This window comes from Cucumis melo, chromosome 2, assembly GCF_025177605.1.
Source record: "Cucumis melo cultivar AY chromosome 2, USDA_Cmelo_AY_1.0, whole genome shotgun sequence".
Taxonomy (NCBI): domain Eukaryota; kingdom Viridiplantae; phylum Streptophyta; class Magnoliopsida; order Cucurbitales; family Cucurbitaceae; genus Cucumis; species Cucumis melo.
The window spans coordinates 5778624-5850712 of record NC_066858.1 but is presented as its reverse complement, the minus strand read 5'-3'; the positions used below and the strand labels follow the sequence as shown (position 1 = coordinate 5850712).

General features: G+C 34.1%; 1 protein-coding gene and 1 long non-coding RNA gene across 6 annotated transcripts; one reads left to right on the top strand and one right to left on the bottom strand.

The window, feature by feature from the left end:
• The first annotated feature begins 48759 nt into the window (after positions 1 to 48759).
• On the top strand, positions 48760 to 50920 carry LOC127148146 (uncharacterized). 4 transcript variants are annotated; one of them, XR_007818898.1, is made up of 5 exons: positions 48760 to 48872; positions 49122 to 49256; positions 49573 to 49846; positions 50221 to 50451; positions 50567 to 50920. It is a non-coding gene; the product is annotated as an uncharacterized LOC127148146 (long non-coding RNA). The 4 variants fall into 4 exon arrangements; XR_007818899.1 differs by having other exon boundaries at positions 48859 to 49014; XR_007818897.1 differs by having other exon boundaries at positions 48859 to 49029; positions 50587 to 50920.
• A 1590-nt stretch (positions 50921 to 52510) lies between these two features.
• On the bottom strand, positions 52511 to 58504 carry LOC103492029 (1-acyl-sn-glycerol-3-phosphate acyltransferase 2). Of its 2 annotated transcripts, none has more exons than XM_008452196.3 (11): positions 58181 to 58504; positions 57135 to 57257; positions 56389 to 56428; positions 56237 to 56310; positions 56023 to 56082; positions 55312 to 55389; positions 55076 to 55234; positions 54864 to 54989; positions 54217 to 54309; positions 53120 to 53206; positions 52511 to 53013 (listed from the first exon to the last, which is right to left on the bottom strand). In XM_008452196.3, the coding sequence occupies exons 1-11, from the start codon at positions 58259 to 58261 to the stop codon at positions 52792 to 52794; spliced, it is 1143 nt and encodes a 380-aa protein (XP_008450418.1). In that variant the 5' UTR covers positions 58262 to 58504; the 3' UTR covers positions 52511 to 52791. The 2 variants fall into 2 exon arrangements, with proteins under 2 accessions (XP_008450418.1, XP_016900869.1); XM_017045380.2 differs by having other exon boundaries at positions 55076 to 55222; positions 58181 to 58492.
• Positions 58505 to 72089: the final 13585 nt, after the last annotated feature.

Sequence of the window (72089 nt, the reverse complement as noted above, 5' to 3'; positions counted from 1 at the left end):
TCAATTGAATTTTGCACTTTAATTTTCTATACAAAATGTATCTTGCATACTAATTCAACAATCAAGAGTAAATTAAAAGATTGTTTCATAGAGATCACATAAAATTGACTTCGTTCTTGAACAAAAATTAAAGAATCAACATACTAAATTAGAAGAAAAATGGAAGAAACTCTCAAATAAATTGAATGCCCATGATCCTCTTACCCCTTAGAAGATTACCCCTCTATTGGAATAAAAGATTGATGGAATATTTTTTAGAGAAAAAAATGAAGATGGGAGAGTTCTGAAAAAATGATATTCAAAGAGAATTTGGGTGAAAATTGAAGTTGGATTTACCAATGGATCAAATATAACTGAAAATTGATTAAGATTTACAGAAAAATGAGTTATATATAGAAAAGAAATGAAAATAACCGCTTCATGGGTTTCGAACTCATAACTTTAGGGCCAGGCGCGCACTCAATTTGACAGAAAGGAGAGGATTTTCGGAAAGTTGTTATATATTTACAAGATTTCCATTGAAAATATGTGAGAAAAAATGATTTGCAGGCTATGAGATTCGAATACACGACATCAAAGGCACCCACGTGAGGAGAAGACGACATGTGACATGCGTAGATTAGCTGAAGAGTGGAAAAGGTGTAGGCGTGAAGTCTTTCGAAAATGGGGAATAAAGGAATATGCTCGGCTGGGATTCGAACTCACGACCTTGAATGTCAATGATTTGTTGATAATTAACGACGTTTTAAATGTGTCAAGAAAAATTAAATTATGTCAATAAATAATTTTCAACGACACAACTGTACCTCACCCCATCTTTTTTATTTTCAACGACATAATACCTTGATTAGTAGTGTCATTAAAACCCATTTTTCTAGTAGCCGGGGGAGAAGAGAAATCGGAGCAGCCAAGATTCTTCGACAGTAGTCTCTTAGATTGGTGGGTTCGACAACAGTCTCTTAGATAATGTTTGCTTGTTCGACGGTATGAGATTAGTGGGTTTGACGACAGTCTCTTAGATTTGGAGATGAGTTACGTTGTTTCCCCTTTTTTGGTAGGGAGAGAGAGAAAAGATTGAGGAAATTGTAAAACTCTTTTTGAATGTCGAGCGAAGAGGGAATTGAATTTTTTTGAATTTTTGGTTTTCTTTATTTTAAATTTTATTTAATGACACAAAGAATTTGTCGTTAATTAACGACATTTAAATGTGTCAAGAAAAATTAAATTGTGATAATAGAATTGTGTCAAGAAATAGTGTGTCACTTCTATTTTCAACGACACATTTTACTCCTACCCTACCCCTTTTTTATTTTTAACGACACAATGTTTTGATTTGTAGTGTCGTTAAAACCCAAATTTGTACTAGTGGTCCCCTATGAACTGGTGGAGGTACAATAGGTAGATCGTCCATATTGTGAATCTTCTCCATGTACCTCTCATTATTATTACATACATCAAGTCCTTGTTGTGGATTATCTGCAACATCAAGAAGTCTTGCGTTGTTCGATTTTTGTAAATTGTAAAAAAAATAGAAATATTTAATTAAATAAATAATTTAAGTAACTATACAATATTTAATATGTACTAGATGACCCACGGCTATTCCTAGTCGAGTGATGTAGAGTCTTGTAATATTATTATACCAGTGGATGTATTCTTGAGTTACATCTATATCATATTGCTGAATTGAAACTCCTATCGCCATAAATCTTATACGAGATCGTCATTGCTTACCAAATGTGCAACCTTGTTTAACCAATCCATAACTCTCAAGTCAATGTTATGCAGAAGTGGCTCAGTATTGCATTTTAATGGGATATTTTGTTTAAGATCGAATTTTCTGAGTACTCTATCAGGATGATGCTACTCACCAATATGAAAACATATGAGAGGACTGATAGTCCTCCAAATATCGATCGTTCTTACAAAAATTTGACTAATTATCGATTATATTTTTGTAAGGCTCCCAAATAATCTGAAACATCACACATTACATTAAAATTTCAGTAATTTCGTACCTGATTACGTTGAAGAAGGTTAAACATGTACCTATATTGATTAATGACATGAGTAGCTGATCTGGTTACATAAAATTTGTCTCTTCATCTGTATTAATAAAGTAATATTTAGATTTTGAATTAATTATATCACTCATCTAGTATTAAACTATTTTTGATATAAATTAAAATAAAATAGCATACTGTGAATCGTGTGCTCATCCAGGTAGTAGATGATCGTTTGCATGTCTAAGTTGTGGAGCTATTGTAGGTAATCGTTCCTAAGCCCATATTTGAAGAAATATCAATCGGCCAACAATGTCATGAACATCTCGCATTGATGCTTTACATAGTTGTCTATACAACCATGCCAAGCACGCTCCACCTTATGAGTCTCGACTCGCCTCATGTAAATCACCCAATAATGACAAGAACATTAGGTGCACAAAATTATTTGATTTATCAGAAAATAGACTTTCACCCATCAATTGTAAAATGTATGCTCTTGCATATCTGATGACGATTTCCTCTTTTGCATCATCATCAAGTCCTAGAAATTGTGTCGCTAACCACGTGAGACTTAATCTTAATCCCTTTGGGGCTGTTTGGGGTTAAGATAATCAATGTGGGGTTAGCTTATCCCAACCCTAACCCTCGTTTGGCCCAAGGATTATGGAAGCCCTAAAACTAGGGTTTCTATAATCTCCGTTTTATCCCTACCCCATTCGAAAACCACTGTGCCAAAAACCCCTCCCATTTCTTTCCCTTTAACCCATATTTACTCCGCCTTCAATCTGTCTTCAAATTTTTGATTCTCTTCTTCTTCCACTTTTTATTTCTGTGGTTTATTCTTTTTCCTATTCTCTGCCATTTTTTGCGTCAATTCCTTGAAATTTTCGTCAATTATTTTTGCCGAAGACCCCTCCCATTTGTTTCCTGTTTCACTCTTCCCTCAATTCGTGTAGAAATTTTCGATCGTCTTTTTCTTCTATTTTCGATTTTTTGGTTTCTTCTTCTCCCTATTTCTCTTCCATTTTTGTTTTACATCGATTCCAAAGGAAGTTTGATACATTTCTATTGATTGATTTATTTTCTATTTTCGTGTACTGATTTTGATTTATATTGTTGTGATTCATCTTTTCTTTATGCACTTGACAAAGTGATTTTTTATTGTTTCTATTGGGTGATTTGGTCCCTTGTACATATACTTTCTTTGGTCTCAAAATTATGAATTCTCATGACTTCTTCACTATCATCAAAAATAAAATTTTCCAAGTTTACTTTACTCACTGATATGTTTGGAAAAAAAATAATTTATTTGTAGAATTATTTTGTCCCTTCAACATATTGTGTTATCTTTTCTTGCTGTACTTTTTGCGTAGCTTCCAATATGCTTCCTTAAACCCTTTGATTATGCTTGGACTTATCTTTTAGCCTGATTTTGCAGAGATTCCCTCTGCCTTTTTTGGTGTGATCATTTATGTCATCATCTACTCCCTCATCTGCCCCTATATAAAACCCATTTCCTCTTTTCATTTACCACTTGCATTTCTCATTGGTTGTCTTCTTCCTTTGTTTTGGAAATTTCTCATTCATAGGTAAATGCTTCTAACCTTTCCATACTTTTGTCTATGTTTCTACCTCGTTTTCTCACATATGTTTCTGCCTTGTTTTCTCACCTACATTCCATATTTTCTTTTGGTACTCACGTATGTTTCAGCCTTCTTTTCTAAGTACATTCCATATTTACATATTTCCTTATACGATTCTTCTGTCTTATGTAAATTATTTTGTTTCCTTCTCTTCTAATATATGTTTCTTCTATATTAATGTACCTTACTAAGTGTTTTTCTGTCTTATGTACTTTTTTTTCTTTCTTTGTCTTATAGTGTATGTTTCTTTCCATATAAATGTACCTTCTGTAGTTGCTTCTGTGTTATGTACTTTCTTTTCCTTCTCTTCTAATATATGTTTAGTTGCATATTAGTGTACCTTACTTATTTTGAAAAATTTTGAGTGATGTTTCGATCACTATGAATCTACTCTTAATGTTGTTAGATAACTTTACTTATTGTTATTCATTTTCCTTCATGTCTTATGTGCATTCTGTACCTTCTACTTTAGCTCCTTATATGCTCTGTTCTTTGTTTTTCTTTCCTCCTAACTGATGTTTTCACAACAATGAAATCAGGTTCAACTTATTGAACCGATTTCTAAACTCTTAGATTGCTTAACATGTATTTTGAAAAATCATTTTTATGTTTGAATGTTGTTTTTTTAATGTACATGTTTGAATCTTCATTTCGGGTCTTTGCTTCTACGTACATGTTTTTTTTAAAGTACATGTTTTTTTCTTCATTTCTGCTGCATTTAAAATACTTGTCCTATTTTCAGCGTTTGTCGTTTCGTAACTTCTTTACTTGTTTATGCAGATCGTTCGTGGTCATCCCACCCTTGTAAGTGGTACTACAGATTAGCTGTTTATAGATTCAAAGTTCCTATTGTATTGCTTTTGTTTCATTACAATTAAAATAATGTAACTTATTTCTATTTGTAGCGTACAAACTATCAGTTTTGTAATTAATTTTCTGCATGGAAATTTCATCTATTTAATAAATTTCTTATTGTTTTGTTTTATTCTATGCTTACAAAGTTTGAAATTTGTGTTATTTTTTGACATCCACGGTGAATACATTTTCTTTTGAAAATTACCATCCCAATGTCAAGATTTTCACTAGTATGACTCACTTTAGTGTAACCAATTATTTGACTACAACCTTTTTTTTACAAAATACTTTTCTAATACCTTATCATAACAATCATAGCCATAAAACGTAAATTTCGTTTATTGAAACGTAATAGAAATGAGAACATGGACATTTTTTAAAAAGTTAAAAAGTTTGAAATGGTTGTTTTTGAAATATGCCCCTAAGTTGTCTAAATAATTAAATTAAGGGAAATTGTATTGGGTGTCACAATAAAAATCTAATTTAACAATATTAGCACTAACCTTTTCAATTTTGCAAATATAGCAACTTTTTACTTTTGGTTGATATTTCTTAATTTATTTTTTTCATTATTCCAAAATTGTCCTTATTTGCTATTTGTTCTTCCTCTTTCGTTTTTCTTTGTTGTTCTCCTTCATTTTTCGTTTTCTTCTTCTCTTCTTTGTCATTATTCTTCACCTTTTCTCCTATTCACCTACTTCTCTTCTCCTCATCTTCTTCTGCCTCTTCTCTATCGTTCTTCTCCACCATCCTTCTCTTCTCTCTTCAGTTTCATTCTTTTAGATTTCTCCGTTTTCCTTGGCTTTTTTTTTATCATCTTCTCTTCGTCTTCTTCTCCTATTCTCCTCATTTTTTCTTCAGGAAAACAAAAATTATATATGTATTTCTTTCCCTTTTTTGAAGTCCTAATATTATTTTTGTGAATTGCTCATATATTATTTATTAAAATTAGGGCTACAATTTAATCTTCCTCATTTCTTTTATTTGTTCCTAATATTTTTTATCGAAATGAACTTCGTAGTTGATTGATATACTTCTATTTTTTTATAATTTGTATCAGTTTTTTATATAAGTGGTATGATATACTTATATTTATATGTATTAGTTGATTGATATACTTACTACGTGTTTTTTATTTTTTCAAAAGTTTTGCAGTTCATTGTAGTTATGGTTAAATTGACAGTAATTGTTTTTTCAGAGTTGTCAATGGGATGAGCAACATTACTACGTGGATTACAAAACAAACTGTGTTTTGGTTGATGGAGTGATATCATCATTTGATTCTTTTGTGAACTTGATTCATACTGAAATTCAGGTTGAGTCATGTATTGAACTTTTAGTTTTAATTTGTTGACTATAGGTGATAATGATGTTCAACGTGTTATTAAGATTGTAAACATACCATAACAACTGTATCGACAATACATAAAGTGTATCATGCTTAGTGCATCAGGTGTATTTAATTAATTGAGTGTATCAACAGTTTCACAAGTGTATCAACAACATATCAAGTGTTTCAAACTAATAATATGTATCAATGAAGTTTAACAAGTGATTAAGTGTATTACATCTATCAAATGTATTAGCAAACAAACAAGTGTACCAACGATATATAAAGTGTATCATTCTTAGTGCATCAAGTGTATTTAATTGATTGAGTGTATCAATAGTTGAGCAAGTGTATCAACAACATATCAAGTGTTTCAAACTAATAATATATATCAACAAAGTTTAGCAAGTGATTAAGTGTATTAAATCTATCAAGTGTATCAGCAAACAATAACAAATGTGTTGACGATATATAATGTATATCAACGATATATAAAGTGTATCATTCTTAGTGCATCAAAGTGTATTTAATTGATTGAGTATATCAACAGTTGAGCAACTGTATCAACAACATATCAAGTGTATCTAATTAATAATATGTATCAATGAAGTTTAGCAAGTGATTAAGTGTATTAAATCTATCGAGTGTATCAGGAAACAATAACAAGTGTATCAACGATATATAAAGTGTATCATTCTTAATGCTTAAAGTGTATTTAATTGATTGAGTGTATCAACAACATATCAAGTGTTTTAAACTAATAATATGTATCAATGAAGTATTAGAGAGTAAAAAAAAGTGTACGAGTAGTACATCAGCAAAACAAATCAGGTGTATCAACGGTATATATTGGTTTATCAACCGTATATATTGGTATCAGTAATGACTGAAGGGTAGCTTCGTAATTTCGTATTTTTAAAATGCTGGTTGGCTTTAATTTTGCTATTTTTGCAAATGTAAAAATGATGTGTTATGAGCCTAATTTATGATACTATAATTGTCATATTTGCAAGAGCCCCTTAAATTAACTACATTTGAGACGTAATTTATTTCAAATTTCACCACATTTTAAAACTTGTTTAACTAATTGTCCTAAGTTGTGAAGAAAATTAAACTTTGACGATTAAAAACATAGTGAAGTAGTAATTGTAGCATATTCTATTTTAAAAATAGTTAATTCACTATGACACATACTTGTAGAACTATAGTTACATTTTTAAAAAATTTAACCGCTACATCCTTTTAAAACAAGGTTTCAAAACTATGTACTGATTTCAGTCACTTCTTGTCATTCGCTAGCTTTTCTCTATCTTTACCTCTACCTTTGCCTGAAAGAAATTAAACATTTAAAGAGTGAGCATAAAAATATACTTAGTAAGGGACCTACTACTAGTCTTGCTAGGTGTTTGTTAACTTTCCTATTAGAGTTCTATAAAGAAGTACCCTTAAACTGGCGCGTTCCTGAACACGTCCAATTTGTGATCCTGTAGGAACATCTCTGGTCTTCGGTGAACCCAAAGGAACACCTAGGACAAAGTTGATCTTCGGTGAACACGAAGGAACACTTAGGACAAACTGGTGTTTAGTGAACTCGAAAGAAACACTAAGACAATCGGGCTGTGAGTGACCTCGTTGAGTTACTTATATACATATCATTCATACTGGACCGGTGATCTTGTCGAACTACACAGTCATAAAAATGTGGTGATCCCGAGGGACATCCATATGGATATGACTAATAGATAAAATTAATTGAACACCCTATCCATAACATGTAGCATAACATAACATCATAAGCATGACATAAATATTAATCATAACGTTCTAATTCATGAGATTAATATTTCATTTATTAACATCGTCAATCATTATCATCAACATAACTCATTCATCAATACATTATGTATTTTAGCTACATCAACGCATAATGGAAAATTTCATGCAAGCTCTTACTTTAGTTCGAAGGTCTAGTAGGAAAATCTCTTACCTGGAGATTAGCTTAATCCAAAAAAATATAATCCTGACGGCAAGGTCAAGCTTTCCAAAAGAAGTCCTAAACAATAAGGGTAAAAATATACTAAGTTTAATAACTTAATTAACAGTTGCTTCAGGATCCAAAAATTCATTTAATTCAACTTATCCAAAGTTGAGGTCGAATCCAATTCCACCTTAATTTAGAAAAAATTCCACAGCACCAACTCCCAATTTGATCTAACCAGTCCTTTATGAAAAATTATCCAATTTAATCCAAAATTAAATTATTTAGGATCCAAACTAAATTTTTGTTGGACATTAACCAAAACCCAATCAAACTTACAAAACTTACCGAAATAGATGGAGAAAGAACAAAAAATAAGCTTGTGGCTTGGCTAAAGGGATCGGACTCGGCTGGAGGCAGAAGGCAGCTAGGCGGCTCGGGTAGACGACTTAACTAGCTTGTAAGAGAGAAGCGGCTCAAGTGAACGACTTGCGTAGCTCGAGCGGACAGCTGACGAAGAAGCGACTCGGGTTGGGCTCGACTAAGACACCCGTGCAGCTCGGCTTATGCAAAGATACGGCTCGACTGATGCGGATGATTAGCTAGCGATTAATGAAAAGCGGCCGATGCGATGGATGCGAATCGACTGCGACGCTTAGTGGAAACGTGATGGAAGGCGGATGACTAATGAGACAAGCAACAAAGAACAGACGGACGGCACAGTCGTAAGTGACGCGCGACAATCGACTTGCGACGCGCGATGATCAGCTTGTGGCTTGCAACGGTTGACGACAAGAAGAATGGATGGCTGCTGAATGGAGACAGGTGGTGGCGGCAGTGGACTTAATTGAAATTTGAGAGGTTAGGGTTTCTTTTGTGAGGTTTAGGGTTTCACAATGAAAAAGATACAGTGCACAACTCCCTATGAGGCCTATTAAATAAAAATAATAATAATATTATTATTATTATTACTACTTTTATTTTTTCCTTCTTCTCTCAATCTTTTCCAAATAAACCAATCATATCTTCTCTCACTTCATTTAAAACCAATCAAATCTCTTTTTTTAAACTCAAATATTCTCTCTGTTCAATATCTTCCCAACAAATCATCACCTTTTATCTTCTTTTATTCTTTTCTCCCAAAATAATTATATCTTTTCTCAAATAATTATATTATTCCCAATAATATAATTATTCTTATCATTTTCACAATTTAATTATATATAATTAATTAATTAATTAATTAACTTCATCAAATATAAGTCCACCAAAAGTTCCAAATTTCAAAATAGTTAATTAAATATTTTTCCAACAATATCTAATTAATTCTAATTGCTCCAAAATCAAATAATTTTGACAACTCATTAAAATAACATCCAAAATAATTTCAACATGGTCAAAATTAAACTTAAGATAATTAAAATTAAAATTACCTTATTTTAGGGCGTTACAATCTATGTAAGTGAATGTATTTAATTTGATGGTAATTCATGTTCACGCCCATCAAAGTCAAACTCATTGTCCTTATCTGTTCGAAAGTCCCTATATTCATTATTAGCCACTATTTCTTTATCATCATATACCAGCAATGCAGCTGGTTCAAAGTCAGGGTCAATAACCTAAGTTCATTCTTCGAACTGACCAAATGGTTTAGAATTCAGGTTTATAGCCAAACCCACTCTACTCACATTGACATATAGATGCACCATGTTCGAGATTGACATTGCAATTGAAAACATAGTTTTTATTGCTTGTTCATTTGGTAGGAAATGACATAAATCTTATTAGAGTCCCGAGGGAGTTAGATTTGGATGTCTATATATAATTTCTATATGATTTATGCATAATCTATATCAATAGATAATCCTACGATTTCAATAAATTGTTCAAAGACAATTTTACTGTTCACACTTATTGTAAAACCTCCACAAGCTGGTTAGTCATAATCGACTCCATTAACCACCATCAATCATATTACCATTTATAAACAATATAAATCCCAAAAATTTGTCTGCCATTTTCTAAAAAAAAGAAAAAAAATGAACAATATATTATAAATATATAAAACAATCATAGCTACTATTTATTAAGATAACTCTATATATATATATATATATTAAATTTTATTTAATTAAAATCTAACAAAAATTAAAATAATAATTAAAAAATTATCTTTAATTATTTAACAACAAAATCTAACAAAATTATGTTTAATAAAACTAACAACATTTGACAATTTTATTTTAATTAATTAAACACAAATCTAAACTCCTTAAATTTAACAAAGAATAACAACAATTAAAATAATAATAACAAAATTTTGTTTAATTATTTAACAATGAAATCTAACAAAATTAGATTTAATTAATTAAGCATAAATCTAAACCCTTAAATTTAACAAAATGTAATAACAATTAAAATAATAGTAACAAAATTATGTTTAATTCTTTAACAATAAAATCTAACAAAATTATGTTTAACAAAACTAACAAAATTTATCAAAATTATGTTTAATTTAAACATAAATCTAAACTCCTTAAAATTAACAAAAACTAACAACAATGAAAATAATAATAACAAAATTATCTTTAATTATTTAACAACAAAATCTAACAAAATATATTTAATTAAACATAAATCTAAAATCCCTTAAATTTAACAAAATCTAACAACAATTAAAATAATAATAATAAAATTACCTTAATTATATAACAACAAAATATAAGAAAATTGTGTTTAAAAAAATTAACAAAATTTAACAAAAATATATTTAATTAATCAAACATAAACCTAAACCTTTTCAATTTACAAAATCTAACAACAATTAAAATAATAACAATAATAAAAAATATAAAAAAAGACTTCACTGTGGGGGAGATTTAGAAAAGAAGCTTTTGGTAGAAACTTCACTTCACCGGGGGAGACTTTAAAAAAGAAGAAGAAAATATAGGCGTTCTGTAACACCCCAAAATTTGGGGTTTAAAATTTTATCTTAGTGTAGTTACCGAATTTTGAAATTATTTGAGGAAACTTGGTTGGTTATATTTTTTGTTGTGAATTAATTAAGGTTTAGAGTTATTTTGATTTGGAAAATGAATTTGGTAAAGTTATTGGTTGGAAGATAAGGGAGATTTGGTGTTTTAATTAAAAAGAGAGAGTAGGAAGATTTTGGGGAAAGAGAATAAAGTAATAAAATAAAGCAAAATACACTAAAATAAAAGGATTTATTTTATTTAAATTGGGCATTGGGAAGTGCAATTAATGCACCACCATCATCTTTACCAAGAAGGGAAAAAAAAACCTAGCTTTAAAGTGCCGCCGCCACCCTTCTCCTTCGTCGTCGGTCGCCGCGCCGTCGTCTCGAGCGCAGCCGTCCGCCCAAGCATTCCGTCGAGCGTCCGTCGCAGATCAAACCTGAGCCGGTAATCGAGCCGATCGCCAGCTCGATTTCTTCCTCGAAGCCGCGTCTCCAAGCCGACCCGCGTCTCTGTCGCCTATCCAGCCGATCATCCCGAACGAGTCGAACGCCACTCGCGACCGCAGCCGACCCGAACAGCCGCACCGCGCCTCACCTCGACCCGGAATCTGACCCGCACCCTTCTCTGTGAGCCGAACGCCAGCTGCGCCCACGTCTGCAACCAGCATGTGCGCCACACCACTATTCGAGCCGCACGCCAGTGTAAGCCGCGCCTTCTGCCGCAAGCCGAGTCGACTCCTGCCTTCAAGCAGAGTCGATTCCTGCTTTTATAGTCGAGCCGATTCGCCTGTCCTTAAGCCGTCAGCCTGCTCCGGTCATTTGCATCTATTTTAGTAAGTTAATTGGGTTTTGGCACACCCAACAAGGATTTAAGATTTTTTAACCTAAATAAATTATTTGGATTAAATTGATTTATCTCTCTTAAAAATGGTAGCTTGGACCAATTGAATTGTAGAGTGAAAGACTTCTCCAGTTAATGACCACCTCCTTGTAACCCGACCACGAGTAAGTTATTCCAACTAAATTCTTGAGTCCTTCGTCGTTTAATGTTCAAGTTATGAAAACTAGCGCTATTAATCATTTAGGGCCTCGCTGCTTGGAAATCACATTTTCTTGCTGTTAGAATTTGATTGAGCAAATCTCCAGGTAAGAGATTTCTACTACTAGCTGTACGACTAGAATCATGAGACCGCATGCATTCCTGGTTATGCACGTTGAGGACTAGACTGTATAACGATATGTCAATTAATGAGGGCATGATGTGACTGATGATGTGATTTGATATGATGGCATGGTAATGTGATGACGTGGCTTGTTATGACTTTATGTTTGGATATTGTGATGAGATGTGACATGATGATTAGACTGATATGATTATGAGGTGATGCTATGTTATATGTATGTTATGGTTAGGGTACCTGTTAGCTTAACCTATTAGAGTCGTACCTGCATGGGTGTCCTTCGAGATCACCACCTATTTAGGACTGCGTAGTCCGACGGGACCGCCAGTCCGGCATGGATATAGATATGATTCGAGTGATTCGACGGGATCCTCGTAGCCCGATTGTCTTAGTGTTTCCTTCGGGTACGCTACAGACCAGTATGTCCTAGGTGCTCCCTCGGGACACCGAAGACCAGATTCTGTTCCTACGGGAGCGCATGTTGCACATGTTCGGGAATGTGCCAGTTATTGGGTACTATTTTCAGGACTCTAATAGGAAGTTAACAGGCACCTAGTAGGACTAGTAGTGGGTCCCTTATTGAGTATTTTATACTCAATCTTTCCATGTCACATTTTTCAGGTAGATGCAGGGGTAAGGGCAAGGGCAAGCTGGCGGGCGACCAGAAGTGATCGTGGCGAGCCATAGGGATCTCTGCTTCCGCTTTACACCCAGTTTAAAGTTTCAGTATTTGAATTCTTATTATTCTTTATTTATTATTTCGTTTCTTCAAAAGTAGATAGGGCCTGAGTAGGATTTTAATATTTGTTACGTTTTGCACATTGCCTTTAATTTGGTTTTTTTAATAAATAAAATTTTGAGGTTTTGTTCGTTTTAGCCAAACTTTATAACCTTATTTGTGTTTAGTAATGGCTTCGACTCAGTATAAGGAGTTGAGTCGTTACAGTTGGTATCAAAGCCCAGTATTTTAGGTTCTGTAGACTGACTTACGATGTAAGTCTTTGTTTTGTTTTGTTTTATTTTATCCCTATGGCTATACGGTCTTTCGTCACTCGCCAGGTATGTCTTAAGGCCTTGCTTAATGTTATAGTTTCAATCTTACCTGAATGAAATGAGAATAAATAGTATGAATGTTATGTTTTTGTGGTAAAAAGTTTCTACTAGTGAAATTTAGGAAAAATGCCGCCACGTAGAGGTGCACGCCGAGGAGGTGGTAGGGAAGGCAGAGGAGCCGGACGTGGCCAGCCGGAGGAGCAACCTGCTGTGCCGGCGGCAAACCTTAACGCACTGGTCACCCAGGTGGATCTCGCTGCGATGGAGCAGCGTTATCAGGACATGCTGCAAGCTGCTCTAGCCCCTTTTCTTGCTGTCCAACAGACCCAGGCCGCCCTGTTCAGGCCCAGACCGTCACCCCTCCAGCCTATGTGGAAGCTCAGCCTCCGCCAGTTCAACTGTCGGCTGAGGCCAAACACCTGAGAGACTTTAGGAAGTATAATCCTAAAACTTTTGATAGGATCATGGACAACCCTACCAAGGCCCAAATGTGGTTGACATCCATAGAGACTATCTTTCGATACATGAAATGCCCAGACAACCAGAAGGTGCAGTGTGCAGTTTTCTTCTTGGAGGATAGAGGCACCGCCTGGTGGAAAACTGCTGAAAGGATGCTGGAGGGCAACATCAGCAAAATAACCTGGGAGCAGTTCAAGGAGAACTTCTATGCTAAGTTCTTCTCTGTCAACGTGAAGCACGCTAAGCAGCAAGAGTTCCTAAACTTGGAGTAAGGCGACATGACGGTGGAGCTGTACGATGCCGAGTTTGACATGTTATCCAGTTTCGCTCCCGATGTGGTAAGGGATGAGGCTGCCAGGACTGAGAAATTCGTTAGAGGTGTCAGACTAGACCTCCAGGGCATCGTCTGAGCCCTTCGGCCAGCCACTCATGTTGATGCACTACGCATAGCAGTGAACTTGAGTCTGCATGAGAGAGCTGATCCGTCCAAAGCTGCGGGCAGAGGGTCAGCCCTTTGGTCAGAAGAGGAAGGTTGAGTCGCAGCCTGACGTGATACCGCAGCAAAACCTAAGGTCAGGAGGTGTCTTCTATAGGCATCGACGGGAGCTTGCAGCAGCTGGGAGAACTCTAAGAGAGCTACCCGTCTGTCCTACCTGTGGAAGAGTCCATGGAGGTCGTTGCTTGGTCGGAAGTGGAGTTTGCTTCAGGTGCAGACAACCAGGGCACACCGCTGACGCCTGTCCTCGAAAACCCATGGAGACCACCCCGCACCAGCCTCCCACTTCCCAGCAGGAAAGAGTTTTTGCCACTACCCGTCAGGAGGTCGAGCGAGCTGGTACAGTGGTGACAGGTATGCTCCCAATCTTGGGGCACTATGCTTTTGTGTTGTTTGACTCTGGGCCATCCCATTCGTTCATATCCTCTGTGTTCGTTCAGCATGTGGGTTTAGAGGTAGAACCCTTGAGTAGTGTTTTATCTTTTTCTACTCCATCAGGGGAGGTTCTGTTGTCTAAAAAAAAGATAAAGGCATCTCAGGTAGAGATAGCAAACGAGATGTTAGGTGTGACCTTACTAGTATTAGACATGCAGGATTTTGATGTGATTTTAGGCATGGATTGGTTGTCAGCTAACCATGCAAGTATAGACTGTTTTGGTAAGGAAGTCGTTTTTAACCCTCCCTTTGGGCGTAGTTTCAAATTTAAAGGGACAGGAATCGTATGTATACCCAAGGTCATCTCGGTCATGAAGGCTAGTAAACTACTCAGCTAGGGTACCTGGAGCATCTTGGCAAGCGTAGTAGATACCCGAGAACCAAAAGTTTCCTTGTCCTCCGAACCAGTGGTACGGGAGTACCCCGATGTTTTGTCCGATGAGCTTTTAGGACTTTCGCCTCCCAGAGAGATAGACTTCGCCATCGAGTTAGAGCCTGGTACAACTTCTATCTCGAGGGCTTCTTACAGAATGGCTCTAGCCGAGCTGAAGGAGCTGAAGGTACAGCTGCAGGAGTTGCTGGACAAGGGTTTCATCCGACCCAGTGTGTCACCTTGGGGAGCCCCAACGTTGTTTGTGAAGAAGAAGGATGGGTCGATGCGCCTTTGCATTGACTACAGAGAGCTGAACAAGGTGACAATTAAGAATCGCTACCCCTTGCCCAGAATTGATGACTTGTTCGATCAGTTGCAGGGAGCCACTGTCTTTTCTAAGATCGACCTGCGATCAGGCTATCACCAGTTGAGGATCAGGGACAGTGATATTCCTAAGACGGCCTTCCGTTTAAGATACGGACATTACGAGTTCATTGTGATGTCTTTTGGGTTGACTAATGCTCTTACGGTATTCATGGACTCGATGAACAGGGTGTTTAAGGATTTCTTAGACTCGTTCGTCATAGTTTTCATTGATGACATTTTGATCTACTTCAAGACTGTGGCTGAGCATGAGGAGCATTTGCACCAGGTTTTGGAGACTCTTCGAGCTAATAAGCTGTATGCCAAGTTCTCCAAGTGTGAGTTCTGGCTGAAGAAGGTGACTTTCCTCGCCCACGTGGTTTCCAGTGAGGAAGTTTCTGTGGACCCAGCAAAGATCGAAGCGGTTACCAGTTGGCCTCAATCGTCTACGGTTAGCGAGATTCGTAGTTTCCTGGGTTTGGCAGGTTACTACAGGAGGTTCGTGGAAGACTTTTCACGTATAACCAGTCCCTTGACTCAGTTGACGAAGAAAGGGACTCCTTTTATTTGGAGCCCAGCTTGCGAGAGTAGCTTCCAGGAGCTTAAGCAGAAGCTTGTGACTTCACCAATCCTGACAGTGTCAGATGGATCGAGGAGTTTTGTGATCTACAGTGATGCCTCCAAAAATGGATTGGGTTTTGTTCTGATGCAGTAAGGTAAGGTAGTTGTTTATGCCTCCCGTCAGTTGAAGAGTCATGAGCAGAACTACCCTAACCATGACCTAGAGTTGGCAGCAGCGGTTTTTGCACTGAAGATATGGAGGCACTACCTGTACGGTGAGAAGATACAGATTTTCACTGACCATAAGAGCCTGAAGTACTTCTTCACCCAGAAGGAGCTAAACATGAGGCAGAGGAGGTGGCTCGAGTTAGTGAAAGACTATGACTGCGAGATTCTGTACCACCCAGATAAGGCAAATGTAGTAGCTGACGCGCTGAGTAGGAAGGTTGCACATTCAGCAGCGCTAATCACTAAGCAAGCTCCCTTACTCAGAGATTTTGAGAGAGCCGAGATTGCAGTCTCAGTAGGAGAGGTTACCTCATAGTTGGCTCAGTTGTCAATGCAGCCGACCTTGAGACAGAGGATTATTGTTGCTTAGCTAAATGATCCTTATTTGGTCGAGAAGCGTCGTTTGGTAGAGACAGGGCAAGGTGAGGATTTCTCCATATCCTCTAACGATGGCCTTACGTTTGAGGGACGTTTGTCTGTACCGAAAGATAGTGCACTCAAGGCAGAGCTTTTGACTGAGGCTCACATTTCTCTATTTACTCTGCACCCTGGAAGTACGAAGATGTACCAAGACTTGAGGAGTGTCTATTGGTGGAGGAACATGAAGAGAGAAGTGGCAGATTTTGTCAGTAGATGTTTGGTATGCTAGCAGGTGAAGGCACCTAGACAGCGGCCAGCCGGGTTGTTGCAACCCTTGAGTGTGCCAGGATGGAAACGGGAGAGTGTGTCGATGAACTTCATTACAGGACTGTCCAGGACTCTAAAGAGCTATACAGTGATTTAGGTTGTTGTTGACAGACTTACGAAGTCAGCCTACTTTGTTCCAGGGAAATCCACTTACACTACCAGTAAGTGGGGACAGCTATATATGACGAAGATAGTGAGACTGTATGGAGTACCTGTATCCATCGTTTCGGACAGAGATGCTCGTTTCACATCGAAGTTCTGGAAAGGACTTCAGCTTGCATTGGGCACGAGGTTAGACTTCAGCACAGCTTTTCATCCTCAGACCGATGGTCAAACAGAGAGGTTGAACCAGATTTTGGAGGACATGTTGCTAGCCTGTGTGCTAGAGTTTTCAGGGAGTTAGGACTCCCATTTGCATTTGATGAAGTTTGCCTATAATAACAACTACCAGGCTACTATCGGTATGGCACCATTTGAGGCTCTGTATGGTAAGTGTTGTAGATCTCTCGTCTGCTGGGGCGAGGTTGGTGAGCAGAGGATGCTAGACCCTGAGTTAGTTCAGACCACCAACGCAGTCATACAGAAGATCTGAGCTCGTATGTTGACGGCATAGAGCAGACAGAAGAGTTATGCTGATGTACGACGTAAGGATCTGGAGTTCGATGTGGGAGACATGGTTTTTCTGAAGGTAGCACCTATGAAGGGTGTTCTGAGGTTCGAGAAGAATGGGAAGCTAAGTCCGCATTTTGTATGGCCATTTGAGATACTGGAGCAGATTGGCCCTGTAGCTTATAGCTTGGCGTTGCCCCCATCCCTTTCTGCAGTGCATGATGTATTCCATGTCTCCATGCTGAGGAAGTATGTCACAGATCTGACGCATGTAGTGGACTTCGAGCCATTGCAAATTAGTGAGAACTTGAGCTACGAGGAGCAACGTGTTGAGATCTTGGCAAGGGAAGTCAAGAAGCTTCGCAGTCGAGAAATTTCACTGGTCAAAGTTCTTTGGCGAAACCATAGAGTTGAAGAAGCCACGTGGGAGAGAGAAGAGGACATGAGAGCCCAGTACCCCGAGCTGTTCGAGGATTAAGACTTTCAAGGACGAAAGTTTTTCAAAGGAGGGAAGGTTGTAACACCTCAAAATTTGGGATTTAAAATTTTATCTTACTGTAGTTATCGAATTTTGAAATTATTTGAGGAAACTTGGTTGGTTATATTTTTTGTTGTGAATTAATTAAGGTTTAAAGTTATTTTGATTTGGAAAATGAATTTGGTAAAGTTATTGGTTGGAAGATAAGTGAGATTTAGTATTTTAATTAAAAAGAGAGAGTGGGAAGATTTTTGGGAAAGAGAATAAAGTAATAAAATAAAGCAAAATACAATAAAATAAAAGTATTTATTTTATTTAAATTGGGCATTGGGAAGTGCAATTAATGCACCACCATCATCTTCACCAAGAAGGAAAAAAAAACCCTAGCTCTAAAGCGCCGCCGCCACCCTTCTCCCTCGCCGCCGGTCGCCGCGCCGTCGTCTCGAACGCAGCTGTCCACCCAAGCATTCTGTCGAGCGTCCATCGCAGATCAAATCCGAACCGGTAACCGAGTCGATCGCCAACCCAATTTCTTCCTCACAGCCGCATCTCTAAGCCGACCCGCGTCTCCTCGCCTATCCAACTGATCGTCCCGAGCGAGTCGAACGCCACCCACGACCGCAGCCAACCCGAACAGCCGCATCGCGCCTCGCCTCGACCTGAAATCCAACCCGCACCCCTCTTTGTGAGTCGAACGCCAGTCGCGCCCGCGTTTGCAACCTGCACGCGCATCGCGCCCGCACCACTAGTCGAGCCGCACACCCGCGTGAGCCGCGAGTGCCTCTGTCGAGCCGCGCCTTCTGCCGCAAGTTGAGCCGACTCCTGCCTTCAAGCCAAGCCGATTCCTGCTTTTCTAGCCGAGTTGATTTGCCTATCCTTGGGCCGTCAGCCTGCTTCGGTCCTTTGCACCTGTTTTAGTAAGTTAATTGGGTTTTGGCACACCCAACAAGGACTTAAGATTTTTTAACCTAAATAAATTATTTGGATTAAACTGATTTATCTCTCTTAAAAAGGGTAGCTTGGATCAATGGAATTGTAGAGTGAAAGACTTCTCTAGTTAAGGACCACCTCCTTGTAACCCGACCATGAGTAAGTTATTCCAACTAAATTCTTAAGTCCTTGGTCGTTTAATGTTCAAGTTATGAAAATTGGCGCTATTAATCATTTAGGGCCTCGCTGCTTGGAAAGCGCATTTTCTTGCTGTTAGAATTCGACTGAGCAAATCTCCAGGTAAGAGATTTCTACTACTAGCTCTACGACTAGAATCATGAGACCGTATGCATTCCTGGTTATGCACGTTGAGGACTAGACTGTATAACGATATGTCAATTAATGAGGGCATGATGTGACTGATGATGTGATTTGATATGATGCCATGGTAATGTGATGACGTGGCTTGTTATGACTTTATGTTTGGATATTGTAATGAGATGTGACATGATGATTAGACTGATATGATTATGAGGTGATGCTATGTTATATGTATGCTATGGTTAGGGTACCTGTTAGCTTAGCCTATTAGAGTCGTACTTTCATGGGTGTCCTTCGGGATCACCGCCTATTTAGGACTGCGTAGTACGACGGGACCGCCAGTCTGACATGGATATAGATATGATTCGAGTGATTCGACGAGATCCTCGCAGCCCGATTGTCTTAGTGTTTCCTCCAGGTACGCTACAGACCAGTATGTCCTAGGTGTTCCCTCGGGACACCGAAGACTAGATTTTGTTCCTACGGGAGCGCATGTTGCACGTGTTCGGAAACGTGCCAATTATTGGGTACTATTTTCAGGACTCTAATAGGAAGTTAACAGACACCTAGTGGGACTAGTAGTGGGTCCCTTACTGAGTATTTTATACTCACTCTTTCCATGTCACATTTTTTAGATAGAGGAAGGGGTAAGGGCAAGGGCAAGCTGGCGGGCGACCACATATGACCGTGGCGAGCCTTAGGGATCTCTGCTTCCGCTTTACACCCCAGTTTAAACTTTTAGTATTTGAATTCTTATTATTCTTTATTTATTATTTCGCTTCTTCAAAAGTAGATAGCGCCCGAGTAGGATTTTAATATTTGTTACTTTTTGCACATTACCTTTAATTTGGTTTTTTTTAATAAATAAAATTTTGAGGTTTTGTTCATTTTAGCCAAAATTTATAACCTTATTTTTGTTTAGTAATGGCTTCGACTCAGTATAAGGAGTTGGTTTGTTACATGTTCGGTGGGGACTTCACTGGGGGAGATTTAAAAGAGAAGAAGAAGATTTAGGGTAGGGAAGAAGAAGCTTCGAAAGGGGAGATTTAAAAGGGAAAAACAAGTCTTAACCTTCATTGACACAATGCTTCACAGGCAGTAGAAAATCTTTGGTGGTGAAAGACGCTTCAATGGCTCACGCTTCTCTTCATGAGTGTTTATTTGTTTGGTTTTGAAAACCAGACATCCATTCTTTTTTCTTTTTTATAGGTCTAGTTTTGAAAACCAAACCTATGTTTTATTTTAAACTACAATATTAAAATAAATATTTTTAAAACTATCCTAAATCTCTAAAATATTTCTCCATTTACTATATTTAAGCAAAAGATCCCACCAAAATCCTAATTTTTAAAATTAATTAAATATTCATCCAAAAAAATTTAATTAGTTCTAATTTCCACAAATCAAACAATTCTCAATTAACACCCAAATAATTCCAACATAATTAATTTAAATAAAGATAATTAAATTTAAAATTACCTTAATTTTTGGGACGTGACACATTAGTTGTCGGCTTTCTTTCGTATAAACTGACTAGGTTGGTTTTTGGCTCTGATTTTTGTATAAAATCGCCCCGCCCGACCGATGATCACCCCTAATGCATGGCCAAGATGAAGATGCCACTTATATATATTATTATAAGTGACAGAACCAGAGATAGATGGAAACACAGAATGCTGTAGAGATTTGAACTCAAACACTCTTCATACTTTTTGCCTCGTTCTAATCATTTGTCGCATTTGTGGATCTTGAACCTAGAAAGAAAAGACAATGGTTAGACATAGTTGGCCAACATGGGCTAGGTCGAATGATAGATTAGAAACATGATAAGTGTTGGAAAGGGTTATGGTGGGTGTATTAAGAGTGTGAATGTAGGAGATAGGCACGAGATTACCATCAATAGAGTGGATTGGGGGAAGTGATTGAATAGGAATAAGGGAAGACAGACATGAAATGCCATAAATCATATAATTACAACAAGTAAAGTCAAGGAACCAAGAAGTACTTGGGGAGACCGCAAAAGTAGTAGACTTAGAAGAGATCACTTGTTTCAGTAAATCATGAAGCTTAACTGAAAACTTGGGGTTGACGATGTCGGATGAGGTGGCACAACAACAATGATTGGGGAACCAGATTTAGGAGATTTCTTGGTCTTATATGTGTAACCAGGAGGGTTAGATGGTCATGTAGGAAAATTCTCCAAGATATGACCTCGCTTGTGACAATACCTACAATCAATGGTAGGACAATTAGTAAACTTGTGACCATGAAGTTTACAATATTTTGCGGAAGATGGATTCATTGGTCGATCAAGGATGAGAGGTTGCAAGTGCAAAATTAGAGGACATGAACAAGACAACAAAATTTCCTAGATGGCTACATCTAAAGATGGCAAAGGAGATTACAATGCAACAAAGCATCATGAATTAATTCATATTATGGGTAGAGTTCCATAAGAACTTTTATGAGGCAAAGATGATCATAGCTAATTTTTGCTTGGTCTAACTAAGTCCAATTAGGCTTAAGTGTGACAAGATATTTGTTCACAGATTGTCTAGCCTATTGGTTGAGAGTAACAAGTCGAGAGTGTAGTTGATAATAATGAGAAAAGCCAATAGATTGAAAATTTAGGATAGAAAATTCCAAAGTGCTTTTGAAGTATCGACGCATCAAACTGAGTGTGAATAACTAGAATAGAAGTATTACCCAACCAAGTGATGGTTTGATAGTTTTTGTTATCCCAGTCCTTAAGTCGTTCAACATACATTAGATCCTCTGCAATTGTCTCTTGACCAGCAATATTATCAACAAGATATACATTATCATCATTATCACTATTATTAACCACTAGAGGAGTGCTTTTGATAGGTTTCATGACATCTCCTGTAACAATACGCCATAACTTTTTAACTCCTCATTTGATTAGTCCAGGTGATATAATTTGTGTCATCCAGGATAATGCTAATAGGACGAGATACATCATTTTTCTGCATGGTAAATGATGGATAGGGAGAAAAAAATGAACCTACAATTAACTCCTTCAACAAGAAATCAAGGCTGGATAGACGACCGAGATATTAAAAGCTAAAATGTGATTATAAATAATTCTCCTTCCACAAGGAACCACGGCTGGACATAATAATATTATTCACTGAGTCAGACTGAAGTGTCTCTGAACAGATCAAAGTGCAGCGGAGCAGAATAGAAGAGCAACCCTAGATTTGAGCGAAGCGGTGCTGAAGGAACAGAAAAACGAAATGGAGATCTGAACAGAGAAGCTCTACGGCTGGTCTTGAGCACATTTAAGTCGTATATGGTCAAATCTAGGTTGGATTGAAGCAAAATTTATGGATCTGAGATGGTAGATACGATTTAAGCCAGAGGAGATGAGTGGATCTAAGCCAGAAGGGAGCAATGATTTGGCCGAAGGTCTAGAGGACACATCAGCAAAAATTGGTAGAGGAAAGAAAGCGTAATGGGCTTTGATACCATTTTGGGAATAATTTTTTAATGTTAATTTCTATATCTTTATATGATTAATACATTGATAAATATACACAAGAGAAAAGCAAGATAAGAAAAAAAATAACTTAATAACTACAGGATTACAATCATGCCAGATTATCTCAAAATTACATAAATTGCATTAGCAATCGAAAATGGAAGTTTTGAAAATATGAACTCAATAATATCATGTGAAACGAGACAATCCCAATGTATCGTTTTACTCGGTCGATGTTTCTTATTCTTCATCTTCATCGTGTATATATATATAACTTGGTTATAATGGTGCTGGGATTAGTAAAAAGAGAGGGGATAGAGACAACTTTACTAGCAGTAAACAACGTTCTGGTGACGCCCAACCAGATTCGATGATAGAGAGAGAATGAACCCCAACTTAGTATCTTAGCGGCAATGTGAAGGTTAGGTAAAGAAGAGGATGTGGATATATTGTGTGTTGTATATATACACATCAATATATTTTAAATATTCAATTTAATATTTAAAGTGGTAGAATGTAACGACCCAACTCTTTATACTAAGCTGAAGTCGTTACTAAAAGGAACAATGACAAGAGACACTTTTTGAAACGAGGGAAGAATAAATTTTTCATTAAAAACGGAATATTAAAACACTGAAACATAAACGCGGAAGCAAAATTGAGTCCCCATATGGCATGTCACGGATCCTTCTCTGTCGCTCGCCAGCTTTCCTCTACCTTTACCTTCGCCTGAAATGTTAAACATAGAAAGAGTGAGTATAAACATATACTCAGTAAGGGACCTACTACTAGTCCCGCTAGGTGTCTGTTAACTTCCCATTAGAGTCCTGAAAATGGTACCCAATCTCTGGCACGTTCCCGAACACGTGCAACATGCGCTCCCGTAGGAACGAAAATCTGGTCTTCGATGTCCCGAGGGAGCACCTAGGACATGCTGGTCTGTAGTGAACCCGGGGGTAACACTAAGACAATCGGGATGCGAGGACCCCGTCGAATCACTCGAATCATATCTATATCCATGCTAGACTGGCGTCCGGTCGGACCACACAGTCCTAAATAGGTGGTGATCCCGAAGGACACCCATGCAGGTACGACTCTAATAGACAAAGTTAACAGAACACCCTATCCATAGCATGTAGCATAACATAACATCATAACATGGCATGAGTATTAATCTTAACGTCCTTAATCATGTGATTAATATATCATGCATTAACAATCATCAACAGTCATCAACAACATACTACCGGTCATTAACATAACATCAGTCATCATCATCAATCATCAACATAATAATCTCAGTCATCATCATCAACATCAACTATCATCATAATCTCAGTATAATCATTATCATCAAATTATGCATTTTAGCTACCATCAATGCATAATCATAATTACATGCGGTCTCTTGAATTCAGTTCGAAGGTCTAGTAGGAGAATCTCTTACCTGGAGATTTTAGCCAAACAAAGGTACTCCCTAGTTGACAGTAAAATTTTCCAATTAACTTGATCCTAATCATAAAAGGAACACTTAGTATCTTAATTAATGAAATTAGCAATTGGCTAACATCCAAAAATCCTCCCAAATTAATTAACTTTCTAAAAATTGGGGTTGAAACCAATTCAACCTTGATTGGGAAAAATCCAAGATTTAAATCTTAAAAAGTTTAGCCAATTGAACCTTTAAAGAAACCTCAAATAGATCCAAAATTAAATTAATAAAATATTAATTTAATTTCATTAGCTTACCAAGGTTACTCAAATGGAGGTTGGAAAATCCTCTTATCCTTGATGAAAAATTCATCACTTTAAATCCTCAAGCTTCCAAAGAGACCAATCTTAACTTCAACTGAGGCGACGACAGCAGAGGGTTATCTTAGAGAAGAAGATAAAGAACCTTATTCTTTTTCCTTTATTTACATCTTAAGCATTCCAATGCTATTTATAGACCCAAATAATAACAATAATTATTATTATTATTATTTCCTTTTCCTTTTCCTTTTAGGATATATATATATATATATATAATACCAAAAAATATACATATATCTTTATTCCCATTATCTTTCCTAAATAAATGCCTTAATCTTAGGCATTTATAAACATTAATAATAATAATAATACTTCTTTATTATTATTATTATTTTTTCTCTCACCAAAATCTACAATAAATATATATTTATTTAAACCATTATTCTCTCTTATAAATAAATATATATCTTTTTCGTCCAATCAAATCAACCATCTCTCTCCTTATGGATTATCTTCTTTTCCAAACAAATATAATTATATTCCAACATATAATTAACTTCACTTTTCCAAATTATTAATTAAATATATATATATATATATATATATATATATATCCATATATATATACTCAATTAAATCCAATTCCACCAAAACCAACTTTTCCCTCCAAAATCTCAAATTAACTTAAGTCTTCAATTCTTTTAATCAATCAAATCTTTTCCAATAAATCACTTATAACTTCCAACATGAATTATCTTAACCCAACCATAACAACTTTACTCTAGAATCAATATTTATCTTTCTGCAGAATAATTAATTATCATCCACAATAATTAATTATTATTTACCTTTCTTCCAAAATAATTAATTATCTTCCACAATAATTAATTATTATTTATCTTCTCCAAAAATAATTAATTATCTTCCACAATAATTAATTATTATTTATCTTTCTCCAAAAATAATTATTAATTATCTTCCACAATAATTAATTATTATTTATCTTTCTCCAAAATAATTATTAATTATCTTCCACAATAATTAATTATTATTTATCTTTCTCCAAAATAATTAATTATCTTCCACAATAATTAATTATTATTTATCTTCTCCAAAGTAATTAATTATCCTTTTACAAATAATTATATTTTCCTAAAATATAATTATTTTACTTTTTCTCCTTTAATAAATATCCTTTCTCCAAAATACAACTATCTTTTCCTTAAATAATTATATTTCAACAAATATAATTATCTTTTCCTTTAACATAATAATTATATATATATTTCCACGTATACATATAATTATCAAATCTCCAACAAACTTTCCACCCTACGGTTTAATTAAATAACGTCCATAATTATTTAATTAAATTCAACTTCAACAACACTAAAAATCCACAACTTTACTTAATCCTCTTAACCTACCATTTAATAAAAACTCAACAAACACCAAGTGTCAAAACCTCTAATTAATTAAATATTCATCCAAGAAATATTTAATTAATTTTAATTCCCACATAAATCAAATAATTCTCATTAAATGGATTCAAAATAACGCCCAATAAATTAAATCTAGATAAACAAAATTAAGATAACTGACTCCAAAATTATCTAAATTTTTGGGGCGTTACAATCTTCCCTCCTTTAACAACTTTCGTCCTCGAAAGTTCTAATCTTTGAACAACTTGGGATACTTGGCTCTCACGTCTTAATTAATAACAAATTCTACCGAATTCCAAAATCTTTAATTAAATATACACACCCATGTATATATATTTAATTAATCCAACACAACACAACCGAATATATTCCTTAACTTTGAAGTCCACTTAATGTAATACCCATAATAAGTTCCTTAAATTTATTGGGTGTTACAATCTTCCCTCGCTAAGAAACTTTCGTCCTCGAAAGTTTTAGTCCTTGAACAATTTCGAGTATTGAGCTCCCTTGTCATACTCTTGTTCCTAAGTAGCATTCTCAACTTGGTAACTCTGCCATAAAATTTTCTTAAGTGCAACACTCATGTTGCGCAATGCTCTACCTTACTTGACAAAATATTACTTTTCTCAAATACTTTTATTCTCTTTACACTTATCCAAGTAAAAATTAATTCATAACTCTTCAAAAACTACATTCTATTTTCCAACTTCGGACTTCCACCCTTAATAAGGCATTCTCCACCATTTAGCAATCTTTAGAACTCACTAATTTCTCTTTTCTTGTTTGATAAAGTTCAAACTCATGTCCAACTATTGACTTTCTTTAATGACATTAACTTAGCTAGTTATTCTAAAGGAGTTCGTTAATTCATCACTTGTACTTTAAACTAGCTGTAACTTATCCTTCATGGTAAACTCAAAAACAGTTTCTTGAAGTCTCACCAAAATAACTATGCACTAAAGTTTGCTTTGTTCCTTCTCCAGCAACTCAATTCTAAACACAATCAAATGTGCTTGATATACTTGAACTTAACCATGCCTTCAGTTCCCTTTAAAACCACCAACATAACTTATTTCTTAGATATCCAATCACAAAACAGTTCATCACGCTGAACACGTCCAACTCTTTTGCCTACTCAATCACCCCTTTGAGCATCTTTACGTGCCAACATTTTTCTTAAAACTTTACCACCAAAGCCATCACCATTAAATCATAACATTCATGCAGTTCTAGTTTAATACAGGCAAGGTCACGTGCATATTCATAATCATGTGTCCTAAAATACATACCTGGCGAGTGACGAAGGACCGTAATAGCCATATATAGAGACAAAATCAGACTCACATCGTAAGTTAGACTACAGAACCTAAAAGCTGACGCTCTGATACCAATTGTAACGACCCAACTCTTTATACTAAGCTGAAGTCGTTACTAAAAGGAACAATGACAAGAGACACTTTTTGAAACGAGGGAAGAATAAATTTTTCATTAAAAACGGAATATTAAAACACTGAAACATAAACGCGGAAGCAAAATTGAGTCCCCATATGGCATGTCACGGATCCTTCTCTGTCGCTCGCCAGCTTTCCTCTACCTTTACCTTCGCCTGAAATGTTAAACATAGAAAGAGTGAGTATAAACATATACTCAGTAAGGGACCTACTACTAGTCCCGCTAGGTGTCTGTTAACTTCCCATTAGAGTCCTGAAAATGGTACCCAATCTCTGGCACGTTCCCGAACACGTGCAACATGCGCTCCCGTAGGAACGAAAATCTGGTCTTCGATGTCCCGAGGGAGCACCTAGGACATGCTGGTCTGTAGTGAACCCGGGGGTAACACTAAGACAATCGGGATGCGAGGACCCCGTCGAATCACTCGAATCATATCTATATCCATGCTAGACTGGCGTCCGGTCGGACCACACAGTCCTAAATAGGTGGTGATCCCGAAGGACACCCATGCAGGTACGACTCTAATAGACAAAGTTAACAGAACACCCTATCCATAGCATGTAGCATAACATAACATCATAACATGGCATGAGTATTAATCTTAACGTCCTTAATCATGTGATTAATATATCATGCATTAACAATCATCAACAGTCATCAACAACATACTACCGGTCATTAACATAACATCAGTCATCATCATCAATCATCAACATAATAATCTCAGTCATCATCATCAACATCAACTATCATCATAATCTCAGTATAATCATTATCATCAAATTATGCATTTTAGCTACCATCAATGCATAATCATAATTACATGCGGTCTCTTGAATTCAGTTCGAAGGTCTAGTAGGAGAATCTCTTACCTGGAGATTTTAGCCAAACAAAGGTACTCCCTAGTTGACAGTAAAATTTTCCAATTAACTTGATCCTAATCATAAAAGGAACACTTAGTATCTTAATTAATGAAATTAGCAATTGGCTAACATCCAAAAATCCTCCCAAATTAATTAACTTTCTAAAAATTGGGGTTGAAACCAATTCAACCTTGATTGGGAAAAATCCAAGATTTAAATCTTAAAAAGTTTAGCCAATTGAACCTTTAAAGAAACCTCAAATAGATCCAAAATTAAATTAATAAAATATTAATTTAATTTCATTAGCTTACCAAGGTTACTCAAATGGAGGTTGGAAAATCCTCTTATCCTTGATGAAAAATTCATCACTTTAAATCCTCAAGCTTCCAAAGAGACCAATCTTAACTTCAACTGAGGCGACGACAGCAGAGGGTTATCTTAGAGAAGAAGATAAAGAACCTTATTCTTTTTCCTTTATTTACATCTTAAGCATTCCAATGCTATTTATAGACCCAAATAATAACAATAATTATTATTATTATTATTTCCTTTTCCTTTTCCTTTTAGGATATATATATATATATATATAATACCAAAAAATATACATATATCTTTATTCCCATTATCTTTCCTAAATAAATGCCTTAATCTTAGGCATTTATAAACATTAATAATAATAATAATACTTCTTTATTATTATTATTATTTTTTCTCTCACCAAAATCTACAATAAATATATATTTATTTAAACCATTATTCTCTCTTATAAATAAATATATATCTTTTTCGTCCAATCAAATCAACCATCTCTCTCCTTATGGATTATCTTCTTTTCCAAACAAATATAATTATATTCCAACATATAATTAACTTCACTTTTCCAAATTATTAATTAAATATATATATATATATATATATATATCCATATATATATACTCAATTAAATCCAATTCCACCAAAACCAACTTTTCCCTCCAAAATCTCAAATTAACTTAAGTCTTCAATTCTTTTAATCAATCAAATCTTTTCCAATAAATCACTTATAACTTCCAACATGAATTATCTTAACCCAACCATAACAACTTTACTCTAGAATCAATATTTATCTTTCTGCAGAATAATTAATTATCATCCACAATAATTAATTATTATTTACCTTTCTTCCAAAATAATTAATTATCTTCCACAATAATTAATTATTATTTATCTTCTCCAAAAATAATTAATTATCTTCCACAATAATTAATTATTATTTATCTTTCTCCAAAAATAATTATTAATTATCTTCCACAATAATTAATTATTATTTATCTTTCTCCAAAATAATTATTAATTATCTTCCACAATAATTAATTATTATTTATCTTTCTCCAAAATAATTAATTATCTTCCACAATAATTAATTATTATTTATCTTCTCCAAAGTAATTAATTATCCTTTTACAAATAATTATATTTTCCTAAAATATAATTATTTTACTTTTTCTCCTTTAATAAATATCCTTTCTCCAAAATACAACTATCTTTTCCTTAAATAATTATATTTCAACAAATATAATTATCTTTTCCTTTAACATAATAATTATATATATATTTCCACGTATACATATAATTATCAAATCTCCAACAAACTTTCCACCCTACGGTTTAATTAAATAACGTCCATAATTATTTAATTAAATTCAACTTCAACAACACTAAAAATCCACAACTTTACTTAATCCTCTTAACCTACCATTTAATAAAAACTCAACAAACACCACGTGTCAAAACCTCTAATTAATTAAATATTCATCCAAGAAATATTTAATTAATTTTAATTCCCACATAAATCAAATAATTCTCATTAAATGGATTCAAAATAACACCTAATAAATTAAATCTAGATAAACAAAATTAAGATAACTGACTCCAAAATTATCTAAATTTTTGGGGCGTTACATAGAATATTTAAAATAATATTGAATTATCTAATTTTAGGTCATTTTAAATTAAATATATTTTGAAAAATTATAATACACATATAAATTGATTGTTTTAATAGATTTTATTGGTTATCTAATTTTAGGTCACATCTAGATTTGGTTTATTAAAAGAAATTATATAATGAACGTACATATTTGGTTAAATTTTGATATTTTTAATATATTAGGATATATCTACAAAATTTTACAAAAATTGTAGTGAGCAGCCATTTGAGAATATGATAAAGCAAATATAGCACATTGTTTTAGTATTTTTCAAATATGGAAAATTTTTAATTTTTTAAAATGCACACCATCTTAAATTTGTTATTATTCCCAAAATACCCTTCAATAACTTATATCTTCTCCCCTTTTTAATGCCCTAATTGTCCTTTATTTCTTCTACCACTTTTTAAAGCCCTAATCATTCTTCCTCTTACAGGAAAAACAATTTGTTTCTTCAATATAACGTACGTATTTCTTCTCCCCTTTTTAAGGCCTTAATCATTCTTTCTCTTACAGGAAAAACAAATTGTTTCTTCAATAACGTACGTATTTCATCTCCCCCTTTTTAAGTCCCTAATCATCTTTTTTTATACGGGGAAAATGATTTGTTCTTCTTGTCTTAATCTTGATTTTAGGATATCAATGATACATTAATTGCAACATGAAATATAATGGTTGTTTATTGGAGTAATTTAACTTCGTTTGCAGTTTTTCTCTACTTTCTTCAATGTGTATTTTGAATTGAATCTAATTTCAAATAATTGTGTTTTATTTTTACGTTGGTTTTGTTTTGGTTTTACTTTGTATCAATTTTGTATATCGATCTTGAGATGTGCTTATCTTATATGTATTAGTTAGTTGATATACTTACTACGTAATTTTCATTTTCTCAAATTTTATGCAGTTCATTTTAGTATTATTATATATATGAATGATATAACTCAGTATATCATTATCAAGTATATCAACAATATATTATTAAAACATATGAGCATACTAGTAAAGTTAATCATTATCAATTATATCCATCAAGTTTACAATTGTATATCAATGAAGTTTACAAGAGTATAACAATAGTGTATCATGTATAAGTAGAACTTTAAGCATATCAAGTGTATTTAATCAATCAAGTGTATCAGTGTAGAATACTAGGTGTATCTGCAGTTCATCAGTTGTATCAAACATATCACGTGTATCAAGCTTATCGAATTTGTTGAGTGTATATTAGTGAAGCATAACAAGTTTATTAGCAGTGCATTAAGTGTATCAAATTTATCAGTGAAACATTTAAGTGTAACAAGGTGTAAGAGTATCAAGTGTATAAAAAAAATGTAATAAGGAGTATTAGGTGTATCAAGGTATTTCATGTGTATCAAAGGGTATCGAGTATATCAAAGTGTATCATGGTGCATCAAGTGTATCAAGGTCCAAACGTTATTAAGAAGTATCGAATGCATATCAAGTTTATCAAGGAGTATCAGGTCTATCAAGAGATATTAAGTGTATCTTATGTGTATGAAATATATATTAGTAACGAGGGCATTTGTGACATTTTACATCTTGCACATGTGGGTTGGGCTTTGTTTTTTACTATTTTTGCAAACAGTAAATGTATGTGCTATGAAATCAACTATTATAACTTGTTTTGCCTTTTTTGCAATGGTGAATTTGGATAAATTTAATTGGTTTAAAAATTGGTTATATCTAAATTTTTATTATAATATTTTATTCAAAAAATTTATAACTAAAAAAGTACACATAAATTAAATTTGTTTCAATATGTTTTAGGTTTAGTTTTTATTTGATTTTTTAGCTTATTATTCACGTAAAATTTGTAACAAATTTGGTTTTTATTTTATTTTTTAAATTAAAATCGTATACGTTTTTTAAAAAATGTCATGTTATCTAAAAAGTTTCACATTTTAATTTTTTGAATTTTTTTCTATATAAACCATTCTCACTACTCTATTGTCTCGTTTCTTTTTTAGAAGAAAGCTTCGAGGTCTTGAGGCAAGCCTCAACCCTCAATTTAATAATAACCAAATATAGTTACAAGGTCTAGAGGAGAGCCTCACACTAATCCATATAAAAGCATTGATATTTAAAGCAATAGAGAGCTGTGACTATAGTCCTTGAAGAAACAGTGTCTTCTTGACCACATGCCCACCAATTTACAGATGTTCTCTCAACTATTGTGTAAGCTATTGAGGACATTGTTGAAAATGCAATTGTTTCTATCTAACCAAAGAGTCCATAAAGTAGCCGCACAGATGTTGAATTTGATGACGCTGGCTGTGTTCTTCTAGTTTATGAAAAATATTCGGTGATAGAGGTCAACAATTGAGGTTTCTTGCATTGCGAATCCCGTTTCTTCAAGAATTTTCTTCCAAATACTTCTGACTTTTGCACAATGGATGAAAAGGTGGTTCATGTTTTTGGCATTTGCCCTGCAAAGCGCACACTAGTTCGAGCTAAGGTAGGAATTTGGACTTTTCTTTTGGATTTCGTCCATTATGTTTAATCTTACATGGAATACTATCCCTAGGAAGAATTTACATTTCTTTTGTATTTTTTACTTCCAGAGATAGTTGAATGGGATTTGTTGTGGGTTTGGATTGTGAAAGCAACTTTTTTCGCAGATGTCTCTCTTGACAAAAGCTGCCGTGAATAAACCACTATTGTTTATAAACAAGATAAGTTTACTTTTCCATGCATTAGGGTCAATGTTAGGGAGAGTTTCGGAGACGGACTACCATGTGTCAATTTCTCTTTGATTCAATTGTCTTCTGCGTCGAAAAGTCCATTTGTTTATCCTTTGATCCTACATCTCTTTAACTGATGCATGCTGCTACTTAGCTATAACATATAAACTTGCATATTTATTTAATAGATGGATGTTACCACACCAATTACTATGCCAAAAAGAAAGGGTGTCTCCATTGTTGGTTTTCCAAATTACTTTTGAATCAAACCAATCGATTCTTTTTAAAATTGACCTCGTGGGATCTTTAGCTGAACTGTATTTGATGATCCTTAGAGTGTCTCCATCAAAGCTTTTTTTTATACTTTGTATCAATGACCTACATCCAGAGAGTGTTGGGTTCTTGGTGATATCTCCAAATTCATTTTGTTAAAAGTGCAAAATTTCTTTCTTTTATTTTGGAGATTCCCAAACCTCCTTTATCCTTCGGTGAAGTGTAAAGGTTCCAAACCAGATGATTTCTTAAATCAAAATTGTTTCCTTTCTAAAGGTAGTTCCTCCATAATCTTTCAATCTTTTTGCCAATCTGGATAGGAGCTTTGTAAAGAGATAGAAGATAAGTAGGAGTACTAGCAAGAGTGGAGTTTAGTAAAGTCAATCTACCTCCTTTGGAGACTTGTGTATACTTCCATCCTAAAAGTTTCTTGTGAATTTTCTCAACCGTGTTTGACCAGAAAGCCTTGGATTGAGGTTTTCCAACTAGGGGAGGGGGGTTCCCAAGTAGTCAACGGGGAAGTTCTGTAGAGTAAAGCCCCATAAAATTCTGCAGTTTCCTTTGTTCTCACTAAATCAACATTGATTGGGCTAATAAATGATTTTGTTGGGTTGATTTTGAGACCCGGGGCCATTTTAAAGAGCCTTATGGCCATCTTGAGGTTTTCCATGTATGTATTATTATCCTCTACAAATATGAGAATGTCATCTGTAAATAAGAGATGAGTGAGTCTCTACATGAAAGCAAAACCACTCCCTTTATGCACCCCTTTTCCTCTAATAAATTAAGCAGTCTGCTTAGGTAGTCTAATGCTAGTACAAATAGGAAAGGTGAGATTGGATCTCCTTGACGGATTCCACTTGTTGATTTGAATCTACCTTGAGGTTTTTCATTTATCATAATAGAGTAATGTACATTACTGATGCAAGCCTTTATCCATTTCCTCCATCTAATAGGGTAGCCTTTCATTCTCAACATATATTCAATAAAATTTCAGTTGATTATATCAAATGATTTCTCAATGTCAAGCTTCATGATGAAACCTTTTACCTTGGATACTCTTCAGAAGTCTATTGCTTCATTTGCAAAGTGATTTGTCTATTGTTGACAAAAAGCCATTTGGTTTTCTGCTATTGTTTCTTTCAGTTTAGACTTTAATCTAGTAGCCATGGTTTTTGTGATGATTTTGTATAGGCAGGTGGTTAAACTGATCGGTCTATAATTTGATGTCTTTGTGCACTTGCTTTTCTTGCCAATCAGGGCTATGTATGTGTTGTTTACATTGTTGTTGATGATGTTCTTTCTATAAAAATCATCGAGAACTTCCATCACATCATGTTTGATTAGTGGCCAGTTTTGCTTATAGAATGATATTGGAAAACCATCTGGGCCTTGTGCTTTGCCGTTGTTTAGGGAGTCAATGGTCTTAATTTTATTTCATATTGTAAAGAGAAAAAAAAGAAAGTTCATCGAGATGATAGAAAAATCGGTCTTTAAGATGGAAAAAAATAAAGAGAAAATTCGAAGTCGAGAGACGGGTTGAGAAAATTAGGAAATTGGTGAAGAATATACGAAGGGAGAAATTGATAAAAATGGAATGTCATTAGATAAAAATCGATTGAAATTAATTCTTAATTAGATGAATATTTATTTGATTATGAAATTTGTATAGGTAGGCTTAAGAATTCGTATTTAATTTTGTTATTTCAACCCTTAATCATTCTTTTATTCATTATCTTAATTAATGTCTTAGATTTTTAGCCATTGAAAAGTTAATAGTTTTTTTTTTCAATAGTAATTAAGTATTAATTTATTTTGTTAGATATTCATTTGATCGTGAAAAGTCAACAGCCAACTAAAATTCATTAATTTGTTTAACTTTGAATATTATTTATGTCTTTTTGTTTCATTTTTAATTTCAATTTTCCATTTCTAAATTTCAATAATATAAAATTAATTTATTCGTTTCTTGCATTTGTTTTCTATAAAATAAAATTTAGAATACGTTTAAATATTTATAAATTTAACTATTTGTTCGAGCAAGTGAAGGTAGTTTGAAATGTAGTTACATTAATTGACACTTTGATTAGAATATATAGAAGGCGACACTTGAGGACAATAAAATGTAAATGAATAAAGGAAGAAGTATATGAAAAATATTGAGGATGGTGAAACAGCTTAAGTTGGATGGCACTACATACATTTAATCATTGGGGATTTCTATTTCAAATTGGTACATGTATATATCAACGATATGCTAACGTTATCTCAAAATGGTAAATAAAAATTGAGTTCATGGGTGTTTGAAGTGTAGAGAGGAATGATATTTGCTTGTATATTCTGGGTCAAATTTAAATCATATTAATGATATCTGCGAGTCTCAATGTTCTTTTTTTTGTTTCTTTTTTGTTTGATGGAAGAGAATTTTGGACGATGTTCCTATGGGATGAGGTGAATCTCTAATTTTTTTCAATTCCTTACCTAACATATCTCTTACCATTACTTGCCCATCACACGCGTATGTAAAAGGATGGGAAGTTAGTGGAATACTCATGAGTGATGTTTATTCGTCCATGTCCATTTCTTTCTTTCAATCTTTGCAAAATTACTATTCTCCCCTATCTTTTGTTTGGTAAATATCATTGTTTATATAGAATTTAAACCAAATACTTTCCTATACAAACTCTCAATGACACAATACATTGACACAAATGCAAAAGCTTTAATTATTTCCTTCTCATATATCTACTTTACGAATCAAATTTCTTCATAACATGACTTACATTGCAAAGCTCCTTATTCTTATTTTTCTTTTAGCTATGGCTTTCTCATCCACAATAGAAGGAAGTCAAGATGATCTGAAAGTGAGTCTAGCAACACGACTTAAGTTGGGATGACACAACATTCGATTGTTGGAAATCTCTATCTCAAATCGGTACATGTATCAATGATATTCGAGCCAAAATTGTTTTAACTGTAAAATGGTCGTAAATGGAAATTAAGTTTTAACTGTTGCCATGCAACTAATACCATAGAAGTGAGTGTTGGCCAAAATTGTTGAATCTCGTGGACTTCACACCAAAAGAAGTCGGGATTATTGATACCCATTGCAATATATTGAGACCAATATCAACTAAGCTTCATAGCGTCGCTCCTTGGAAACCAAAGTTATCATTTTAAATAAAATAATATTTTTGGGTTTTTGTGTTATTATATGTGTGTTGAGTGTTTGAAGTGCTAAGAAGAGGAATGATACTTCCTTGTATTTTATTTTGTGTCAAATTTAAATTATATCAATGCCCTCAATACTTGGGGGGTTTGAGCTATGTTTACAATTATATTTGTCATGGGTGTTTTATTTAGATGATAATATATCAAAAACTATAATATGGCTGCCAACATCAATTTTCCTCTAAATAAAGGCAGAAACCTTGCAAGAAACTTAGGAAAACACAAGATTATCGAAGATCCTTATCAAGAATTCCAAATAAGGAAAAAAACAAAATCCAAGAAACTTATATCAAGCAAGATTCCAACTTCAAGATCACCGCTAAGGAGGGATTTCAATGTTAGAGTCCGACTCTTTAAGTGAGGGTGACAACTATTACCATTATGCCTAAGGTCATAGAGGTTTAAATCCAAGAAGATACAACCTTCAACATGAAAACATTGAATATTAAATGAAGATTGACTTACCTAGTTTTAATGGTCGGATGGATATAGAAAAATTCCTAGATTGGGCATCAAAGATAGAAATTATTTTTTAATATACCAATATTTCATATGATTAGAAGGTCAAGTTAATGGCCTTCAAATTTCAAAGAGGTGCTTCAGCTTGGTGGGACCAATTAGAGACCAATTGTTGATATACTATGGCAAGACTCCTAAAGAAATGATTCCTTCCTATCAATTATCAACAATGACTCTATAATCAATACCAACTTTGTAAACAAGAGGATTGTTCCATCTTTGAATATATAGAAGAATTCCATCATTTAAGATGCCCGAAACAACCTACCAAAATCCGTATAGCAACTTGTTTCAAGATTTGTGCTAGACCTTCAAGATGAGATTAAAGAAGTGGTCAAGTTACACATGTAGCCTACCTTTCTGATACAATCTATTTAGAACTACAATAGAAAAAGTTTATGCCCCACGAAAATGTCAAAACCTATCAAAGAAGACAGCCTTGGGATCGCCAACCGCAACCTTTTCGAAAGAACCCCTCAAATACCTCCTTACAAGCCCTTCAAACTACTTCTAACCTACATCTATCAAAGACATTCGATGGTACCAAAAACTCAATCATTTCTAAAACCAATGATACAGTCTTAATCAAAATAACTACTAACCCATATTATAGGACTATGATTGGAAAAGGCTACCATTGTGGACAGCAAGGACACCTTTTCAATGAATGCCCTTAACGGAAAACCATTGCTCTTTAAGAAACCAACATTGAGAGGACGAATCTAATGACAACACTTATCTAGATAAACCTCAATTTTTGGAACCAGATGATGGTGACTAGCTTTCTTGTGTGCTTCAATGTGTCCTTATCACACCAAAACTAAAAATCATTCTTAAAGACATTCCTTCTTTTGCACTCGATGCATAATTAATGGGAAAGTTTTTCAAATAGTTATAGGTAGCACCAACATGAAAAACATTGTTTCTAAGAAATTAGTAAATGCCCTCAGACTTACGGTCAACCCACACCTCAACCCTCATAAAGTCAATTGGATAACAAAGAAAGGAGAGACCGTCATTAAAGAAATTTGCACCCTTCCTTTCTGCATTGGTAACCTCTATCAAGATCAACTTGTTTGTGATGTCCTAGAAATGAATGTTTGTCAATTACTTCTCGATCACCCTTGGCAATATAACAACAATGTTTTACATTTTTTTTATGTCAAGGTAAAGATTTATTTCTTCCTAAAACCCTGTACATTGTAACCTTTGTTACCAAAGAAAAATTTTTCACGTCACATCTCAACCAAGATCTACACCCATAAGTTTCTCAAATTCTATAAAATTTTCCATTCCTTTTAAATGAACCTACTGCCTTACCTCCACTTCAAAACATCCAACATCAAATTGACCTTAGTCCAGGTAGTGCTTTACCAAACCTACCCCACTATAAAATGAGCCTTAATGAATACAAAGCTTTCTACAATGAAATCCAAAACCTTTTAGATAAAGGCCACATACAAACTAGCATTAGTCCTTGCGTTGTTCCAACTTTATTTACACACAAAAAAAAGGCTTTTGGAGACTTTGTGTGGACAGCCGAGCCATTAATAAAATTTCATTTAATATTGTTTCTAAATTCCTTGACTATCAGACCTTCTACACCAATTAAAGGGAGCATTAATGTTTCCAAAATAGATTTTATAAGTGGTTATCACCAAATTCGAATTCGGCCCGGGGACGAATGGAAAACAACCTTTAAAATCAATGAGGACCTTTTCGAATGGTTAGTCATGCCATTTGGTTTATCTAAAGCTCCTAATATCTTCATGCACCTCATGAATAAAATATTATTACCTTTTCTTAATAAATTTGTTGTTGTTTACTTCGACGACATTTGATTACTATATTTACCACTTTACAAGAAAATGCCTTGTATATCAACATAAGAAAATGCTCCTTTTTCAAACACCAATTATACTTCCTAGGCTTTATTATAAGCTTTAAAGGAATTAGTATAGATCTTCAGAAAACTGAAGCCATAGTTGATTGGCCACAACTGTAATCTCTAAAAGAAATCCAAGGTTTCTTATGTTTAGCTTCATTTTATAGAAAATTTATTTGTGACTTTAATACCATTTTTTGCCCTCTAACATCTTGTGTAAAATATAAACAACTCTTCTCTTGAGAAGATGCTCAAACCACAAGATTAAAAACAATTTTAAGCTTTACCCTTGTTTTAGGAATTTTAGATTTCCAACAACCCTTCAAAGTCATTATAGATGCCTTAGGAATTGGTATCGAGGCTGTCCTCAACCAAGATAAACATCCTATTGAATACTTTGGTGAAAAACTTAGTCCATCTAGGTAGAATCGTTTGGGGCGAGGATTGATTTATGATAGTCCTAGTATTATAATAGTCCTAGTATTTAGGATAGTTTACATTTGGGGCGCATACTATTATAGTTTGTGTTATGATATTCTACGTTTCAGGTGCTTACTATTATAATCTATGTTATGATAGTCTGCATTCGAGGCATAGACTATCATAGTCTGTTTTGATAGTCTGCGTTTAGGGTGCAGACTATCATGATCTTTATTATCATAAATTGTGTTTAGGGTGCAGACTATTACAACCTAGGTTTTTCACAACTTATTTTTTCTAAAATATATATTGTAGATCCAATGCACAATTTTCATAAATTGATTTTATTAAATAATTTTGATTATCATATTCGTTCAATAAATTTAACATCAATCTGATATTTCATTACTTTTTTTCATGCATATAAATTGTACATCGAATTAAGTAAACTTCTAATTATGACGTTCCTAGCAAAAAATTAAGCTTCAATATGCGTTTCCACTAATCTTTTTTTCCATGCATATATATATTTGTCATGAAATGCAATATTTTTCTTAAAAGCATTTTCCTTTACCTTCTTAACTACGACGTTCATTTCATAAATTAAAATTGCAATTATTAAATCGTTACTTTTAACCACTTTTTTTTTTGTCTTGCATGCATATATATGATATATCAAAAGAAAAAAGCTTTTTAATTACGACATTCATATCATAAATTAAGCTTCAATCTTCCTTTTACACTAATCTTTTTTCCATGCATATATATTTTCCATGAAATGCAAAATTTTGCTTCAAATTAATTTCTTTAATCTTCTTAATTACGATGTTGATTTCATAAATTTAGCTTGAATCGTTAGTTTTCACTAATTTATTTTTGGCGTACACATGTAATGAAAAACATAGAATTACAAACTGATATTATTAAAATTGTTATACTAAAAAAAATAAAAAGAAAAACGTAAAGAAAAGAGTTATTGAATATATGAGTATACATAAGAAATTATAATGCACACATAAGAAATGAAAAAATCTACAATAAACTTTAAACATATATGTTAGGAAGAAAAAAAGAAGAATGAGAGAGAACGAAGGAAAAAAAAAGAATCAAAGAGAAAACGAAGGGAAAAAAAGAATGAATCAGAAAAGAAAGGGTGTTATAAAGAAATAAATTAAAGAATATAGAGAGGAAAAGTGCGAAAATTGAGAAAAGTGGATAATGACGCGTGGGGTCCATCTCCGAAAATTTGAAAAGGGTTGGGGAAGGAGTGTGTAATAGTGAAAAAGAGAGAAACAAAGGATTATGGAAAACATAGGATTGTTTTCCATAATCCAAACCCCAAACGTAACCCACTCTACTCCCCCATAGTTTGGGGCCCAAACGACCTTTTCAAAAGTAACTTGTAATGATCCAACTCTTTATACTAAGCCTAGGTCACTACTACTAAAAGAAAATAAAACTCTCTTAGCAAAACGAGAAAACAACACTAATTTTAACTGAAGACCTCAAATGCTCATTAAAATCATAAATAAATGTATATAGAAATAAATCTAAAATAAACTCCTAATTCCGACCCTATCTGCTTTTAAAGAAAATAGTCAAAGAATATAAAAATACTGAAATCATAACTGCAAAGTAAAAGCGGAAGAAAAAAGTTTCTTTATGGCAAGTTACAGTCACTTCTTATCATTCGCCAACTTTCCTCTACCTTATATCTCTACCTAATTTGCCTGTAAATTTAAACATAGAAAAAGTGAAAATAAATACATACTCAGTAAGGGACCTACTACTAGTCCCGCTAGGTGTCTATTAACTTCCCATTAGAGTCCTGTAAAGAAGTACTTCTGAACTAGCGCGTTCCTAAACACACGCAATCTAATGATTCCGTAGGAACATCTCTGGTCTTCGGTAAACACAAATGAACACTTAGGACAAAACTGGTATTCGATGAACTTGAAAGAACACCTAGGACAAACTGGGTTTCAATGAAGTTGAAGGAACACTTAGAACAATCGAGTTGTAAGTGACCTCGTCGGACCACTCATATACATAATATCTCATGAGACTGGTGATCCCGTCAGACCTCACAGTCATAAAAATGTGGTGATCACGAATGACATCCATATGGGTAGGACTCTAATAGATAAAGTTAACAAACACCCTATCCATAGTATGTAGTACATCATAACATCATAACATGGCATGAATATTAATCATAACGTTCTTAATCATGAGATTAATATTTCATGTATCAACATCTAACATAATCAATCATCATCATCAACATAACTCAGTCATAACTATCAATCATCAACATACGACATCAATACATTATGCATTTTAGCTACATCAATGCATAATATGGAAATCACATGCAAACTCTTAATTTCAGTACGAGGATCTAGTAAGAGAATCTCTTACCTCGAGATTAACTTAACCAAAAATATTCCTAATAGCAACAGTCAAGCTTCCCAAGAATAAATCCTAAATAGTAAGGGGGAAAAATAACTAAGTTCAATAACTTAACAATTGCTTAAAGATCCGAAAATCCATTTAATTCAACTTACTCAAAGTTGAGGCCGAATCAAATTTATCCTTGGTTGGAAAATTTTCACAACTCAAAACTTTCAATTAAACTAACCAATCCTTCTAGAAAAATAACCCAATTTAATGGGGCAAGACTTGCGTAGAGAGCACATGGCTCGGATGGCTTGGATCGACTATACGTGCTTGCGACTTGGAAGAGGAGACTTGGCTTGACGTTGGCTCCAAAGAACAAACGGCTCGAGTGGTTTAACTCGTGAAGAACGATTCGTTGATGGCCACGACTCAGACAAATGACGACACTTCGAATGTGGTCGATGGTGATTAATGATTGGTGCACGAGACAGAGCTGGTGATGGACAAAGAAGCTCGGTGAAAAACGATGGAGGAGACGACACGCAACGGTCGACTTACGAAAAAAGAAGCGACTCGGTACTTAGGGCTTGTGATGGTCGACGCAGGAAAAGAATGGTACACGACTGGTGTGCGGCAACGGTCAGAGAAGAATGGTGGCGGATCTTGAGAGGTTAGGGTTTTATGTGAGGAAAAAAATGAATGAATAGTAAACACATTTTTCAAGGTCTATTTAAGGAAAATAATAATAACAAAATTATTGTTATTTTTTCTTCTCTATTTCGTTATTTTTTTCAAAATAACCAAAACACCTTCTCTCTCTTTATTTAATAACCAATCACATCATTCCTTTCTATCTTCTTTTATTTTTTTGCCAAAACAAAAATCAAATATTTCTCTCTCCTCAATCACATCAACTTTTATCTTCCCAAAATAATATATATTTCTTTAAATATAAATAATTATATTATCTTTATACTATAATTATCCTTAACATTCATAACTTAATTAACTATATAATCATATATATATATATATATATATATATAATTACATATAATCTCACCAATTTAAATCGACCAATAACATTCAACTTAAATCAAATCTTTAAACACTAAAAATTCTAAATCTCCAAACTAATTAAATCTTCTCCCAAAATATTTAATTAATCATAATCTCCACAAAATCCAACAATTCTCACCAATTAACTCAAATAACACCCAGAATAAATTCAACATAATTAAAATTACTCCAAAATACTTAAAATTAAAATTACCTTATATTATGGGGCGTTACATAACTCCTTATGCATCCCACACACTTCCCTTTGCATATCCCTCATGAAAGAAGCTCATAGTAGTAGTTTGTTCGACCACTTTAGAAGAGATAAAACTCTCACCTTGCTTACTAAAAAATTCTTTTGGCCACAAATAAAGAACGATTTTTCTAATTTTGTTAAAAGATGCTTCATATGTCAAAACTCTTACAAATCTAGTTGTCACGTTCTGCCCTAAATATCACTACCTGCAACCAGATGGGGAATGTGCCGCCTAGACATTCACCGCGTATCTCTCCACGTGATGATGTGATGAACGCCTAGTAAGTGGAACAACTTACTCCAACTTGTTTAATCGCAAGGCCTTTGCATCGAACTTTAAAGACTTAACTTAGTGTAGCGGAAAAATCTGCAACCTTTAGACTTACACCGTCGCTTAGCACTCTTATCATAGCAAAGAAATTCATTATGAAGAGGCAACGAATAATAAGCAGTGGAATAAACTTAACTTCTATTTTTATTAACTTGGCAATTTACACAAAGTTCAATTAATAGTTGCATTCCTTTCTCATTAGGCACAAAATTTAAAGCTAAGTTCTGATCCTCTTTTCTTCCTCCACCGCTCAATGTTGCTCCTTATGGCAGGATATTTAGAGGTGTAAAGGCTTCATTTTCATTCTTCACCTCAATCGTCCAACAACCATTTCACGGACAACCTTCAGGGATTCCTTTCCCTGGTTTAGTTCCTTCAAATTTATCGTCTTTCCCTCTCCAACCATAACACATCAGATGGTCTTCCTTTAATCTAAGTAGGAGCCTATGGCATTAAGGAGTGAAGTTTTTACCCACTAACTCCTTCAACGCAAGGTAGGATGACACAGCTTGGATGTCGCACATGTTTGCATAACAACCTTCCTTTCCCTCATTTACTTAACTTCTACGCCTGACCTCTATTCCTTACTTGACTTCAATGTCTGATAACTTGAGGAGGAAAAAACTTAAAACGTAAGTAAAAAACTTAGTGAATGATGGATTTAAGAAAACCTTTTTGGGAATACAACAGTTTCAATAACAACAATAATACTAAGCTTCATAAACACGAGCTTTTATTGCATCAAACAGAACCGTAGCAATTACAACGATTCCACATAATTTAAGCTATCAGAGAAATCATTACTCATCGCTAGGACCTGGGATTCTCCCATCGCTTGGACTTGGGATTCACATTCACCAGCACATCGATTTACCTATGATTTTCACCAGCTTTTCGTGATATTCAATCTTATCTCAAACTTGGGACTTGCTTTCACCAGCATTTAATCGCCTGGACGTGGGATTCATATCACCATCATCTCATGATAGACATGGGATTCTCTTCTACCAACATCTTCACATATCATTTCTCACTCAAATATGGGATTCACACTCACCAGCATCTAGTATTTCAAGAACACAACTCATACTCGTTCAAACCTGGGATTCACTTTTCCCAGTGTTTATCTTCCTAGACTTGGGATTTACAATCACCAGCGTCTTACATTAAACGTGGGATTTCCACCGACTTCTTGCGATAGGTCAGCCACATTGCTCGTCACAACACTAACATCACATGAAAGGCGTTAGCTCAACACAACACAAATATGATACAACTATCATCAATGAAGAGAATTACAAAGGAATGCTATTCATACAACATTCATAAGATACTTGCATGTTTGTCAAGATTATAAATTACAAAGCTTATGTGACTCACAACAACACTCACAAATTAGAAGAATATGAAATCATTTATAACAAATATTTGTTTTATAAGGATCACTCACAACAACACTTAGCCTCAACTCTTCTCCCTTTGACTTTTGGCTTCCTTTTCTTGCCTCGTGGTTTCCTTCAACCAACTTTTTTCAAAACTCCAAAATCTACTATTATCAACTCAGTAAAACGTTTAGCAATTGTCTTTTTCTTTTTCATCCGTTCTTCGATCTTATTTATAATGACCTTTCACATTCGAGGGTCATTTTCCTGCTATACACGTGTCACATTTTCATTTTATCGTGTTCTGTAGCCAACCCGAACTTAAAACGTATGCCAACCGTTAATTATGAATAAACACTTTCCTTGAGATGACAACCTTATGTTTTTGGAAACCTAAACTTCTTTAAATCTCTTGACTCTCTGTTCGGGAAACAGGGTCATCTAGTCATTTCAATCGAACACCTATTCCATTGCCATACTTTAGGCCTAGGTATTTTTCCTTACATTGCTACTCCAATCACCTAGTCCTTGATGTTGAACACAACTTCTTGTTCGCTAGCAGTCTCAATGCACTACCTAATTCCACGCGATGACTCTTAAACTTAAATACTTCTTTTCTCATCACCCTTTCTCCAATCGCATCCTTCTTTGCAGAATACTTCTTTTTACACTTGGTCAAAACAACGGGACTCCCTTTTTGGAATCAGAGTCTCACACTAGTTCAAAACAAGGCCTTTTTTGTCTACTCCCTATCCCCACAAATATTTGGGAAGACCTTTCTATGGACTTTGTTTTGGACTTACCTAGAACTCAATGTGGTTATGATTCTAATTAGGTAGTTGTTGATCGATTTAGCAAAATGGCACACTTTAGCTTGTAAAAAGACTAATGATGCTTTGAATGTTGTTAATCTTTCCTTTAGAAAAAAATAATCGTCATTACATGACATATGTAATGCCCCAAAGTAAGTAATTTTAAGTTTAATTACCTTAAGTTTAATTTTGGCTATGATGATAAAATTATTTTGGGTGTTATTTGGGTTAATTGTTGAAATTTTTTAATTGTGTAGAAATTAGAATTAATTAGGTAGTTTTTGGAAAAATATTTAATTGATTATTTGAAATTTGGAACTCTTGGTGGAAAGATTTGATTTAAGTAAATGTTATTGGTTGATTTTTATGGAGTTTAGAGAATTTTGGATAATTATATATGTGGATATATAATTAATTTGCTTAGTAAAGATAAGAATAATTATATTATGAGAATAATATAATTAATTAAGAAAATTGGATATTGTTTGAAGAGAATAGAAAAGAAGATAAAAGTGATGATTTTGGTGGGAAGAGTTAATGAAGAGAGAGAATAGTTGAGTTTAAAAAGGAGATTTGATTGGTTTTAAATGAAGAGAGAGAAGAAGTTGGTTTACTTGGAAAAGGAAAGGAAAAAGAAAAAGAAATACTAATAGTTATATTATTATTGGTTAAATAGGCTTCATAGGGAGTTGTGCACTTCATCTTCTTCATTGTGAAACCCTAACCTCACAAAACCCTAGCAATCTAGTCCACCGCTGCCCCCGCCACCTTCCTCCATTAGCAGCCACCACAAATCACCGTCACCTTTCGCAAGCCATCCGTCTTCTCTGTTATACGTCAATCGAGTCGATTTTCATTTCTGCGTCGTCTTTCGCCTCACTGTTCCACCAAGCAGCAGCACCGTCAATGAAGCCTCATTGATCGTCGATCGTTGCGGTTTATTCGCATCCGTCGCGTCGACCATCATTCGTGAACCGCTAACCAATTCTTCGTCCGCACCATTCGAGTCCAAACCGAGCTGCAACTCCTTCCAAGCCACAAGCGTTAGCTGAGCAGCATCTTCTCGAGCTACACACCCTCTTCCCTTCAGTCGTGCGTGCTTAGCCATGAGCTTTCATCCAGTCGAGCCAAGCCATGCGCCTTCTCTTCCTTCAGTTGTGAGCCGCACGTGTCTCTTCAAGCCTTCACTTGAGCCACCAAGCCATTTTCAAGCCACCAAGCTTATTTTTTGCCCTTTTTAACCTATTTTTGGTAAGTTTGATTGGATTTTTGTTAATTCCCAACAAATATTAACTTTGGACCCTAAATAATTTATTTTTGGATTAAATTGGATCATTTTTCATAAAGGAATGGTTAGGGAAAAATGAGATTTTGTGTTGTGAAATTGTCCTAACTAAGGATAAATTGGATTCGACCTCAACTTTGGGTAGGTTGAATTAAATGGATGTTTTTATCCTTAAGCAACTGTTAATTAAGTTATTAAACTTAGTATTTTTCCCTTACTGTTTAGGACTTCATTGTTTGGGAGAGTTTGGCTATTGTTGTTAAAACTTGATTAACCTAATCTCCAGGTAAAATATTCTCTTATTAGACCTTCGAACTGAAGTTAAGAGCTTACATGTAATTTTTCATTATGCATTGATGTAGCTAAGATGCATAATGTGATGATGTTGATGACTGATAGTCATGACTGGATTTATGTTTATAATGACTGATAGTCATGACTGAGTTTATGTTTATGATGACTAATAGTCATGACTGAGTTTATGTTTATGATGACTGATACTTATGACTGAGTTATGTTAATGATGATGATTTATGATGTTGATGTTAATGCATGAAATATTAATCTCATGATTAAGAATGCTATGATTAATATTCATGACATGCTTATGATGCTATGTTATGCTACATGTTATGGATAGGGTGTACTGTTAGTTTTTTCTATTAAAGTCGTACTCACATAGGTGTTCCTCGAGATCACCTCCTTTTTATGACTGTGTAGTCCAACGGGATCATCAGTCTAGTATGAGATGATATGTATATGAGTGACTTGACGAGGTCACTCACAACCCGATTGTCTCAGTGTTTTTTCGAGTTCACTAAAGACCAGTTTTGTCTTAGGAGCTCCTTGTTTTCACCGAAGACTAGTTTTGTCCTAGGTGTTCCTTTGGGTTCACCAAAGACCAAAGATGTTCTACAGGATCACAGATTGCGCATGTTTGGGAACGTGTCAGTTTAGGGGTACTACTTTACAGAATTTTAATAGAAAGTTAACAAACACCTAGCGGGATTAATAGTAGGTCCCTTACTGAGTATATTTTTATACTCACTCTTTAATGTTTAATTTTTTATAAGCAAAGGTAGAGGTAGAGGTAAAGAAAGTTGGTGAATGACAAGAAGTGACCATGGCGGGCCATAGAAAAACATTTTTCTTCCGTCATTATGTTATTAGTTTTGATTTCAGTATTTTTGTACTTTCATTATTACTCTTTTAAAACTAGATAGGGCTCGAACTAGGATTTTATCTTTTAGATTTATTTCTACTTACATTAGTTTATTTATGATTTGAATAAGTACTTGAGGTTTGATTATGGAAATTAGTTTTATTTTCCATTTTGTTTTAAGAAAGTTTTTCTTTTCTTTTACGTAATAATGACCTCAGCTTAGTATAAAGAGTTAGGTTGTTACCACATACCTAAAAGTATTGTATCGGATCGGGATGTCAAATTCATGAGCTATTTTTGGCTCCCTATGGAAACGATTCAGCACAAACCTACTAGTAACTCTACTAGCCATCCTCAAATGAACGGCTAAACATAAGTGAACAACCAAATACTTGGAACCCTTCTTCGCTGCCTAAGTGAAGACAAACCCCATCAATTGGCTCTCAACCTCGCTCAAGTAAAATTTGCCTTCAATAACATGACCAACCGATCCACATGCAAATCCCCTTTTAAAATTGTCTAAAGTCAAGTACCCCACCTCACTCTTGACCTTACATACTTGCCTGTTCTTGTTGATCTTAGTGCTGAAGCAACTCTCATGGCCAATCAAATAAAAAAAAATCCATGAAAAAGTCTGCCAACAGTTAGAAGCTTCCAATTCTTCCTACAAACTTAAAGCATATATAAATCGTAGGCCAACCACTTTTGAAGTCAGAGACCTTGTAATGATCCATCTAAAGAAGCAACACCTATATTATGGACAACATTCAAAACTATCTAACAAAAAACTTGGCCCTTTTCCTATTTTAACCAAGTTGAGACATAATGCCTACCAGATAGACCTCTCTTCAATAATGAAGATCAGTTCCACCTTCAACGTTGCTGAAATCTATCCCTACCACCCCCAGATCAGTTTCAACTTTCCTAATTAAACTCAGGATCAAGTTTATTTATGTTGGTTGGTTGGAGTTGATATAGGAAGTTATAACTAACTGTTAGTTATCAATTAGTTAGTTTAATCTTTTCTTAAGTTCATGATTTTCAACCAACCTTAGTTAGTTATTAGGTTGTTAAGTTAGTTTTACTTTCTGTTGGTTTGTTATAACAGTTATACTTTATGTTGGTTTGTTATAACCAACTTCCCTCATTTATAAATAGGTTACTAAGACCTTCTATCACGCCTCACTCGAAGCCACTTCTTGCGATTAAGGGTGTGACCACCTAAACATTCTACTTGTATCTCTCCGCGAGATAACACATAGAATACTTAGTAAATGAGTTTGATGAACATCAAAATTTACACAAAATGGTTTATTTACAAAACACAAGGATTTCTTTGATAGTGAATCAAAAGTACATCAAACATAAGTACAATCCTTCTCAATTTTCAAAACACAAGGTTTTTAAAATAACCATGTTGATTCCTTTCACCTAACTTTACATGTTATGCGATTTGACAGTGGCCACTACTAAGTGATGCGTTCAAAAGGACACGTCGGGCAATCAAGGTGACAAGTTTGATGTGGGATGTCCTTCACTACCTGGGGAGGGAGAGGTAAAACAAAACATTTGGAAGGTTAAACGAAGAACGTCTAGTGAGTGGAGATTCTTTATAAACATCTTTACAACTCAAGTATTATCTTAATGCATTATAATCATTTATAGAGTATGCGATACAAACATCATGCGTCTCAATAGATAATATGTTGGGTCAAACTAATTCCTTCCAATAGGCTAAACAGTAATACAGTTCAAATTCCTTTTAAAATCAAGTTTAAGGCTCGTATTGCATGGAAGAGCATGAGTTCTTATACCCTTTTTATCATAACGTAGAATTATTCTGCATGTTGATTATACCTTTGTACTCTTTCCTTGGCCAAGCATTTACCACACTCTTTTGCCAATTTACAGCTATGCATAGAGGTCTCAACGCAATTAGCAAGTTTCCATCAATTTTAGTTCGCATAATGCGTTTTCCAATGCAAGAACACATAACAGGCAACGAACATCCCATACAGATCACACAGCAAGCATAGGGCATTCTACTCTAGAACACACAACAAGAATAGAGCATCTTATCTCAGGTCACACAGTAAGAATAGAGTATCTTATCTCAAGTCACACAGCAAGGATAAAGCATCCCACACTAGATCACATAGCAAGTGTGAGGCTCCTCATGCATAGGGTACAAGCATCATCTCAATTCATTATTTTACACATTTTTAGAATCCATATCTTTGGAAGCATAGTAGAAATCAATCATATTCAAGGATTCAAGGGAAGCATACTAAAATATTTAAGCACATTGGAAATCACTTTTTGCTTTGAAAACGTTTTAAGCGAGAACCACTTACAGATAAGTTGGCTTCAGTGCCTACTCTTCAGTTCTAAACACTCATGTACTTCCGTGCACTTTACGCTGGCTCTAAGCTTCCAAAAATTTATGGAAGTCTTAGAAGTCTTCTCAATTCTTTTTCACACGATTATGAAGTGGAAGCAGCTACAAAATGATCGGGTTTCACTTATTTATAAGCCTTTTGGGTCTCAATTTTCATGCAGAAATGATGACTCCTGACCGGCGGCGAGGGTGGTCCATTCGCAAGGTGCCACGTGTTTCTGCCAAATCCTTATCCTGGATTCCAATTGAGTAACAAGGTCAAATCAATTGTCGACCTACTAACGTAAGGGCGCAATGCCACCATCTTCTGGTGAAGCATCACACTTCCCAATAAAGGCCCCTTGTTTATCGTGTAGATTGCCTCCGCCAAATAGGATCTTGCCGTGCAAAAGGTGGGTCGCGATCAAAGTCTCACACCTTCTTTACAAAATAATAAAAGATAAATAAATTTTTTGTATTATTCAGTGCTTGTTTTTACATCAATTTCAATTCTCGATTCTTATCAAGGTTAAGCAATTGATGTGTAGAATATCTACAAGGAGAGTTGTTTAAAGCAATTGATGTTTAAAGCATAAGACCATTGAAGGAGTAGGGTAGAGCGTAAGGCCATTGAAGGATCAGGAGGATAAAGCGTAAGACCATTAATGGGCTAGGAGGGTTGAGCGTAAGACCATTGAAGGATCAGGAGGGTGGAGCATAAGACCATTGAAGGATCAGGAAGGTGTAACGTAAGTCCATTGCATCATCAAGAGGGTGGAGCGTTAGACCATTGGAGGATCTAGAGGGTGGAGCGTAAATCTGTAACAAAAAGGCAACAAATGAGGAGAACATAAGTTGGAAATAAGAGAGAAAAATTGCATGGAGATCAAGTGTTTCATTAAGTTTTACCTTCATTGAAGTGAAAACAACACAAGTATTTATGGAAAAAATAAATAAATAAACTACCCTCTAATGCAATATCTTTAAATTTCTACCACTAAACAAGCAAATCTCCCTTAATCAATCCACCAAACCACTGTATCACTATCCTCCAAATTATGAGGCACTCACTCAAATAAAGAACACTAACTACAATTAAAAAACAACAATTTTAATCAATGATTTGCAGAACAATTTTGTAGTAACTTTTTGATACTCCCCATGTGAAGTAAAATACACACAAAAGAGTTTATTTGATTTTTTCTTTCAAATTTTCTATTTGGTGATCATTTATTTGGAGGTGTCCATCGCACCCTTCCAACAAAGAGAAGCATTCCTTAGCTTGAAAACGACAGAAATTGGGTTTGTTGCTTTTCCTTTTATTTTATCTTCCTTAATTAAGTAGATCTATAATGTTTATAATATATGTACTCAGTTTCTTTGTCAAATTACTTCTTTACACATTCAGTATATTGGGCCCCAACTTCTTCTTTGAATGTATATATAATTTGACAAAGAGTGATATCCTACCTTTCATATCTTAATATGTTATCAATCATTATATGAATTCGACCATAAAAAAGAAGAGGGTTCTTGAGTTTAATTTGCATACTGTTAGAGTAACTATTGACAAATTGGAAAAACTGAGGCTATGTATTATTAGCAAAAACTAGTAAAGAAATTTAAAGAAGATGGGAATACAGTAATGAGATGAAAGGAAATTTAAGTCTCATTTAATATTCTTGAAATGTAAAAATATATATGACTGATAAAGAGGATAAATAACGTAAATCACTAAAAAGAGTATGGAATCAATCAAAATTATAGCACATATCTCATCAACAAGTAATTACTAAAAACTGAAAAAGAAAGAAAATCAAAGCATGGGGATGGGAAGTCCAAACCAAAACCAAAATTAGTTCTAAGGTTTTCTTAAAACAAAAGAAATGATCCCCTCCATAGTCCATCCAACACAACACAACACAACCCACCTATCTTACTTAACTTATCCACTAAAATACTTCAATCCATTTTGCTATATACCCCTTTATTATATTTGTAATTAATAGTTTCAGCTTTTTTTTATATTTGATAATGTCCCAATCTAAAATCTAAAAAAACAAATTTTAAGGTAACTATATTCTTTTGTTGAAAAATAAAAGGTCTAAATAATAGTTTCGTTCCTATACTTTTTGTTTAGATTCATTTTAAGTTCATATGCTTTCAAGTCTTTGTATTTTCAACTTTTGTTCAATTATTTGATCCTTAAATTTTTTAAAAATGATTATTTTGATCCTTAAAATAAAATTAAACTAAAGTTAAAGTACCAAAGTAGTCCTTTTTTTAACAAAAATAAATCGAAATTTAATGTAAATGTATAAGTTTGAAAGTTTTAAAACTAAAATGAATATTTTGAAAGGGTAGAAACTAAAATAAACAAAAACCAAAGTACTGAAACTAAAGTATTATTTAAAGCAAATAAAATGATATACACATACATGCAATATATAAGAGAGTAAAAGACCTGGCCTCTTTAGTAAAAGGAGTATTTTTCATTGAAGTGAAAATAATGGGATAGAATCGAAGTTACAAAACAGGCGAAATAACTAATAATTCATCTGATAAAAAACAGCTTGTGTTGTTAGCTATACAAACAATAAATTCTAATACACCTACACACAAATGCAAGTGCCTGAAGGGGAGTGGAATAATTCTTTAGACGGACACAGTTTCTACACTTCAGCTGAAAGAATAGCTAAAATTGGACAAAGAATGGAATGAATAATGAATTGAGTATTGTGATGATGATAATCTCATTTCTGAAGTAATCGTTCCTTTGCGTTATACTGAGACGATACATTGATAGGTGTAGAACGGGTCGACTCGGAAGAATGAACGAGCAGTTGCATGACAAGGATTATAAGAATCAAGAGGGCTGCTGACAATGCAATGCCCTCCCATGAGGATAGGAGAGCAGACCACTGGAAGAATTTAACAATGCCATAAGCCAAGATGCATGACCAACAAAGAACAACCTGTTGAGACAAGAAGAAAGATCTGAGTTCGATATGGAAGAGCGGAAAGTGCAAATAGGACGTGTGTTTGTGGTGGTTTCTCAGTCTTAATGTCAAGTAAACAAACCAATAACGACTTTTTTGGTCGGCCTATATCAATAGGTTGTTTCTCACTGAATGAATCCTTGGTCATATACTTCTCCAATAATGTATCCTGAAAAGTTTCCCAAAGAAATAAATAACAGGGAGAGTTTGAAATTGTGATTGTAATGGGAAATGAACAAAGTTCAAGTTAAGAAAGAGACAAAGGCAAGCAGAGACAAAATGCAAGAAAAGTTGGGAAAGTATAGAAGAAAACTGAAAGTATGTTCAGTTGCATACTCATTTCAGCTACTGACTTCAACCAAACCAAACAAATAAGTAACTAAGGCTCATCTAATAACCATTTGGTTTTTTAAGATTAAACTTATAAACTTTACTTGCACCACTACGAATTTATGTTATGTTGTCTGCTTTCTTCCTATGTTTTCAAAAACTAAGTCAAGATGTGAAAACTAAAAACTACTTTTTTTTTAGTTTTTAAAACTTGGATTGTTTTTTGTTTTTCTTTTTGTGAAAACATGGGTAGAAAATAGATAACATAGCAAAGAAACCTAGAGGCAGAAGGGAGTTTATAGGCTTATTTTCAAATTAAAATCATTTTTAGTAATTGAATTTTCAAAATTAAGCTTAATCACTACTTCCATGCATAAGTTTCTATAACTTCTTATCCACTTTCTGCTCATGCTTTTAAAAACCATGATGAGTTTTGAAAACTAACAAAAGTAAGTTTCAAAATTTGATTTTTGTTTTTAGAATTTGAATTCAAGTGTTAATTAAAACAAGTGAAAACCAAAATTTTGTAATTGTGAAAAAACAAACATAAAATTAAAAAATGGGTAGCTAAAATGAAAGTGTTCTCAAATGAAATCTAAAACAACATATTATTGATAAAAGAAGTTAATAGCTGACATCCAAAAACTAGTTAGTAGAGTGCGGTGCAATTTAGGTTCCTATGAAATATTTAACTTCTGTGCTACAAATTGAAGGTGACAAAATATTGGATATAATACATAAACAATCGATCATGCCATAAAAGAGATTAATGATTTAATAAATAAATAAATCCAACATTTTTTTCTTGGCAATGGTAATATGTCATATAATGGGCAGTATTCCCCATACCTTGGTAACAAATAGATCTTTACACCATTGTGAGATTCCATCTGCAGTTTCTGGTAATTCCTGCATTTCGTGTCGCTTGACTTGCACTTTTACCTGTGCAATGGGCACATCTTATATGTACAATTTTTATTTATCGTGGAAGATACAAAACCTATTAGTTTGTTCATACAAAATTACGGATTGATTACAATCACAGTATCAAGGCTTAATATGCTCTTATTCTTGCACCAAAATAAGTTACATAACTAACCCAATTCATTTTAAGTTAGGATAATATTGATGACACAACCATCATTTAGCTCAAAAGTTTATTTACTTGCTAAGAATCTTTAATGTTCAATTACACAGATCAAATTAAAAAAGTCACCTCCTTTAGCCATGTCCATAAGATTCAGGAATTGATAGACTTTTATTTGAATGGAGACCAGCCACACATATATTATTTGTTAAAGCACAAACTAAAATAACACAAACCTCAAAGGAGCAGGGACATCCAGTCATGAAACAGATGAATTTATAGATGATGAACAAGGATAAGCATTATCTTGAACTAGTAAATAATAAGAGAAACAACACAAGTGTGTAAGCAATGTTAATGGATTATTAACTAGTCAATAATTGTATTCTTCAATAGTTAGTTGGCGTACCACAAAAGATTGGCCTCTAAATATCCTCAACAATGTAGGAGGGCGGTCTTTTGGAGAAGTGGCCACTGTACAATCATAAATAGCCGGAACAAACGAGCGCATATGACTCACTGCAGAAACAAAACCCTGAAAATAACAGGTTGATAAGAAGGAAAACGATAGACTTTGTGTGTTTTATCCTAGCTGTAATAGAAGAAGAACATTCAATTCACCTTTGTTCGAGGAATTAAAACGTTTTTAGGGATAGGTAATCCTCTAGATGCAGCATATTCCTGAGAAGCTAGGAGCTTTTGTTGTGTAAAACGAGTTCCCTCAACAAAAAGTGCCAACCAAAATGGCATGGAAAAATCCATGAGCGACTGAAAACTTGACTGTAATAAAATCCTCAAATGGGGAAAGGTTGAGACAAAACACTAAAGTAACTACTATTCCAAGTGTATGAGCTCACCTCCAAAGTGTTTTCATCCTTGGCCCAGCTTCTTTCTAGAAAAATATAATCAGAAAACCACATTGACCAGCCAATGACCTGCAACAGTAGCATGATATCTTTTGCCAATTAGTAGATAAATTCTTAGAGAAACTCGACTAGTAGAATAGAGAGATTATGAAAAAACTCATAATCCCAACATCGATGGTGTTTTTTTTATTAGTACAACAAGTAGGAGTATGGAAACCTGAAACTCTGACCTAAGGTGAGGAGTTCATACCAATTACTATTGAGGTATGCTCATTTGATATTTGTGCTTCAAACAACTAAGTAAGAGTAATTTTATGCAGCCATTATTTAAAGTGGAATAATGGCTAAGAAGGGGTTGAGAGTTTAGTAGTTTAGGTTTTCATGTGAAATTTTAGCCCCATAAAAGTAGATTCTTGGGATCCACCAAGTAAATAGGAAAAATAGGAATGGAATACCATTTTGAATTGTAATCAAAACGTAGTGGGAGGAATGCCTTCTTAAAGAACAATGAGATTTTTATTTGAACAATCCTAGAGTAACTATGAACTAGGATTTTTCTTGTTATTTCTGGAACTTTCATGATATGAACATGCTTAACTTTCATTCATAAAATGACTGGCTACAACTCATAAACTGAGCCCTTATGGATCATGCGACTTAAAGAAATACAAAGGTTGGTTTACAGCTTAAAGTAATACTTACTGGAAGGAATTTTGCCTCTTTCTTCATTATGGCTAAGGCACTACCGAGACAACCTGCACGCTGCAATATGAAGGGTAAATTTTGAAACAATCAAAGAAAAAGGATATAATAGACTGGCCTAATCTATGATATGATCTTGATCTTAAAATAGAATACAGTCATAAGAGTGAAGATAAAAAATATTCAAAAACTGATGGTCATAAATTTAAAGTACCTGAGCTAGGACCCATCCAACTAGCCAGTCAATGTCGCTACGGTGATTGCATAAAACAAGTGCATGTTCTTTACCTGTAAATTTGTATGTATGAGATTAGGTTCCATTTGCAACTCATATAAACTTTCAACAAGTAGTTTCTAATTTCATACCCATTAATTGGAAGGTTGCTTGATCTGTAAATACCTCAACCTGTAATAAGAAAAAAAATTATCTAAGCAAACTCCACAAAAAATAAATGGCAAATTAGGAAAATTCTTTTTTTATCTCTATCTGTGTTAATATTAGTTGTTCAAGTTCATATCTCAGAAGTGTCCTCTTTCTTTGGCTGAAAATGAAGGTGTGCAGCACCTTTTCTTTGGTTATTATACAAATCATTGTTGGCGGCACTCTCTTTATTCAAATTTAGGTGGGTGTTTGGTGATGATTTTAGAGATAATGTGGTGCAAATTTTGGTTGGTCCAATTTCGAAGCCTTCTCCTCAGTTGATTTAGTCTAATGTGGTTAAAGCATTGTTTGAAGAAATTTGGTTCAAAAGAAACTAAAGAATCTTTCACGATAAATCTCTTGCTTGGATTAATACTTCCTCCCAAGTCTTTTGTCACTCTTCCATCCTAAGATTTATGCTTATATTGGAGTGAAATTAGTTTTCCAGCCTAATGTTTTTATTTGTATTTGTAATTTATTTAAACACTTTATTTTTGTGCTTGATTCAGTTGGTTCTACATTTGGTACTTTATTTGGTATCTTCTATTTTTAGCATTAGAAGTTCACATCTTAGAAGTTCACCACAAAAAAGTAACTATTTGAGGAAAAGTGGTAACTAGTATCACACGTGTATCAAATAGCAAAGAGATGCATGTTAAGAACCAAACATAGTTTAAAGAAACCGTGACACCTTTGCTTCTGCCCACCAATCGATTAGCCAAATGAGTTCCAACCATAGCAATTCAGCAACTACTTTGTTGATTCTTCTGAACAAGCACTTCGAAATGGGTCGAACAAGAACAAAGATAAACGCCTGAAAGTTCAATTCATGAATTACATGAGACAATTATACATATACACACATATACATCCATTTAAGTAAAGGGATTGAAAATATAGAAACCAAATACAAGCTTGACAAGCATATTCTCCACATGCAATCCAAACAAAGGCTTAACAAATATGTTTTCCATAATCTAAGCACCCGCTTAAAACCCTAGACTTAATAAACCCAAGCTACAAGTCCTAAAAGAGTAAAAGAGAAGTAAAAGACTGAGTTGCGAACAAATACAAATATCATAAATATTAAATTCAAAACAAATAACTAAACACTGCAGCTTCACTAAATTGAGCGACATTACCTTTCATCCTAGAGGTGGAAGGGGGATCTCCATCCTAACAATTATTATACTCAAGATGATAATAATAATAATAATAATAATAATATTTAAAAAAAACTGCAGCTTCGATTGACAGTAGAGTAACTATGCACATGAGGAAAAATATTCAAAGTCCATCTTATTCATATAATCCCGTAGCATGTATATCTTTGTTTTTTAGTAGTAAAATACACTCTGGATTACAATATCAACAAACTATAAAAATCTTAAGATATAGTTTGATAATGATTTCAGTTTAATTTTTCTTGTTTTCAATTATTTCTATTTTCAATTAGAATAGGTATAAAAAGCAGCTACAGATTCAAGAAAACAATCTAGATTTAAAACTAATTTGGAAATCAGAAATAAAAAAGAATTAGAATCCAACGTACTGCTATATGATTGTGGAAAGATCAATTCCACATCCTAAAATACATCCTATATGAAATCCATTCCAAAAATTATTCAACCCTTTTAATTGCGCAACTCAACCAGAATTATAAAAAGGCAATTCCTTCCACTCACAATATAAATGATAAACATAGGAAAAGAAAACAAAAGGGGAATCTCCAAATACCTGAATAATATTAACGATGAGGCCGGAGAGGATGAAAAGCAGGCCAAGAGGAACGATGACAAGCACAGCAGGAATCGCCATTGCCACAAATGTGCATGAAATGAGGGAGAGAAATGGGATTAGTTAAATGATGGAAAAGGGGGATTTAAGGGTTAGAAATGTGAGGAATTGGTGGTGTTTTGAAGAATCAAATGGTGCATGGATTTTGTTAGAAGAAGCTCCAGATCATGAACACGGTCATGGTGGTTTGGTTTGGTCGCAGATTTGATAACTATAACTCCCGGTGTTTGTTTGTTGGGTATTCAATTAGCAAATGAATAGGATAGGAGAAATTGATTTGTTGGCCATCTTTTAAGTGTGAGAAAAACATTGTTTTTAGTACCACAAATGCGGATTAAGGGTCAAAACTTTGACTTTTAGGTGGAGGATGTTAATCTAAAATTACTTTTCTACCTCCATCATGAGAGGGGAACATGTTTTTTAATATGACGATAGTCGTTTGTCCTAACTACGGCTAAGTTAAGCTCACATTGACAAAAAAATTAAAATCTTACCAATCACTTTTCTAACTATATCAAAGTTAATGCATTAAATTTGTTACAATTTAATTATAACAATTTAGTCTTTATATTTGACGATTTGTATTTACTTAATTCCTGTTGTAAAAAATATGATTGAAATTTAATAAAAAAAAATTACCGATCTAGATTGAGAAATTGATTAAGACTCGAATTTATTTATAAATTATAGCATAATGATTAAGTTGTTGCATAATCAAAATTGACGATTAGTTTGATGAGATTTTTCACGGTATTAAGTGGCAAATTTCAATATACGGAACTAATTATTTAATTACAGCGACTAAATTATTTCATGTCGTTTAATTAGTAAATCATCCCAAATTTAAAAGTATTACAAATCAAGGTTAGCACAATTTTTTCTAGTAGTACATCAATACCATGCATATTCTTTGTGTTCACACCATTCACATTAATGTCGGCAAATCTCATTTTATTTTTAAAAAGTGTGTTGATGTGACGTCCAATAACTGAAGATAGATAGTATAGAAACTTTTTTTATTTATTGTAGTATTGAACAATTTCTCAAAGTTTATGAATTAAACTGTAACCTATATTAAATTTAGAAACCAAAAGTGATTTTTTATTTTATTTTACTATATTATTAGGGACGAAACGTAGTTTTGATCCATAGTTTCTATTATGGTTTTCATTAAACTTCTAAAATTTAAAATGTTACAAATATAAAACTCTGGACCTAAACAAATTTGACGTGATAAATAACTTTGTTAAATAAAAATCAATCAAAAACTATAAATTATTAAAAAAAATACAACAAAGTTGAAATAAATTTCACGTAAATATAAAATATAATGAAGTAAGTTCAAGTACTTCATGAGTGAAAATTTGAGAACGTTTATGAAATAATATCTTCTCCACGAAAGAAAAAAATGATTTTCATTTTATGAATTTAAAACTTTACATTTATAATAAAAACATAAAAATAAAAATACATGTCCGTTGTAATTATAAGAAAAAAAATTAGATAAAATGTCAAGGTTTATCTATAAAGAAAAAATTGTTAACGTAAGAGAGATAAAGATATAAGATAAACAAAAATAAAAAAGATAGATAGGTCACACAAACGGAAAAAAATGCTCGTGTTTCAAGGAGCTACAAAAGGAAAAAGAAAATGAAAGAGGGGGGAAAAGAAAAACAAAACTCACAAAATTCTAAACATAACTTAGTCAAATCTTAAAATTAGGAGATTTTAAAAAAAAATATCTTATGTATTTAAATTGAATAATTTTTTCTTAAATCAAATATCAAATTATTCGAGATGATGATTTGCTATTAAAAAGAATTTCTAAAATCTTTAAAACTCTATTAATTTTTTTTAAAAAAATTTGTCCCATATAAGAAAAATATATAATATTATATATTTTCAAAAAAAAAGTTGTTCTTCGGTTGAATATTTAAAAATATAATATTTTCTTTATAAAAACGGTGTTGTGTATGTAACGACCCAACTTTCCGGACTAAGCTGAGGTCATTACTCAATACTACGACTCGACCACACAACACAAAATTTATAATGAACCAGCTACGATTTCTTAAAACGTTAGGAATATAACAACAAAACGGTATCGGGCCCTGTTTCAAATCACAGTTGCAAAAGTTTTGAATAAAATCTCAAGTCATCAAATCCAAAATTCACAAAGGTTTCAAATAAAATTTGTAAGTTATCAACAGAAAATCACCAAAACAGATATTCTAACAAAATACATCAGCGGAAGCGAAAATAAAATCAGACACGTCCATATGGCCTTCACGCATCCTTTCTGCCCCTCGTCGGTCTGCTCCTAGCCGTGCCCTTACCTGAAAAGTTAAGAAGAGAAAGGGTGAGTATAAACATACCCAGTAAGGGACCCACTATTGGGCCCGTTAGGGGACAACAGTTAACTTCCTATTCGGGGGTGCCCTACATAACAGTCTAGTGGTTCCATAGAACGCACATATCAGTCCAGTGCTCCCGAAGGATGCACATATCAGTCTAGTGCTCCCGAAGGATCCACACATCAGTCTAGTGCTCCCGGAGGATGCACACATCAGTCTAGTGCTCCCGGAGGATGCACACATCAGTCTAGTGCTCCCGGAGGATGCACACATCAGTCTAGTGCTCCCGGAGGATGCACACATCAGTCTAGTGCTCCCGGAGGATGCACACATCAGTCTAGTGCTCCCGGAGGATGCACACATCAGTCTAGTGCTCCCGAAGGATGCACACATCAGTCTAGTGCTCCCGGAGGATGCACACATCAGTCTAGTGCTCCCGAAGGATGCACACATCAGTCTAGTGCTCCCGAAGGATGCACACATCAGTCTAGTGCTCCCGAAGGATGCACACATCAGTCTAGTGCTCCCGAAGGATGCACACATCAGTCTAGTGCTCCCGAAGGATGCACATATCAGTAAGGCACACTACCCCATAGATGAAGCTAACCGTTACCCCTCAGTCCATACTAAACCGTCCACCACAGTTACACCCCAACGGCATTCATATTACAGTTCCGCCATAGGCTTTATCAGTCAGATAGTATAGGTTTAAACAACTACACCCTCAGTTGCTATACGCGTCACCAATTCGCACACCATTAGGGAAAACCCTAGACCCAATCAACTAACCAACCAAAACCGGACTCACTGTCCTTCCCCGTCCAAACTCCATGATCAACATCCAGACCAATGATTACTACATACTGAACCGTAACTTCAAGGTCCATCAATATAGAATCCCAATCTACAATTAGCAGTCACAGTACCTTTACATCTGACAAAATATAATAACAGTGCTTAACAGTCAACACACATACAGTTATTCAGTACAGTCACTAACGTGTAATCCCCTGTGGATTACTACGTTTCCATCCTCGATCTGAGGTCCAGTAGTAGGAAAACTCTTACCTGATACTCGGTTATGCCCCTCGATCGAATCCACGCTCAACAGATCCACCTAAACAAAACACGAAGGTTTTAGTTGATGACTTTAGTAGAAGTCGTTTTAAAAGGTCAGAAGCGACATCCGTTGACTTACCCAAGGAAAGGAAAACTACCTCCAAACAAGCCTACCGCGAGACCCGAGAACTCAAGCGTCAACTCTGTACTACCTTCAAGGGAGAAAAGTAGGGCCATATCTTATTCCAATATTCAAACTCTAATCGGATGTAGCAACATTAGGGAATTCATCGAAAACAATCCTTACCGAAGACTCACCGTGACCCGGAGCGGAGGAAGGAAGGCTTAGGTGGCTTGGTGAAACAAGGAGCTCGGCTCGGCTTGAAGGCGTTCGGCTCGGCTCGGCTCGGCTCCACCTCGGCTCGGCTCGGCTTGGCCTCGGCTCACAGCTCGGCTTGTGGCTCGGCTCAACTCGACTCGCGGCTCGGCTCGTGGCTCGGCTCACTCGGCTCACTCGGCTCACTCGGCTCGGCTCACTCGGCACACTCGGCTCACTCGGCTCCAGCCCGCGGCTTGCTCGAATCAGATCCGTGGCTCGGGTCTGGTTTTTGCTCCATCCGACAACGCTCGAGTGAGAGACGTCAACGGCGGACGTGGGTGGCTCTCCTCGGCGTTCAGGGCTGCGTCGGGAACACAGACTGAAGTGGAGCCGTCGACGGTGACAGAGACGGAGGAAGAGGGAGAGCTATCGGCTGCCGGCGGTTGGAAGCGAATCGGAAATGGATGGGGAGCCGCGGCGGACGAACGTCGAAGCTGGAAAGCTTCGACGACGTGGCAGAGACGGAGACGTGCGCGACGGAAGGAAAAGAAGAGAAAAATGGGCGGCGGCGTGCACGGAGAAGAGATGGTGGACGGCGGCGCTGAAACGGAATGGAGAGAGAGACGGCTGCGGCGCGGCGTGCGGAAGAAGAAAGCGAAAATGAAAAGGGGGGGGTGTGTGTGTCGCGCGTTTTAGGGTTTAATAAAAAAAATTATTATTATTATATATATATATATATATAACTTTTAATAATTATAATTAATAATAATAATAATATATAAATTATTATTATATACACATATATATATATATGTTAACTTTGAAATATTAAATAATAATAATAATACTAATAATAATAATAATAATAAAAGAAAATATTAATATTAAATTATATATAAAGATAATAATAAATAATAATAATAATAATATAATTACTATTATATTATTACTATATAAATTTACAAATATAAATTTCAGAATTTCAAAAATAAATCCAAAATTTAAAATTCCCGAAAAATTATATAAAACGGTAAAAGTTTACCTCGAAAATTCGGGGCGTTACAGTGTATGTGAAATCTATTATCTTTTAAAAATATATGTGGTTGGTTACATAGGAAATAGATAGGTAGAGATTTTCATTTTAATTTATTCGATGATTTAAAAGAGATCGATAATTAAATATTTTAGTTTTAGATATATGTGGAGATTTGTTTTTCAAATCTATACCCATTTAACATGAAAACAAAATAAATGTTAAATATCTTTTTAAAAAAAATCATTTATTTTTTTAGAAAAATATATAATTGGTAGGGGTACGTTTTTTAGAGGTCTTTTAAAAAATATAACAAAAAGACAAAATATTTACATTTTATAGAACAATTCCGAAAACAGAAAAAGTCCACAGGCCCACAATGAAAAATACCAAAAATGTTACTTCAACTACACCGTCAACTACGCACGTAATATATTTGATACACGATCATTTAGATTGGTTATTATTTGGTACACGATTTTTTAGATTTTGTTACACGTTTAGATTTGATTACACGATAAATTTGACCCAAATCTAAACGATTTATCTTTTCAATTCTATCGTTTAATTTGTTTTCACGTTTAGAATTTGTTACACGATCAATTTGAACGTTTAGATTTGGGTAGCCAAATCTAAATGATTTTTTTTCCCAACACTTGGTACATGATCATTTAGATTTGGCTAAACGAACTTTTTCAAGATTCTTTTGGTACACGATCGTTTAGATTTGTTTTTATTTTTTCAAGATTATTTGGTACACGTTTATTCAGATTTGGCTAAACAATTTTTTTTAATTCTTTTGGTACACAATCGTTTAGATATATCTACACGATTTTTTATTTCTTTTATACGATTGTTTAGATTTTGTTTCTTTTACACGATTGTTTAGATTTGGCTACTTCAATCTAAACGATTTTTTTAAGATTCTTTATACACAATCCTTTAGATTTGGCTATTTTTTTGTACATGATCGTACCCAAATCTAAATGTCAAATCTAAATGACGTTAAAAAAAAAAAAAAGAAGAAGAAAAACGATGGAAAGAAATTGCAGCGAAGAAGAAAGACGAAAGGGCAAACATAAAATGTTTAAAAAATGACTAACTTCATTGACTTTGTTACACGGGCCATAATTATTTTAGTGGTTTGTTATATTTATGAAAATTTTCCTTTTTTAGGGGTCTTTTAAAATATATAAAAAACGGCAAAATATTTACACTAGAACAATTTTGAAAACGGAAAAAACCCACAGACCCTCAATGAAAAATACAAAAAACTATTCCATCAACCACACCGTCAACAACACCCGTAATATATTTCGTACACGATCGTTTAGACTTAGCTATTATTTGGTACACGTTTAGATTTGATCGTTTAAATTTGGGTAGTCAAATCTAAATAATTTTTTCATGATTTTTTGGTACACGATCGTAATCTAAACGATCGTTTAAATTTGGCTAAACCATTTTTTTCAATATTTTTTGGTACACGATCATTTAGATTTGACTATTCAAATCTAAACGATTTTGTCAAGATTCTTTAGTACATGATGGTCTACATTTGGCTATTTTTTGTACACGATTGTTTAGATTTTGGCCAAATCTAAACGATGTTTTTTCAAGATCTTTTATATTTAGTATACAATCTTAAATAACCAAATAACAGTTTAAAAAAAATAAAAAAATAGATCTTTTATATTTGATACACGATCTTAAACCAAATAACAATTTGAAAAAATGGAAGAAAAAGGGGAAGAAGAGAGGTAGAGAAGAAAAATAATGGAAAAAAATCGACAGAGGAAGAGGAGAAGAAAGGGAAGGGCAAACCTGAAATATTTAAAAAAAATGACCAACTTTATGAAATTATTCATTTTATTACACGAGCCGTAAATATTTTAACAATTTGTTACATTTATGAAAATTTTCCTTTTTTAAAGATAATTGAAAAAATAGATAGTTAAAGAATCATTTTTTAAAAAAAATTATCTATTGATTTAATCTAAAATTACCACGAATAACTCCAATAATTAAAAGGAAAGAGAAATCGAATGTTTATCTCCTTACCTTTTTTGTATAGATATAAAGATTGATAGATATAGATGTAAATATTTGGTTATGTGAATATATATATATTCACAAGTACGTGTATTTGAGAAAATGAAAAAACACAAATAAGAAGTAACATCGTTTCATAGGAAAAGATTGTCGCCCGTTGCCCCTCTTTGATTTGACCACTATCGACAGTAGCAGCCGCCAGTCTTTGATACTGGTGGTTTTGTCATCGAGTGGGTAAGTTTTCTTAAGTGACTTTTTTAGGACATTATTTTATTCTTAATTACTACTTAAAACTCTTTATAAAAGAGCTTTCTTTTATATAAGCTTGAATTACACATATACTCTTTCTTTGCATCTTTCTTCATATCTCAACTTAGCTTCCTTTTTAATTCTACTTATGCTATTAATTATAAACATATCTACATTCAACACTATTTCTATTTCAAGTCATTGTGAAATTTTAATTCTATTTAATTCTTTTTTTTTCAAGTGCATAGGAAAAAGAACGAAGAAAAAGCATAACATTATTGATCATTCGATTCCATCCTTATCATTGATAAGGAAGGAGATCAAGATGAAGATGATGAAGATGACGAAGATGAAGAATAAGAAGCCTAGGAGAAGTAAGAAGATAGACTAGGATCATCTGATGATATTATTCACTCAGTATCATCAAAGATTTCATTCTCCAATTTACCCACTTTCAGGTTGCTTTGTAATTCATGGAACAATCTAGTCTTAAAAATGCAATTTTATTGATGATGATCCAAAACCACCTTCAACTTCCAAGTTTTTCTTATTATCACCATTACTCCAAGTTCCACTTCCTCGACTTGGATTCTAAACATATTCATCATGTTGCCTCATTCAACTTCCATCCTAGTTGGTCTAAAAGTTATATCAAAACCATACATTCTTGCAATGTACTTTTGCTTCTTTCTCTAACTCCTATAAGTAAATCTGGTTCTAAAGGTCTTTGCCTATTGAATCCCATGATAAATGAGTATATCCAACTTCCTTCTAAGTCCATGCATGTTTACCATTATGGATTTGGATTTAGCTCTAAGACAAATCTTACAAAATTGCAAGACTCTCTCATAGGAAGTTTGGTATCTTAGTAGAAATTTTAATATTTGCCACAACTTCTCCTACTAGTGGTCAATGGTCCTTTCTTTATGCCTTTTCAACTTAGTTCTTATGGTGTCTACTTCGATAGAGCTCTTTATTGGAAAAGAGTTGATCACCGACAACATCGTCCAAATATTATTCCCATATTTTTGTTTGATGTAGAACCTGAGAAATTCAATCGCATTCCAATTTTCTTTCCTTATGATGAAGGATTAGTAGATAGAGAAAGAGAACCCATCCAGGCCGAGAGAGTTTCTTTAGGGGTCCTTGCCCTTTATGTAACTTCTTGTTTAGGATGCAAAGTTTCAGAGTTTCAGGTGTGGAAGATGGAGCAACATTCTTGTTCTTGGATTGTAAGCCCCATTTCGTTCTCTTCTACTTTATCTATTTATTTAATATCTCCTTAATGATGAAAAACAAGTTGGAATATTTTTATACTCCTTAAGGTTGATTTGTGTGATAAGGAAATTTTAGAACCAATTTTAGTTGGGTTTTTTTAAACTTAAATTTTTTTATTAGGTGTTGAAAAAAATGAAGAAGGGTGAAAAGTAAGTTTAAATTGAATGAATGGGCATTTTGGTCATTCTATTATTATTATTAAGTTAAAAAAAGAGAGAAAAAGCAATTCCTTCTTCTTCTCCATCCATCGTGAAAGCCCCCCCCCCCATCCCCTCTCTAGAAATCTCTCTTCTACTCACCATTCTTCACGCTCACCACCTCTCTTTTTCTCCCCTAGCCGACACTACAATCAGCCACCCCTTTGTGGCGTTTGACTCGTCGGCCCATGTAACCCAGTCGACGTCGGCGCTTGTGTCTTCTTCTTCGCGCGCCAGTCACGGCTTGGCTCGCCGATGCCAATAAACCACCGTCGTACTACCAATTTAGCTGAACGACGCCCACACCACATCGAACCCTTCGTTGGTCACGCAAATTTATAGTCTTTGGGCTTGATTGAAGTCATTCTACAAGTCGAATCGCTGCCAACTTTGTTCTTCTTCAACTCTTTATCGTCAAAACTAAGTTTTTGGTAAATCTTCTTTATTTCTAGTTGGATTTCTTGATGAGTTTCAATTACCCATTAAAGTTCGATTTGATTTTCACGATACCCATTACATTTTGATGATAGATTAAATTTTGGAAGAGTTTAAACTGCAATCTAGCCATTTGGAAGCTCAAAATCGGACACTTTGGTACATTTTGAGTAAGATCCTAAGCTTTATTGAATGGGTCTTTAAAACCCATTGATTATTGGTGCCAATATTAAGCGAACCATGGTTTATGGATGCTAGGATTCGATAATTGAGTGTCGTTACAGCATTTTCATTGAAGTTAGATTACTTTGCTGAGTTTTTGAATAGCCCATGATGTCGGATGCCTATTTGGAAATTTGAAGTTATGGGTGTTTTGTTAAGTCTTTGAAAAGTTTTGAAATAATTTCATTGAATTTTTCTAGAGTTGAAAGATCAAAATGGACTTCTATTAACTTGAGAGTTCACTTGAGTGTTACCTCTTTAAGCTCGAAACGTCAAATGGTTTTAAGTATTGGTTTTGAATATAAAAAGTCGTTGTTATGCGGTAAAGGCGTTTTCGACAAGGTGTCAAAAAGGATTTTAAGTAAATCTAACGAGTTCTCTTAAAGTCCTAACATACCCACTTAGTTTTAGCACGAAGTTAATATTACTGAGGATGTTTAAATGGGAATTTGAGGCTCTAAAGAGTAATGAAGCATTTTCACCGCATAAGTGTGGGTAATCTCTTAAGTTTTGACTTGCTAGTTTGACTTTGAGATTGTTAATGGACCTAAACCTTTAAACCATGGATATTGATTATAAGAGTAGATGGTTTTAGACTACGACTTAAGTTTGGGTGCTTGTGGCGTTAAAAGTTCAAGATGAAGTTAAGGGTCCAAAGGTGAAAATTTAGCTTAAATTAAAGTATGTGATGAATGATATAAGTTAATAAGAAAAGTAAAGTTCGACCCATTGAACCATAAATAATTTGAGTTGGCTTGATGAAGTAGTTTAGAAATAGTTGTGATATCTCGATATGCAAAGATAATTGAGGGTCATTGGTCGTTGTTTTAGGCCAAGTTGAAGTGGGGAAAGCGTATAACCCCGGGGGATCGAGTTACTGACAGTGAGTGGCTTAATTTTGAGCATTCTTTGTATTTATACATATTATCCCATATTATCTCATCATATAATTGAAAACTACCACAACTTAAGCTTTTATTACATATTTTCATTTATGTTCAAACTGTGTGTATAAGCATCACATTTTTAAGAATGTTTATGACTCGAATTTTATTAAACGGGTTTTTAGTTCTTGTTTCCTCTTATGTTGTGAATGATATGCTTACTCATCATGATTTTAAAAATTCGTATGGCTTGAACATTATAAAATTGTGTTTCAAGTTTTGAGTGGTACTTGGTTTTGAAATATGTTTAACCAATGTTTATGGTGAACGAGAAGGTGATTTCCCTAAGGCTATCTGAATTTGTTTCTGTAGCGCCACCTATGGTTGTCAGAGGGTTCCAGGACTGAAAGAGGTCGTGACCGGAGATCCGAGAACCTTAGCCTAGGTGAGGATGTGGATGGAGGATTGTGATATGGCTTTAGGCCTAGCTAAACCCATGATGGGTGGCTCTATGTGCACATAGGAGTGGTATGTTGTTACTGTGGTAGGTACTGAGTGTGTGTGAGCTTCGTTTGGCCGCGTGTTTCCTTTTGGAGATGGAGCATGTGTGAGCTATTCTTGGGTCGTATACTTAGTATGTTATCATGGTTAGATTGGACTGGTTGGAGGTTGCCATCGTGGCGGGTATTAAAGATGCATGAGCTAATTTTGGCCGCATGATTCTTTGTCATGTGCGAGCTATCATTGGCCATATTTTTAGATGTCTTGCCATGGTTGGATCGACTATAGGTTCTTTGGTAGACTGATGGCTATGAGTTAATGACGTTTTCAACCAATTTTTCATTACTAATGCATATTTACAGTTTCTCTCTTCAAGCATGTTTTACGAGCTTTACATCTATAGATCTTGCCGCTCACTGAGTTTTATACTTACGTTTCAATGTTTTCTTTCCTCATCCCTCAGGTAGCGATCAAGGGCCAGCGTTGATTAATGACTCGTCATCGATTGTAGTTCTCAACTATTCTTTTGTATGTACATAGTTAAATTTTTGTAATATATCAGGGAGTTGTTAGATTGTAGCGAGAGTAAAGTTAAGAACTTGTGATTTGGGGAGATCCCTATTTATGAATTATTTTTGTTCGACATATCTAATTAGCGTATGGTTGTTATCTGAAACTTTGGAACTATGGAAATATCTGGATAAGTGTGCGGTGGGGCACACTTGACGCGCTGTGATTTCTGTGGTTGTTTATACGGATATAGAAGTGCAAATTTCTCCCCTTTACAAGTTTGACTAACCCATATTTTAGGGAAGGTGCTGCCGAAATTTTTATAGAATTCTTGAAAACCATTTTTATCAATCATACGTTTAAAAAATAGGTTGTTTAAAGTAATAGTTTCACCACGATCTGGCTTAGAAAGGAACTTAGAATAGGGTGTGACATGGATTAAAGCATTGTTTTTCAAAATCCTTTTAGAATTGAGAGAAATTATTTTAGACGTTCTACTTATAAATTTAAATTTACAAATTTCTAATTGTTTAGTCTGGCCTTAAACCAATTGTTTGGTCTGGCCTTAAGCTCATCAATATTTGTGAAGATGGGAAGTCTTGTGTCTAAACGGTGGGTACATTTTCATTTTACATGACCTTGCAACTATTCGATCAAAATTATTGTCACATCTTCGATAAAAAAATATTTAATCGTTCATCATATTGACTCCTTCAGTTTTGCTCCTCTCCACAAGATTCTAGCGGGTGATATTGATTGATCAACAATGAATTAACTTTTGTTATTTATGATCTATCTAGTTAATAGAATGTATACAAATGTAAATAACTGATATATTATATAGATTTTTTTTACACTTGCAATTGCAATATGGTCAATTGACTAATGAAGTTTAACATTTTATTTTTTATCTATAAATAAATGATAATCATTTAGAAATCAAATAATATCCCAATTTAGAACAGTACTATGGTAGCATGTTGTCATTTTTTTCAAACCCACCCGACTTCAATCAATATAAAATAGTATAAATTAATATATATCAAACATATAAAATAATATTTATTTTATTAATCATAACGAGTAGGAAAAGCTGACATACCGTTAGGACGACTAGAGGAGACAACCTACCTTCGACGGAGGAGACGACTGGAGCTCGTGCTGATAACGTGTAGTGAAACGAGGTACAACCAAAATACAGAAATGGAGAAAATAAAATATTAAAATAATAGAACAATATATAAAATAAATATTTATTTATCATAATTTAATAATAATTTAAATTATAATAAAATTTATAATATAATTAATATATCAAGATTTAGATTTTGTTTTATTTTATGAAGAGTACTAAAATTTTCTTTTTATAGAAATAATAAGAATTCTCTAATTTGAATATCAAATAAAAAGTATAAGTATTATTTACACTAACTTATTGATATAAATGGTTAACTCATTAAAAACTTTTAATTAGAAAACTGTCTAACAACATAACTGATATACATTAGTATAAAATAACATTTTCTTCTTCTTTTCCATTTATGTCGGTTTTTCTGCACTTTTTTCTTTTCTTTTTCTTCATTTTAAGAATATAATGTTGGTTTTGTATGATTCCAAATGGAAGAAAATGAGAGTTTCTTCCTTAATTTCTACCTACAAAACTTCACATATGAAGATGGACTTTGATTGAAAATTGATCACGACAACTTTTGTTTCAACCAACAAACACCTCAAGAAATGGGTTGAATGCTGCCGAAAAAACATGCCAAGAAGCTAAGGGAACTTTTAGTTTGAATTAATTTTAAGTTTGAGAAGGTGGTCTCATGTGCCTTTGTGTAGATTACAAGTGTTTGGTGTTCAAAATCAACTCCCAATCACCACCAAAAAAATTTCCACCGGATGTGAAGGAGTTTCCTAAAGTTAGATTTGTTTATAGTAATATTGAAAAGCATGCACATTCCATGCTGATTACCTCCAAGCTACGGATTAACAAAAAGATAAAGCTAAAAGATTTGGCTCAACCAAAGAGATGGAAAATCAAATTAGACCGACTTCAATTTTCAGATTTGGCTAAAGATATGAACATCCAACTTTCAAACGAGGGAGTAGAAAGAGAAAATTTAATGGCGAAAAACTAACAATAAAAACAGTAGATCATTTAAGGAAGGAGACATGTTTTTCCTATAAAATGATAAAACAAATTCTATCCTGGTGAATATTTAAAAGGTAAAAGAAGGCTTAATGAGGTACCTGCCACGCTATGTTTCCTTAGTACCATCATTTTTCATTTTAATCTAAAATCTAATGTTGTACAATGATACACTTGGTGTTATGATCCAAAATAATAGATTATTGATAAGGGAAGCTAATAGCTCATCAGATTAAAGCTTTTATATACATCCAAAAACTAGGTAGTAGAGTGCAGTACAATTGTTTGGTCTGGCCATAAACTCATCAATATTTGTGAAGATGGAAAGATCTTGTATTTGTACTGTGGATACATATTTTACATGACCCTCCAACTAGAAGATCAAAATTATTGTCACGTTTTTTATCAAATAAATATTTAATCCTCCATTACATTGTCTCCTTCAGTTTTGCTCCTCTCCACAAGATTCTAACAGGTGATATTGACTAATCAACAATGAACAAATTTTTCTTATTCATTATCTATCTTGTTAATACAATGTATACAATGTACATAACTTCTATATTATATAGATTTTTTTTATATACTGCAATTGCAATATGGTCAA

What these genes read in the sequence shown, in the direction of transcription:
- LOC103492029 (XM_008452196.3), bottom strand. Translation starts at nt 58,261, where the DNA reads ATGGCGATTCCTGCTGTGCTTGTCATCGTTCCTCTTGGCCTGCTTTTC. An exon ending in TTGGATGGGTCCTAGCTCAG is followed by an intron (nt 56,083 to 56,236) that starts GTACTTTAAATT and finishes TTCATATTGCAG; the next exon opens with CGTGCAGGTTGTCTCGGTAG. An exon ending in AAGATCTATTTGTTACCAAG is followed by an intron (nt 53,207 to 54,216) that starts GTATGGGGAATA and finishes GAAACTTTTCAG; the next exon opens with GATACATTATTGGAGAAGTA.